Source organism: Carassius auratus, unplaced genomic scaffold, assembly GCF_003368295.1.
Source record: "Carassius auratus strain Wakin unplaced genomic scaffold, ASM336829v1 scaf_tig00216836, whole genome shotgun sequence".
NCBI lineage: Eukaryota > Metazoa > Chordata > Actinopteri > Cypriniformes > Cyprinidae > Carassius > Carassius auratus.
In genome coordinates this window covers 318,313-390,401 of record NW_020528758.1, presented here as the reverse complement: position 1 = coordinate 390,401, position 72,089 = coordinate 318,313, and the positions used below count along the sequence as shown (strand labels likewise).

Sequence of the window (72,089 nt, the reverse complement as noted above, 5' to 3'; positions counted from 1 at the left end):
TACAAATCACACAGAGTAAATATGCGTACGAAAATACAGACAATAAACATTTACAAGAGATAACGGAATCCAAATAAAAGAGAGAGAGAGAGAGAGAGAGAGAGAGAGAGAGAGAGAGAGAGAGAGAGAGAAGTGGAGAAAGCGAGAGAGATCACAGAATGAGCTCAGGTATGAAAATCAGTCAGTAAACCTTAGTGGAACCAACAATTAATCAAATAATAGCAACACTTTAAAGCAGCATTTAAATCTCCATAGAAAACGATACTTGCATGGCCCAGTGGGTGAGCGTGGTACCGGCGACGCACGTGTGATGTCACGTGGTCCTTTGAAAACTGCGCGCGTGGAAGCTGCGCTGGATCTTGGCGTGAGCGTGGAGTCACGTGTTCCTTTGTTGCAAAGAGGTGTTCGTTCATCTTCGCGCGGTATTTGAAAGGTTCAACAAACAATGTTCCAGAATTCGTCTTCATTGTGTGGAGAGGCGAATAGTTGAATAAACTTAGTAAAGAAAAGAAACGAACAAAACGAAAGCTCTCTAAAGGAGCCATTAAAATGGCTTTTTCTCTCAGCCCCTGTGCTGAGGGGGTTTGCGCTGTGAGCGCGGCGCGAGGCCGCGCGGAGGGTCGCACAGGAGAGCAGCGTGTCCGTGAACCAAGAACGAGAAGAAGAGGAAGAAGAGAGAGGCGGACCTTGTTCGGTCGACTCTTATAGATTGAGATGTTCACGCCTCTTTTCGCGTGAACCACCCAATGAACATCCGCGATCTGAAGCGGCGGGAAAGTTCCTTTGTCTCTGGGAACAACCCACCCTAATGATTTAGGACTTGTCCGATTTCATCAGGGATATTCTAGCACGTTCGTAATTCCAGAATAATACATTTTTCATTACTTTACTTTAGATAAGTGGGTCTGTCAAAGCATGACGATTAGAAAAACACCAAACAATATATATATATATACATATATATATAACTGATAGAAACACGAAGTTACATTCAAATGTAGAATTAAACATTTAAAGATTTACACACGATAATAAATTGCAGATAGTCCCAATTTATATGGGAAACATCTAATGTACAAAAAGGAAACAATACTATATATACACATTTAGACTACATTTGACCATTCTTTCCTAAGGCTTAGATTTCCTGTTCTGTTGCCCAGGGGTCATAAAGCTTTACGACCTGGTCAGGAGTGGGGGTTGCAGAAACATGACTCTTTGAGAAAGTATAAGGATTAAATCACGCATTTCCACTTATAAGTCAGCACTTTAACCATTTACCCAGGATTAACCATTTTCATGCAATACACAAACATTCAAAATACATATTAATAAGGACTTACAAAAAAAAAGTAACTTTGAGAAAGTTTCTTTGTGTGTGTGTGTGTTAAGGAATTTGGGGGGGGGGTTTCAGGTTTCCTTTGAGGCTCGCATGGGTATCGTAAAATAATTTAAGTCCAACCAGGCTGGCGCCAGGCCAGGCGTTAAGTACAAACAGGGTTTCATTTGTGGCTTGAATTGAACCCATGAATCGATGACCTGCATATCTGTTACATAATTTATAAAAATTGTATCCCACATTGGATATTTTCCTACCTCGTGCACGTTGGATCTGGTCTTACCAAATAACCGTCTCCAAATTATAGTAAAGTATCGATAGTGGTACTGTTAAAAACTCGGATCACTAAGCAGTTTCAATAAGGGTATCAATATCAATAGAAATGTATAATCCCTGTCCTTACCCAATATAAACATAAATAGCTAAACATTTATACAAAAAAAAAAAAAAAAAAAAAAATATATATATATATATATATATATATATATATATATATATATATATATATATATATATATATATATTACCAAGGGGTAAGGTGAATATGTTATACTACACTACTAAGCATCATCTGTTCTGTCTTAATGAACACACACCTTCTGGATTTGAGGATCCTGCACTGTCTGACCCATCTATATCTTGTGCTAACCTGAAAGGAAGATGTATTAGTAGACTGTTAGTAATCTGTAGACGTGTGCAGAGGGATCTGTGAATGCCCTGTGATCTGCAAACACATATTCAACACTTTCATGCTGAGCTTTGCACAGGATGTGTAAGAACATCTTTTTACAGTGATTTGAAAATACAAGTTAGACTGTGTTTGTTTGCAAATTGTGAGGAGGGCATTTGTAGATTTCTTAATTTAAAAAACAGTGAAACAGCTGTGCCAAAATTCTGAAATCAAATGCAACACAATCTACAAACAAATGATGACCCTCATGCGCAGACAAATCACTTTGAATTTATTCCAATTCTGGTTGTCAAGTACACTGAAAATAATGACTTTGTGGTATGGTAAAATCTATTACATTAATTAAAGTAATTTATACATGGTAAAATCAAGATTAAGGTGGAACTATAATATCTTAAGTAAAATTTACACTATTTATTCATGTAATAACATAACTAAGAAGAAAGAGTAAATTGTGTTATATATTTAAGTACTATTTAATGTTTTATAGTCAAAGCACATTAACCTAAAAATACTAAGTAAATTTTAATCTGAAAAGCAAAGTGCGTTTGAATCCGCGCGCTATATTTTTTTTTGTTTTGTTTTGTTTTATGTTTTTTTTACAACAACATCCGAACACTGGCTGTCAGTGGCAGAGATGGTCAGTTTTGGCTGACTTATTTTCGGTAAGTTTTGACTTTTCTATTTTAGACTTGTGATAACAACTATGTGTTCATTTTGATGGTTTGATTATTGCATAGACATTACGGTTCAAAATTATCTGAACGTGAGCTTTGATCACAATAAGGTTAACGTTAGCTAAAGCGCCGCCATTTTCTACTTCTATAAAGGTGAGACTGATGGTTAGTCAAAACTCAAAACTAACGTTTGGAAAAATGCAGCACCAGATGGCAGGTGAACTTGGATACCAATTAAACATTGATGTTTAGTAGCAAGTTCTTGTATGAATTCAGCCATTTTATTTGAGTAAGCTAGTGGTATGAAGGTCCAGTCACCTTTTTAATGAAAATAAAATTGAATGTTTTTAAAACCTAATGTTAGACCACAGCCTTTCACGGCTTAAGTGAGGGAGGAGTTGGGCTAACATTTAGCCCAAAGTTAGCATCAGTAGCTTCATCCCTGTTCATCTCAGTCTAGGAGATGAAGCAAGAACCGTTAACTTTGAATGCATTGGCCGGCAAGCCTCTCCGCCTCGTTGACATGCCAATTCATTGTCATGCACAAACTCGTAACAAGTTCAGTGCTGTATTTAAAGGAAGTAAAATACAATGTAAATGAGATCTCAATGCCATAATTTGTTTCTCTCAACAGGTAAAAGTACAGTACAGGAGTGCGTTGCGATATCTGTCTGGTCTGACACGACAACATTAGTCTCATACAGGAAAGTAGAAATCTTTGTACATATAAAATTGTATTTTTTAAGAACTTAAATTTAACTTGTTAAAATCTGCAGAATACTGCACACAGAGAAACTGCTTTCAGGTATATATGCAGGACAACAACTCCTGCTTGTAATTCAAAAGGTATTGACACAATATCAATCTGTTCACAGTACCAAAGCATTGAGATGAGACGTGAAACTGTCATCCGCAGCCTTGTCCTGTACCTCAGCGAGAAAGAAGAAGAGCTATTTGAAGATTTCCCGGTAAAGCATGATTTTTTTGTGTCATAAAAATCATTTTAAAGTGCAAGTAAAAAAGTAAGACACAAACACGAAGATTTTCCACTGAGCAATGGTCCAAATTATGTGCAGTCACAACTTAAAGCATTAGTTCAGCCAAAAATTATGTCATTAATAACTCACCCTCATGTCGTTCCAAACCCGTGAGATTCAAACAAACCAATATCCCGGAGTAATTCATTTACTCAGTACACTGACTGAACTGCTGTGAAGAGAGAACTGAAGATGATCACCGAGCCGAGCCAGATAACGAACAATAGACTGACTCGTGCACGAGTGAAGAACCGGTTGAATCAGTTTTCGGATCACCAGTAGTTCTTTCGGACAGTTCGATTCAATAAACCGGTTGAAGAAAACGGTTCACCGGTTCTTTTGCGCTCGACGTAATGGTGTCATTTGCGATGATTGCCCTTGATTCAAGCCTTCGGTTTACCCGCGCTCATACTGTAACACTAGCACAGAATCAGTTCAGTTCAGAAGCCCTGTGTTGGTCTGCTTCACGCTGAATCACACATGCGCAGTATCATCAGCTCCTCGGTTCTCGAATCAGACACGTCTGACAGAGACGGTTCTTCACTCGTAAACGAGTCAGTCTATTGTTCGTTATCTGGCTCGGCTCGGTGTTCATCTTCACAGCAGTTCAGTCAGTGTACTGTTTGAGTGCATGCATTACTCCGGGATATTGGTTTGTTTGAACTCAGAGGGGGGAGTCAGCCACATGAAACAAGTTAACATCTTAAGTCATTTGTGGATTAATGCGTATTGGAGACACGAACCGTTTAAAATGATTCAGTTCGATTTGGTGAACTGGTTCAAAAAGATCCGGTTACATCGAATGATTCATTCACGAACCGGATATCCAGACTGCTTTGTTTTGAATTCTCTCTCACAACAGACACGGAAGAGAAGACAATGATGGATAAAGTCATAGTTTTTGCTATTTTTGGACCAAAATGTATTTTCGATGCTTCAACAAATTCTAACTGACCCTCTGATGTCACATGGACTACTTTGATGATGTTTTTCATTACCTTTCTGGACATGGACAGTAGACCGTACACACAGTTTCAATGGAGGGACTGAGAGCTCTCGGACTAAATCTAAAATATCTTAAACTGTGTTCCGATAAACGATAAAGATAAACGGTAAAGATAAAGATAAACGGAGGTTTTACGGGTTTGGAACGACATGAGGGTTTGTCATTAATGACATAATTTCCATTTTTCGGTGAACTAACCCTTTTAAGTAATTTTTAGCAAGCATGTTCATTCTGCATTGATAATGAATCTCTTTTGTATTTGTTTCTCAATAGAATTGTGTTCTTTCTTTTTTATAAACTGTATGCAGGAGGACACTTGTAGTGATGCCGCTGAACATATCCTTAAGATACTGGTCATCCAGTCGATGTGTCCATCATTTTGGAAGGCAGGGAGATGTTTCCAGGATGTGGCAGTACTGCTAAAGCTTGCACACTGCTGATGGGGCTTATTTATGCCCTCAACCTGGCATACCCCCAATACTGCGCTACACCTTTGAGGTGTTCCAGAAACTTTTCCTTGACCTGGATGGTGTTAAGATGTCCCCAAAAGTGCAATCTTTAAAGTTGAAGTTGCTCTCCTTAATGCTATCAACATGGTACGTGCTGTACAATCGAGGCTGTTGGTAGACTCCAATTTACATCTCCATCTCAAAAACTTTTACAAAATTTTAACTACTTTTTACTTCTTGAAATGTTTTAATGTGTTACGGTTTTTAGAGCATAAAGAGCACTTAGTGTCGGTTTGAATGTTGTTGTTGCATTAAGTGAATTGTTAGATTCTAATTGGGTATTTGGGAAAATATAATCCCAGATATGTGTTGGATGGAGTAAAATGAATTTTCCTTTTCTTTAGGGTAAATTGTTGATTGTTGGTTAATTCTACAGTTATTGTAATGATCAGAGAGGTTACTGAATGTTAACTAATTATCAGTTGATGTGAATATGTGAATGTTTATATAATAAACTGTACAACTTTGTTGTATTTAATTGAGATTTGTGATAAATGTATTTGATGCAGAGTAAATTATCACATTTATTTGGTAACAGTTTTACATAATAATAGTGAATAATATAAATTCATTAAACTAAGTAATGTGAAATGGACAGACATTATAAAATCTACTTAATTACTTCATAACAGTAAATATTACAGATTTATAAAATTTACTTGATATTTTCACATTTTAAAATTAAATTTACTTAATTACTTTTAATAAATACAACCTGCTAAGTTAAATATAATTATGTAACATTTAGAGAACATGAAGAGTCTGTTTGTGGATTTTTTTTAATCTATTTGTAGATCTTGTTTTACATTTGCGGATTATGAGGAGTTTGTTTGCAGATTTGGAATCTATTTACAGATTGTGTTTTACATTTGCAGATTTTAAATTTATTTGTAGATCTTGTTTTGTGTTTACAATTTGTAATATGCATTTTTGACTCCTAGTCTCTTCATTTTCAATGATTATGGCATTATTTTGTCACAACAGCGAAACAATAGTGTCAGAATTCTGAAAACAACTGTGACACAATCTTCAAACAGAACATGATCTTCACCTGCAAACAAGTCACTTTACATTCAATCAAAATCTGGTTCCCTTTCGATACTTCACTCATACTGCGTATGGGGAAAAGCTCCTTTTTTCCTCGATACTGAAGCCTTTTTTTTTTTTAATAACGCAGTGCAACTGCACTGCCATTGGTTTAATCTGTACACTTTTTTAAACCAATCACAGCGCTGCGTAGCTGCGCGAGCCTGTGGCGATGCAGCACGCCAAAGCCCGCTAGAATGGGCGGGGCGAATGGCTATATAAGCAGGCAATCGCCAGAGGAAATCAGATCTTACTCCTTCAGCGACGACTTCACTTCGCTGGATCTTTGCTGAACGCCTTCGCCTGGAACGAGCTCTCGCCGTCGAAGAGGCACCGCAGCGGACCAGCTGAAACCGCCTGCAGCGCCGGCGTTCTCGCAGACAGCCGCTCTTAGCTCCGATCTCGCGCCGCCCGCTTCCGTCCGCTTCTCAGCGATCTCCTGCCGCCATCCGGCGATCACAAAAGAGCTTTTTCCAGCGGTTTTCACCACTCTAAAAGAGCGTTTCTAATGCCGTTTTAACGGCGGGGGCCATGCCGCGCCATGCAGAGCCCCTCTGCATGATGACGACGGCCATGGTGAGTGTGTTTTCTGCCTGGGAAAACCCCACGCTGAGGCTGCACTCACTGAGACTTCATGCTGCTTTTGTGAGAGCATGAGTCTCGCCTCTCTGCGCTCGCGGATTGCTTTCTTTAATGAAAGCAATCCCGCCCCTCGCGCCCCCCCCGTCTTTTTCCTCCTGCGAGCCGGCCAGGAAAAGACAGCGGGGAAGAGGGGCTCAGCGCCCGGATTTGGGTGAGCTCACGCCGGCTCAGCGCCCGCGTGCCTCACCCTCTCCAATGAGAGAGCCGTCCCCTGTCCTCTTCTCACGCCCAGAGCAGCGTCCCTCGGCTGAAGCGAGCGACCTTGTCTCTTTTGGCGGATCGGAGGACGAGCCGCTTGACGACTCCATGTCACTCGCGGCTTCTGAAACGGAGGACTGGACCGGTGATTCTGACCCCGCCCACTTGCCGCCACTGGAGCCCATCGACGCCAGAGCTGGGATGGATGCCGAGCTTCTTCGCATCCTCTCCAAGGCCGTTGAGGAACTCCATCTGGAGTGGGTCCCCCCTGAAGAGCCGACACACAGCAGGCTGGACGAGTGGTACCTGCCAGGACGCCGCCAGGCCCCCCGCCAGCGCTCTGCCCTGTTCTTCCCTGAGGTTCATGATGAGCTGACAAAGTCGTGGCGAGCCCCCTACTCGGCCCGCCTACGCACTTCCTCTGCAGCTCTCAGCTCAGTAGATGGCTCTCAGAAGAAGGGCTATGAGCAATTACCGCCCCTGGACGAGGCCGTGGCTGCTCACCTCTGTCCCCCCCGCAGCTGTGGGGTGGAAAAACAAGAGAGCCCTTCCTTCCAAGCCCTGCAGGACGACCTCTGCCATGGTTGGCAGAACCTACACTTCTGCGGGCCAAGCCACTTCAGCACTACACACCATGGCCATATTGCAAGTGTTCCAGGCAAAGCTTCTCCGTTCCCTGGATGAGTCTAGCACTAGTTAACCTGCTTTTCGCGACCTCTGCAGCGCCACAGATTTGGCCCTGCGCCACGAAAGCCACGGCCCAGGCCATCGGTCCACGCAAAGCGCCGTTGTTATGGCGAACACAATAAATATTTCACATTTTCAAAAAGAAAGCAGTTTTCCTCTTCCACACTCGTCAGTGTTCAGACCCCTAATCAGCGGCCTGCCATCCAACACTATCCAGCCTCTTGTCACGCGGGCCAAGGCCTGGCAGGCCATCCCCGGAGTGTCCAAGTGGGTGTTGGGGATAATAAAACACGGTTACTCACTGCAGTTCGCCTGAAGACCCCCGCGTTTTCGTGGGGTGATTCCCACCTTGGTAGAGCCGGACGACGCTCAGGTCCTCCACACCGAAGTGATGACGCTGTTAAGGAAGGGAGCCATAGAGGTAGTTACTCCCTCAAAAAGCGGATCGGGGTTCTACAGCCATTATTTCCTTGTCCCCAAGAAAGATGGCGGTCTCAGACCCATCTTAGAACTCAGGCATCTGAACCTCTCCCTCATGAAACGGAAGTTCAGGATGTTGACATTGAAGCAGATCCTCACGCAGATTTGCCCCGAGGACTGGTTCTTCTCGCTGGACCTGAAAGATGCTTACTTTCACATCCAGATAGCCCCCCCATCACAGACGATTCTTGAGATTCATGTTCGAGGGTGTGGCTTACCAATATACAGTCCTTCCCTTTGGGCTGTCTCTAGCTCCCCGCACTTTCACGAAGTGCATGAACGAGGCGCTTTCCCCTCTGAGACAGATTCTGCATTCTGAACTATCTCGACGACTGGCTTATTCTAGCCCAGTCACGAACCGAGCTAGACCACAACAGATCCGTGCTCCTGAGCCACTTAGAGTGCCTAGGACTCAGGGTCAATTTCGCCAAGAGCTCACTGCTCCCCAGCCAACGTATTATGTTCCTGGGAGCAGTTTTCGACTCAGTCAATATGAGGGCAGTCATATCACCAGAGCGTGCTCTGGTACTTCAGCAGCTCAGGAACAAAGCCTGTTTCCCTCTGAAGTTCTTTCAGAGGATGCTAGGGCTGATGGCTTCCGCCTCCCCAGTTTTACAGCTCGGCCTCCTACGAATGCGACCCCTGAAATACTGGCTGAGACTCCGGGTCCCACCTCATGCTTGGCGGCACGGCCGCTTTCGCATCAGGGTCAACCAGGCCTGTCTAGCTCTCTCTCAGGCGAACAGGACAATCTGGCATCCACAGCCAGAACTCTGGGCTCTGCATGTATGGTCCCTCGATGGGAGCCTCTGAGCCTCCCCGGGGATGTGCTACACACCATTGTTCAGGCAAGAGCCCCGTCAACAAGACGCCTCTACGCCCAGAAATGGTCAGTCTTTGTTGACTGGTGCTTAGCACAAAACAAAGACCCTGTTGAGTGTGACGTATCTCCGATACTGTCATTTCTCCAAGAGCGTTTAGAAAAGGGTCTCACCCCTTCCACGCTCAAGGTTTACGTAGCAGCCATCGCAGCATTTCATGCTCCTATCGCTGGCCAATCAGTGGGTCGAAACAGCCTCATTGTGCGTTTCTTGAGAGGTGCTAGGCGGTTGAAGCCCCCACGTCCTCTCACCGTTCCCACTTGGGACCTTCACACGGTCCTTGGAGCACTCAAAGGACCTCCCTTTGAACCGCTGTGGTCAGCTGACCTTCGGCCCCTAACGCTCAAAACCGCTCTGCTACTTGCTCTAGCATCGGTCAAGCGTGTTGGCGATTTGCAGGCCCTCTCGGTGAGCCCTGCATGCCTTGAGTTTGGGCCCAATGACTCTAAGGTCATTTTAAAACCCAAGCATGACTACATACCTAAAGTGCTCTCAACACCATTCAGAGCACAGGTAATTTCCCTCTCAGCTCTGCCTCCGTTGTCAGGTGAGCGGGAGCTGAATTTACTCTGCCCAGTGAGGGCTTTGAGGATATACATTGAGCAGTCACAGCCGTTCAGGCAATCTGACCAGCTTTTTGTCTGCTTTGGTGGCCGCACCAAAGGGTCTTCGGTCTCAAAGCAACGCCTCTCACGTTGGATAGTTGAAGCTATCGCTCTATGTTACTCCTCTATGGGCCTTGAGTGCCCCATAGGAGTAAGAGCCCACTCTACTAGAGGGATGGCCTCTTCATGGGCCTGGTCTAGTGGTGTCTATTTCAAGGACATCTGTGAGGCGGCCGGCTGGTCCTCACCGTCCACTTTTGTCTGATTCTATAATATGGATATTTCCCGACCTTGCATGCTCGAGTTCTTTCGGTTTGATACGACGGTCTATAGCAGACTCCGTCATCATACCACCTCCAGGGAGCTAGCTCCCTCTTAGCAGTGTAGCGTCAAGGGATCGATGGCTCCGGCCCTCTCACTTATCCTCTGGACCCCAGGGTGTTCAAGATAAGTCTTGTCGTTCCCTACCGTGGCACGGCGCGGTTGAATTCGTTCCCCATACGCAGTATGAGTGAAGTATCGAAAGGGAACGTACTCAGTTACGAACGTAACCTCGGTTCCCTGAGATACGGAACGAGTACTGCGTTATATGCCGTGCCACGAGGCTGCGGGTTCAGTGTCGTCGCTTCAGTCGTATGACCTGATTTCCTCTGGCGATTGCCTGCTTATATAGCCATTCGCCCCGCCCATTCTGGCGGGCTTTGGCGCGCTGCATTGCCACAGGCTCACGCAGCTATGCAGCGCTGTCATGGTTTAAAAAAGTTTACAGAATAAACCAATGGCAGTGCAGTTGCACTGCGTTATTGAAAGAAGGCTTCAGTATCGAGGAAAAAAGGAGCTTTTCCCCATACGCAGTACTCGTTCCGTATGTTAGGGAACCGAGGTTACGTTCGTAACCGAGTACGTTGTGAATCAGGATGTGTTTATTTGTGGATTTTTTTTTCTTTTTGTAGATCAGGCTTTATGTTTGTGGATCACAAAGAGTTTGTTTGAGGACTTTGTATATATTTGTAGATCTTGTTTTACATTTGCGGATCATGAGGACTTTGTTCGCAGATTTTTTTTTTTATCTATCTATTTTGTGTTTACAAGTTGTAATATCTATTTGTGAATTTTAGTCTGTTCATTTTCAATGTTTTTGGCATCAATTTACCCCCATATAGCGCTATGAACAAAGTTCTGTGTCCATTTTATAGTATACTTAGTTTTGCAACGCCATGCCAAAGTGTCATGATACATTTTTTTGTGTTGCCACAGGAGCCTGCTGGGTATCAATCCAGAACCTGTGTCTAAAGTAGAAAAAAGGGCACAAAACAGTACAAAATTCCACCAAAACTGCTTCGAATCCTGTCGGACCTGAGTAACTTCCAGAATCCTTGGAAGATTTAAAGGTCATTACACAAACTCCTTTGTTACTCACACTGTCTTATTCTGTTGAAATCTTGTACATTTGGCACACCTCTGTAAAGTCAGCTGCTGTCTGAGATGCTCCTCTCTACCAGGTAATGTTACCTGCAGGCAGGAAATAACAGAGAGAGAGAGAGAGAGACTTCTTCATCCTTTTGTAAATGGTGCCCAGTATTGTGATGTAAGATATTGAGTTTGTATAGTGACTTTGCTGTTGTAAACTTTATTGTTGCTGCTCTAGCAAGTTATAAATAAAATATTAAACTCTAGTCCTATATTGTCATCTCAATATATCAATGTTATGGCACATCGCAGATTGTCCTTCTATCATGCAGGCTGTCCTTACACCCTTGCTTGCTTCATTCCTCATTTGGTCAGTTGGTTGTTTGCTAGGATGGCTGAATGTGCGATGCAGTGAAAGACTTGGCTTAATTTAACTGAAGTCATAGATAAGGAGGAAGTGAAATGTAATTTATGTTCCAAGTTCATTTCTGGGGATACATGTTCAATGCTATTTAAGCACCTCAGCAAGATCCATTTGCTAATTAATATTTTGTTTTTGTTTTACAGCCGTAGAAGTAGCATCTGGAAGGGAGAGAAAGGAGTGTGGTGTGTTTGTGTGTCTCAGTATCAACAGGCATGCTATTGTACTGTATCACCAACTAGACACTCAAAATGATGGAACTGTTCAATTTTGTTGTGTTCTTAATAGTTCATTACATTTACTGTGATAAAACAAACTTTTATAGTACAAACATGTTTTTTGGCAGCATATTGATTATTTTTCACGCAGTAGCTGTAGAATGCATTTTCTAGTTTAATCTGGGTTTGTTTCATTGATATTCTGGATCACAGTCTTTTCTAACCCTTTTCTAACAGGGTTTGGAAAATGTTTATGCGTGTTTCAGTTATGTTAAACTGTGAAAATGGTAATTTTGACCCAAACTAGTAACAATCCAAAAATGTTTCAAAAAATATATTTTTTGAGAGATGTCCCAATGTTGTTGTTTTATCTACAGTACTTTTCTGTTTAATACAACAGTGGTTTGACAAAATATTGGATATAAATAAAATTAAATTAATTAATATTGACCATTTTATGTAAGAGCATTTATTTCATCTTAGAGAACAAATATCACTGTGTCTATGACCAAACTGTCGGAACAAGCTCTGCGTATTGCATTACATCTCCAAGATGACACCAAGAGCTTTAGAAGGCCAACCCCTCACCTCCAGGGAAATGGGTCTATATTTCTGTTTGGGATGTTTACAACCAAGAGTTATTATCATTAGGTACACTGTTAACTAACAGATAACTTTATATTATATTTTATCATTTTTATATTTTTTTCTAATGTGTACTATTTAACATTTTCTATTATCGGTTCATTGAAACGCTTCACTTCAGCTTCCCCGCTGGATGAATGGAGATGAGCTCCAGACATACTGCCTCTACAATCTGACTAATATTAGGCCACTGTGCAGGACCCCCCAGCCCTGCTCCAGCACACACCTGTAAAATAAAATAGGGGATTATAAAGCATATTCATATTTACATACTGCTTTGAACCTGCCTTCAGTTTCTCTGAGTCTGGAGAGCTCAGCACAGCGGATCATTTCAGAAAGATAACAGCTATAACACCGTCATTAAATACTTTTTAAAAATAAGTTGAGCTCAAAACTCACTTTCAGTCAGCAGCGAGTGTTTGAAATAACTCAATCCGATGTGGATCAATCACTAAACAAGGCAGAAATATGTATAAGCGATGCAAAAGACTATGCTCCCTAAACATTAACATTACCATAGTAAACATGGTAAATATGATCGCTGGAGAAATCAGACGTCAGCTTCTTATTCTCTATCACAATTTTTGTTCAGGGGCTCTATAAAAATAGAGATATTATCATTCATTCTAAATGTGACATATAGGTGTCACAACCACACCATGTACACTCCCTGAATCGGACACTTACGCCAATCACCAGAATTCTGAACACCTGTCCATCATCACCAGTGCCACATATAAAGCCCTCCGTCACCATCTCCCATTGTCTGGTCTTGCACCGATCTCCTCACTTACCTGAACGCCATTCGTCTAACCTACCTGATCTGCTTAACCCTCTTCATCCTCATCTGTATTCCTGTTCCCATCGTCTTCGTCTGAGTCGCCATCTGTATCACCATCACCTAAAGGAAAGTTGTGTTATCACTGTGTCATCTACGTGTCAAGATTCACCTGTGTCTGAAACCTCTGATTCACAAAAAAACACTATTGCACTGAATCCTCTGTGTCCTCGTCTGTGTCTGACAGAAGACCAGAGCCTATGCAGAGCTCTTCAGATACAGGCGAGGACCGCACCGCGGATCCCTTCACTGCACTGGTTCACGCTGTACGGTCCTCACTCATGCAACTTTCCTCACCTGCTGTCAACAGTTCACCGCCATCAAACACTGCTACAACTCCAGTCACTTCTTCAGTTGCCCCTGCGAGTCCCATGGCTTAACCAACATCAACCACACATCCATTGGCCCACAGGTGAGATCCTGAAATGGGGTAAATCCTGTCATTCTACCTGCATCACTCCACCAGTTAAAGTTCCCAAGGTTATTCCTTCCATCAAGAAGTCATTCCTACCGGTCCAGTCCACATCAGTGGAAAGCCCCGAAACTAAGGTGGAACATACCATCCCTCCAGAATATCGGGCGTTCCAGGATGTGTTCAGCAAGCGGTTGGCAACGAAACTTCCACCTCATCGGCCATGGGACTGCGCTATCGACCTCCTGCCTGGAGCAACCCTTCCCAAGGGACGAGTCTATCCTCTGTCCATTCCGGAGCAGAAGGCCATGGAGGAGTACGTACAGGAAGCTCTCGCTCAAGAATTCATCCGACCATCTACTTCCCCTGCCGCTTCCAGCTTTTTCTTCGTGGCCAAGAAGGACGGAGGCTTGAGGCCGTGTATATATTATCGCCATCTCAACTCTCAAACAGTCAAATTCAGTTATCCTCTTCCCCTGGTCCCAGCTGCGTTAGAACAACTACGCGGAGCCAAGATCTTCACAAAACTGGACTTGAGGAGCGCCTATAACTTAATCCGCATCCGGAAGGGGGACGAGTGAAAGACTGCTTTCATCACTCCTTCCAGGCACTATGAATACAGGGTCATGCCGTATGGGTTATCCAACAGTCCATCCGTCTTTCAAAACTACATGAACGAAGTCTTCAGATAATACCTTAACCAGTTCGTAATTGTCTACATCAACGATATCCTCATTTACTCCACATCCAAGGAGGAACACATCCAATACGTCATACTCGTACTCCGAAAACTCCGGGAACACCATCTGTACCTCAAGTTGGAAAAATGTGAGTTCCACACGCCCTCAGTCCAGTTCCTGGGATACGTCATCGACCCACGTGGCGTGAAGATGGACCAGGGGAAGGTGGAAGCCATCACACACTGGCCCCAACCTGGTTCCATTAAAGAACTCCAACGCTTCCTGGGCTTTGCCAACTTTTATAGGAGATTCATCAAGAACTACAGTTTACTCAGCTCACCTCTCACCTCACTCCTCCGGAACCGGCCCAAGTCTCTGTCCTGGAACCCCATGGCCACTGAAGCTTTCCACCAGCTAAAACAAGCCTTCAAGACCGCTTCGATCCTAGCTCACCCTGATCCCAACCGACAGTTCATCGTGGAAGTGGACGCCTCATCAACCGGGGTCGGAGCGGTACTCTCCCAGCGGCAGGGGGATCCTCCACGACTCCATCCATGTGCCTTCTTCTCGAAGAAACTATCTCCGGCGGAGCAGAATTACGACATTGGTAACCGTGAACTACTGGCCATCAAGCTGGCTCTGGAAGAGTGGCGTCATTGGCTGGAGGGAGCCAAGGTCCCTTTCGAGGTAATAACTGACCACCGGAACCTGGAATACCTCCGTGAAGCTAAGAGACTGAATCATCGCCAAGCTAGATGGGCCCTATTCTTCACGAGGTTCGACTTTAAAGTCACTTATCGCCCTGGCTCCCAGAACAATAGAGCTGATGCTCTCTCCCGCCTTCATCAGGCAGATCCAGAACCAGAATCTCCTGAACCAATCCTCCCTCCAGCCATGATAGTAAGTCCCATTCAATGGGATATTAATCGTCTGATTGAACAAGAAAACCTTCAACACCCTGCTCCGCCGGGAGGTCCAGAAGGGAAACTCTTCGTCCCTCCTCAACATCGGATTACCCTTCTGGACTTAGCTCATACCTCTCTGGGATCTGGACATCCAGGCAGGAGGCGGACCCTCTCGCTCCTGCAACAACGTTACTGGTGGCCCTCGATGAATCAGGATACCTCCCGTTACCTCAAAGGGTGCTCAGTCTGCGCCATAGCGAACACCCCTAGGAGACTCCCGGAAGGTAAACTGGTGCCTCTGCCCATTCCAGAACGTCCATGGACCCATATAGGTGTGGATTTCATGACTGACCTCCCCCTTTCTCAAGGCAATACCTGTGTGCTGGTAACTCTGTGAGTGCAGAAGGAGAGCGCGAAACCCTCCGAAAAAGATGAGTTTGTAGGAACCAGACCCCAGCCCTCCAGAGATAACCAAGATGGTAATTGAGTTATTTTACTATACTACGGCTTAGCTAATTTTGTTAAGTATTAAAACTGGTTTAAGTGGTTATTTTTTACTTACTTTGGACACTTTACTAACCAAAATATTCGTCAGTATTTGGTCTCTTATTACTGGGATTTTTATAAATACTGTATTTTGGTAGCTTGAGGCACAAATATTGATTATAGCCTACAGGAATTTTTAATGGAATGTTATGAAAAAGGAGTGAAACTTATTTGTACATTTTATTGACTGAATTTTGCGAATCATCTCAAAATTTAAGGGATAAAATAATTTGTATAGGAATTGCAGCTCAAAGTTCTTTACAAAAAAGTATTCCTGTGCCATACTCTTCATAGACAATGTGTAAAATAAATAAATAAACAAATACATTTGTGTGATAATTAAATAATGAAAGGGATGTGTGATAATTAAATAATGAAAGGGATTAAAAATATTGAAACATAGAATAGAGAGTGCATAAATCAAAGAGTTGCAGGAGCGAATAAATTTGAAAGTGCTAAAAGAATAAAGTTAATCCTAGTTGAAGGCTAAAGTGAAGAGGTAATTTTGTTGCTTTGCTAAGAGGGTTAGAAATAAGACAAGATATAGTAGCATGTTTAAGTAAGATTTTTAGCCTGCACTGATTTACTGTGACGATCGTGTTCAGTGAGACACAGGAGAGAGATAGATCCAATCGCAGGTATGTTTATTGGGGTAATCCAAATCGAGGTCAAAAGACAATCCAAGGTCAAAACCAAAAAGGCAGTCCAAAACAAACAAACAACGGAAAGGGACAGGAAAGGGAACTCGGAAAACGAGGGGTCTCGGAGGACAAGAAGACAAAGGAGAAACTCGGAGGACGAGAAGGCTGTAAACACGAAAGGTAAGGACTCCATACAAACAACAGGAAAAGACTGGTATTTATAGGGAGGCTAATGACAATAAAGTGAATGCACCTGGTGCAATTAACAGGAGTGCAATTACTGTGATGACAGGACAAGACTAGAGGAATTCTAGTGCCTACGGTGAAGTGCCTAAGGGAAAGTGAGCCCACTAGTGGACACCCAGGGAAACAGAGACTAGACAGCGTGACATTACCCATTCCTCCATGGAGCAGCTGCCAGATGCTCCACCCGAACCCAAGGGAAGACCAAAGACACAAAGAGACCAGGAGGGAGGTGGAGCGGCGGAGGATCAGGGGGAGGGACGGAGGGCCAGGTAAAAATGGTAAAACAGACAAGAGGACCAGGTAAAATGGGGAAACAGACAAGAGAAGTACAACACAAAACAAGGAGTCCAGGAGGGAGGTGGACCGGCAGAGGATCAGGGGGAGGGACGGAGGGCCAGGTCCTTAGAGGGAAACAGAAAGAAAGACACAGACAAGAAACCCAGGAGGGAGGTGGACCGGCGGAGGATCAGGGGGAGGAACGGAGGGCCAGGTCCATAGGAGGAAAACAGACAGAAGAACAAAAAAAAACAAACACAAAAACACAAGTCCAAGAAGGACATAACGTGATGCCCACCAGGGCGGAGCAGAAGACCACCACATCCGTGCGGCCGAAACAGACATCCCCCAGGGCAGTGCAGAAGACCACCACATCTGTGCGGTCAAAGCAGACGTCTCCCAGGGCGGAGCAGAAGACCACCACATCCGTGCGGCCGGACCAGCGACCCCTAGGGTGGAGCAGAAGAGCACCACATCCGTGCGGCCGAAACAGACGCCCCCCAGGGCGGAGCAGAAGACCACCACATCCGTGTGGTCAAATGAACAGGAGGACAAGTCTGGTTGGGCAAGTCTGAAACAAAGAACATGAACAAGTTAAGGGTAGCCTCCGTGGCCACAACAAGATCAGTCAGGTGCTCAGAGAGTTCGACTGAGACGTGACGAGACTCTGGAAGTTCCGCAGAGGCAAGGAGAGACTCTGGTAGATCAGCAGAGATGTGGAACGGCTCTGGTAGTTCAACAGAGAAATGACGAGACTCTGGTACTCCCATGATGTTTCTACTGGGTTCCAGAATATCAATACTGACTTGACTCTGCTCATGAAGATTATTGGTGACTTGCATTTGTTCATGAAAATCATTGGTGACTTGTATTTGTTCATGAAGATCAATGGTGACTTGCCTTTGTTCATGAAGATCACTGGTGACTTGAATTCTCCCATGAAGAACCCTGGTGACTTGACTCATCCCTTGAAGATTACCGGTGACTTGACTCTGTCCCTGAAGCTCACCGGTGACTTGACTATGTCCCTGAAGATCACCGGTGACTTGACTCTGTCCCTGAAGATCACCGGTGACTAGCCTTGACTCTGGAAGGTCGACGGTGACTAGCCTTGACTCTGGAAGGTCCACGGTGATTAACCCTGACTCTGAAGGGTCCACGAGCACCTGACTCGACTCTGGAAGGTCAACAGGAACTAGCCCTGACTCTGGAAGGTCGACGGTGACTGACCCTGACTATGGAAGGTCGACGGTGACTGACCCTGACTCTGGAGGGTCCACGAGCACCTGACTCGACTCTGGAGGGTCAACTGGAACCTGACTCGACTCTGGAAAGTCAACAGGCACCTGACTCGACTCTGGAAGGTCAACGGGAACCTGACTCGACTCTGGAGGGTCAACTGGAACCTGACTCGACTCTGAAGGGTCAAAGTGAACCTGACTCGACTCTGGAGGGTCAACTGTAACCTGACTCGACTCTGGAGGGTCCACGAGCACCTGACTCGACTCTGGAGGGTCCACGAGTACCTGACTCGACTCTGGAATGTCGATGGGCACCTGACTCGACTCTGGAAGCCCGACGGACACCTGACTCGACTCTGGAGGGTCGACGGGAATCTGACTCGACTCTGGAGGGTCCACGGGCACCTTACTCGAATCTGGAGGGTCCACGGGCACCTGGCTCGACTCTGGAGGGTCCACGGGCACCTGGCTCCACTCTGGAGGGTCAACGGGAACCTGACTCCACTCTGGAGGGTCAACGGGCACCTGACTGCACTCTGGAGGGTCAATTGTGACTGTAATCCTGTACAGAGGCGCTGGACAAACACCCATCTTGTGCCATGACTCTGGACCTGCGGCAATCTTGGGCAGTGGCGTTGGACCGGCAGTCATCTTGGGCAGTGGCGATGCGCCGGCGGCCATCTTGGGCAGTGGCAATGAGCTGGCGGCCATCTTGGGCAGTGGTGTTGGACTGGCAGCCATCTTGGGCAGTGACGTTGGACCGGCGACCATCTTGGGCAGTGGCGATGGGCCGGCGGCCATCTTGTGTGGTGGCGCTGGGCCGGCGGCCATCTTGCATTGTGACACTGGGCCGTCAGCCATCTTGTGCTGTGGCGCTAGGTTGGTGACCTCCTTGTGCTGTGGCGCTGGGCTGGCAGCCATCTTGGGCAGTGGCGCTGGGCTGGCGGCCATCCCACCGGAAGAGACAGGAGTGGCTGGGGCATCCCACGGAGGCCGATGCTGTAAATAACACACAAACTCCCAGAACCCATATGCGTCCAGCTGAGCCAGTTTTTTTTGTGGAACCGGGTCATCCAGCCCGCTAATAAAATAGTCCTTTAAGGCTGCATCATTATAGACAATGCACTCAGCCAGGGACCAGAACACCTGTGCCATGGCCCCCACATCATTACCCTCCTGGCGGAGGGAGGTTAACTTTAAATATTTAGCCCTCCGCTCCACCATGCTGGTAGGGGAGGAGACATGAAATGTCATACCGCTGGATCTGTTGGATGGAGTCTTTCTGTGACGATCGTGTTCAGTGAGACACAGGAGAGATATAGATCCAATCGCAGGTATGTTTATTGAGGTAATCCAAATCGAGGTCAAAAAACAATCCAAGGTCAAAACCAAAAAGGCAGTCCAAAACAAACAAACAAAGGAAAGGGACAGGAAAGGGAACTCGGAAAACGAGGGGTCTCGGAGGACGAGAAGACAAAGGAGAAACTCGGAGGACGAGAAGGCTGTAAACACGAAAGGTAAGGACTCCATTCAAACAACAGGAAAAGACTGGTATTTATAGGGAGGCCAATGACAATAAAGTGACTGCACCTGGTGCAATTAACAGGAGTGCAATTACTGTGATGACAGGACAAGACTAGAGGAATTCTAGTGCCTACGGTGAAGTGCCTAAGGGGAAGTGCGCCCACTAGTGGACACCCAGGGAAACAGAGACTAGACAGTGTGACATTTACTCACAATCTCCTTTTTGTTTACTTTGTGTTCATTTTCAGGACTTTTTGTATTTTTGACCTTTGAAGATGGATACACAGCAAAGATTTTTAATCTCTGTGATATACTAAACAAAGATGATAAACCCATCGCTTGCTTTAGAGATCTGACACCAGGAGAAGAAGTACTTGCAAGATGGTCTGACAATAAGTTCTACAAAGCTACAGTAGACTTCACTGGAACAGCTGACAAAACAGTGGATACCAAAAAGGCGACAAAGAAGGACATGAAAAAAAGAGATGCAGCTGCACAAAGATTCTACAACCTTCCATTCCTACCTCAAGCAGGCCAGTCCACCTCTGCACAGGATCACCTAAATACTGTGGACCAAAATGTCATTCAGCCTCCAACAACCTGGCCAGTGTACCAGCCTCCACCTACAGAGTCATTTCTACCTGTCCAGCCACAGCACTAGCATGCAACTGCCTGGCCACAGTACCAACTTCCAGTTTCCCAGTCATCACCAAATACACCACAACATTACCAGCATTCACCAGTCCAGTCGCTCAACCAGTATGGAACTACTCTGTCTCCAATTCCACACAATTCCTGCCTTTCGCAGTATTCAAAGCATCACCAGCCTCACACAGCACTACCCACACATTCAGACCAAACAGAACAGCAGCCTGTTTTGGCAGATTTGGATCAGCAAAGACAGCCACCAGCTCCTACAGCCAAAGAAAGCTTCCTCAAAATGTTGCACAGTCCTAATACACATCAAAAACCTGCTGTTCTTGGGGACCAGAGCCAGACAAGCACCTCTGAACATGAGACTTCAAGCTCATCTGCAGATGCTTTAATCATTGAGCGTGATCCAATTCCAGAATATGGAGAACCATGTTTCATTTCGCCTGAGTCAGCAGAAGACAGATCATGGAAGCCATGCGAAGCATGCAAGACAGAGGTGGAAAAATTAGTGGAGGAAAAGGCCAAACTGCATGATGTGCTGTGTGGTATAAGTAAGTATGTTTTGTCTCTCTGTTGCAATTACTTGTTCTTTTAACACTTCTTTTTTTCTCTTAAAGTTTTTCTAACACCTAATATCTATTCAGAAGAGTTGTGTAAAAAAAAACTTGGGTAATAATCTAGTGTATTAAATTGTGAAACATAAAATTGTAATTATGTTTTTATATTGGTATATGTTTAAAGTTCTACTACATTGTCTTACTTTGGACATTGGGAGTTATTTGATGCTTAAGCTAAATCTTAAAAGCTTTAAACAATTTGGTGAAACTCTTATCCAATCATGAAATCTTTTGGACTTTTTAAAAACTTGTCTTTTGTTTTGTTTTGTTTTTGTTTTTTTACTTTATGAATGCTGCTGTGTCCCTGTAAGGTAATATACATCTTTTGTGTCACAGGTGGTGAGCACCTCGAGGCATTCAGAAGTTTTCTGGACAAAGTGGAACAGATCCAACCTCAGGCTGGTGTTTGGGCTCCAAAAGGCAGATCTCGGCAGCAGGAGCTATATCCAGGAAGTGGCCTCTTCTTGTCCTCGACTCACCTGGCTACAATCCATGCAACCGCAAAGAAGGACTGCATTCGCTTGTTCCATCTTCTTTTTGATGAATTCTTTACTGCAGAGGAGTGCCAGAATGCTGTGGTATTTGGGAAACACGGAAAGGTGCCAGATGGAAAGAGAGTCCTGGATAAGTTCAAAGTCAATGCAATTCTAAGTAAGTATGTTGCTCATGTGGTTGTTAACAATTTGTGGAAAAAGTTGTGAAAATTCATATGTAAAAAATGTGTGGGAACCCAATAAGAGGTGTTGGATACCCATATATCACATAGCTACGTTAAATGTTATGATTGTTTCACTTTCCTCACAGTTTTGCTGCATTTCCTTATGTGTGATCCATAGATATATTACAATGGGAATTTTGTCGTATCAGGATTAAAAAAGTTGTTAATACTGTTGTGGTAACTGCGGTTACTCAGTGCAATCTGTAATTTGTGCTTTCTTTTCTTTTATTCTTGCAGCTTACGTCATGCGCTGTAGTACACTGGATGGTTGGACACCGGTTGAGAAAAGTAAGGTCAAAAAAGCCTCATAAACAAATGCCGCATCAGGGTCACAACACTAAATATCGGATGGGGCACACAGAGACATTTGTTGAAATGACAATGTTCACAAAAAGTCCTTGTTTTCAAATTATGTTTGTTGGCGTCAGAGACTCAAGTTTATTGTTGTGAATTGTTGTAAACCTGGCCTGACACTGCTCATAACATTGTTAAAATTGTTACTGTTTTAAAAACAGAATTTTACACAAAAAAAAAAAGTATTTTAGTTCATATTTTGTAATGACCATGTTTAAACAGTTTTTGCTGTCTTTAAAATGTCTTTAAATTTGTTAATGTTATTTTGATTTAAATAAAGATTCAGATTCAAATTTCTTTATTTCTTTAATACATCAGCTAATCTGCCATTTGCTATAGATTTTTAAAGCCTGATGGTTGTGGATAGATCTTCTGTCTGTCCTGCAGTGAAGAGAGAGTAGCATTTTCTTTTTCAAAGGAGAAATAAAGGAGTCATTAAAAACACAGAATTGAGATTAGCAAGGCATCTCCTTTTAGTTGTTTTACTGGAATGAACTGTTTGACTATACTATGGTAATTACTAATACTACGAAACTGCCGTCATAATTTCAGGAGTGACTTGTGTTTGGATCACAGGTTCCGTAGTTGGGCTCTAAGCTACACTTTAGATGATTCACTTCCTGCTTCTAAATTCTGTGTGGAAATGGGATGAAATTCTCAGAAGAGAACTAACAGCCGTATGTTTCCTAATTCAAATAAACAATCATCCACCATGATGTGTTTAGTGAAGCTGTGATCTGATTGGCTGTCTCTGCTCTGGTGGGCGTGGCTGCTGCTGTGCTGGTTTATGACATCAGATCCAGGGGCCCGTTTCAATAAGGAGGTTCAACCAACTCTGAGTTTAAACTTGAACTCTGAGTTGACTTACCCTGAGATGGGAAACTCTTGGGTTTTCGGTTACAGAACAGAAATGACAGAAATGAGTTGGTTTAATCAACTCTAAATTGACTGACTCTGAGTTAAGCGTGTGCACCACAACTATAAAAATCCATTATCAATGGAGTGTCGATATTACGATTCAAGATGGCAACAGCTCCCTCCAAAAAGCCGTCTGCACACTTCAGACTCAATACAAATATAATTCTTCTCTGTGTTATATTACAGGTGAAAATTGGCAGAATGTTAGATTAAATTAACTAATAGCTAATCCTTTTATGGGATCTCATGGGCAAAAAAACATATATAAAATAATAATATTAATAATAATATTTTAAGTGTATTTTTCTTATTTTACAAATGATCTGCCAATAGAGTAAGAAAAATAAAAGTGGAATTAACATACTTTCTTAGCGATAGATCCTTACAGTAGGCTAAGTACAAGTAGCTCTAGATGCTATTTACAGAAAAAATGTACAGTGAAAATTGTGATATATTCTATTTACCATGTAAAAGTAGCAGTTCTTAGCAACAGGCTAAGTGTAAGTAATAGATGCTAATTATACTTTATACTGGCAGATACATTTGCACCTCAGTATTGTTATACATTAACAGGATTCAATAATTACAGATTGTAAATGATTATATTTATTACAATTATAAATGTTGCAAAGAACCAGACGGAGTTTGATCCATTTGCAGCTCTTTATTTGGGATAGTCAAACAGACAGGGTCAAACGACAGCAAACGGAGCAATAGGGGCGAGGCAGAGACAGAGTCGGGAAATCAGGCAGAAAGTCGAGGCAGGCAGAGAACAATCAATAACGTGAAACAGTCCTGGGTCAAGAGAGGAAAACAAAACATGGGTAATAACGCTCAGAACTGACAGCCGGGACAAGACTTTGCAATGAATGTGTGTAAGCAGCTTATATGAGTGTGGAAATGAGGTGCAGGTGTATGTGTAATTAGTCCCAGGTATGAGATCTTGTGGGAAATGGAGTTCATAGTAAAACTAATATTCGGGCGATGGCTCCCTCTTGTGGTATAAGGGAAGCGGTACAGGAACTTCCTCTGTAACAGAGCCCCTCCCCTGCGAGCGGCTCCTGAAGCGAGTATGCAACTGACGCCGGGGTCTTCCTCGAGTTCGGGGGGCTGGCCTCTCTGGATGCGTCCAGTGAAATTCCTCAGTGAGTGTAGGGTCGAGAATAACATCTGCATTAACCCAAGAACGCTCCTCTGCACCGAATCCCAGTCGACCAAGTACTGCAGCGTACCCCCACGGCGTCTGGAATCTAGCAACTTATGCACACGATATGCCTCCTCGCCATCAATCTGGATAGGAGCGGGGACCTGGGGTGCAGCTCCTTCCTCCATCGTTCCTCTCGGACCCCCAGCAGGTTTGAGTAGGGAATCATGGAAAGTAGGGGAAACACGATAATTAGCAGGCAATTCCAAATGAAATGATACAGGGGTAATTTGTCTAATCATTTTGAACGGGCCAACATACCTGGGACTGAGTTTCTTGCAGGGTAATCAGAGGCGGAGATCTCTTGTGGAGAGCCAGACCCATTGACCAGGGGCATATGCTGGAGCAGGGCGTCGATGACGGTTAGCCTGATGTTCCTGTCGTCTGACTGCATGGAGCAGATGGGTATGAGCCCGATCCCAGATGGCCTCGCTGTTCTGCAGCTATTCGGTTACTGAGGGCAGGTCGGCGGGTTCACCTGACCAGGGGAATAGCGGTGGTTGGTAACCCAGGATACATTTGAAAGGTGTCATACCTGTGGCAGGCTTGGTGAGGGAATTCTGGGCTTATTCTGCCTGTGGGTAGCGGAGTCAGGAGGCCTGCTGGTACTTGTCGGGGAGTCTTTGACATGTTGCAGTTGGTGCAGCTGCGATTGAATGTGCTTGTATCAGTTAGCAGAGTGGGCCACCAGAAGCGGTTTCGAAGGAGTTGTGTCATGGCCTGTGATTCCGGGATGACCTGAGCCGGGTGTCGTGTGTACCTGGGTCATGAGTTATTTGTGTAGGGTCTCGGGGACATAGATGAGGTTGGCCGGACATTCGGCTGGAGGTGGTTCTTGACTGTTAAATTGTTCAATATCTGTCAGGATATCCCATTGCACTGGGGCTATGAGCAGACTCTCCAGGATGATATTCTCAGAAAGGGTGGTGTGAACTAATTCCTCCGTTTGGCGGGATAGAGCATCAGCCTTCGTATTTTTGGATCCTGGACGGTAGGTCACAGAGAAGTTAAATCATGTAAAGAACAGTGCCCACCTGGCTTGATGTGGATTCAAGCGTTTGGCTGAACGGAGATATTCCAAGTTTTTGTGGTCGGTGAGTACAATGAAGGGGTGTGTGGATCCCTCTAACCAATGTCGCCTCTCCTCAAGGGCCAATTTCATAACCAGAAGCTCACGATTGCCCACATCATAATTGCGTTCGGCATCAGACAATTTTGCAAGAGAAGAATGCGAATGGGTACATCTTGGCCGGTTGTCCATGACGTTATGATAGAACTGCCCCTACCCCTGTGCTAGAAGCGTCAACCTCGACGATGAACTATTGTTCAGGATCTGGGTGTCATAAGATGGGCGCTGAAGTGAATCTGATCTTTAGTTCTTCAAAAGCCTGACGTGATTCTGTGGACCAACTCAGACGGGTTGTATGACGTTTTGTCATGGTGGTTAAAGGTGAAGCAATTGTACTGAAGTTCCTGATAAAGCGGCGGTAAAAGTTGGTGAATCCTAAGAAACGTTGAAGCTCCTTCACTGTTTGAGGTAAAGGCCATTCCAGAACTGCTCTAACATTCTTGTCCTCCATGGTGACTCCCTGCTGACTGATCACGTACCCCAGAAATGATATACTGGTCTGGTGGAATTCGCATTTCTCAGCTTTGGCATAGAGTTGATGCTGGATGAAACGATTTAACACTGACCGGACGTGACGGACATGTTCCTCCATGGTGGTAGGGTAGATTAAAATGTCGTCAATGTATACTATTACCCATTTATTTAGAATGTCCCGGAAGACGTCATTCATGAAAGACTGGAAGACAGACGGACTGTTGGCTAGGCCGAAGGGCATGACAAGATACTCATAGTGCCCACTAGTGGTCGAGAAGATCCCCCATCCTTCTTTTTAACAAAAAAGAACCCAGCTGAAGCTGGTGAAGATGAAGGTCTGATGAAGCCCTTGGCTGATTCTTCCTCGATGTAGCACTTCATTGCTTCAGATTCTGGTTGTGAGAGAGGGAAGATTCTTCCCTTAGGTGGTGTGGTACCGGCTATTAGGTCAATAGCACAGTCTACAGAGCGGTGTTCAGGTAATTGAGATGCTTTTCTCTTGCTGAAGGCCTCGATTAAGTCAGAGTACTCGACTGGCACGTTTAGGCTGTTAACGCTCGAAACAGAAGGGTCAGAGGCCTTGCTGTGGATTCTTGAAATCTTGGACAAACAGCAAACTTGACAAGAGGGGTCCCACTGGATAATTTGATTCTCTCTCCAGGAGATGTGATGGTTATAGGTGCGCAGCCAGGATAGTCCAAGGAAAATGGAGTGAGTGGATGAATTGATGACATAGAATCGTATGGTTTCTGTATGCAAGGTTCCAATGAGGAGTGTGGCTTCCTCCGTGATCTGGAGAATCCTCCCATAGCCGAGGGGTCGTCCATCTAGTGCCTCCACTGCCAAGAGTGAGTTACAGGGAGTTAGGGTGAATTGGCACTGAGTAACAAACTCACTTGAAATTAAATTCCCCGCTGCCCCTGAATCTACGAGTGCTGAATTCCGAAATACTTTGTTCTGAGTGATTAACTGAGCTGGTAGATTAAAGCGAGAGGAGGAGGGGGTGTTCTTGGTTTGTTGACTCACCGTTTGAGACTTTGTCGACGGACGTACAGGGCAGGAAGTCCTCATATGTCCCGGTTGACCGCAGTAAAGACAGAGGTGATTTTGCATACGACGTTCGCGTTCCTCAGGCGTGATATGGGTCGTTCCTAGTTGCATTGGTTCATTCATGGCCGCTTCGTGAGACATGTGGACTGGAGCTTGTGTTGGGGCGTCGTGAGCAGATCAAATTGTCAATTCGGATGGTGAGATCAATAAATTCATTCAGATTCCTACCCTCGTCACGGCAAGCCAATTCGGACTGTAACTCTGGTCTTAATCTTTTTCCAAACAGCCGTTTCAGTCTGTCCTCGACCCAGGTGGCTTGAGCTGCGAGTGTGCGGAATGAGAGAGCATACTCCACAGCCGAGCTCCTCTCTTGAGTAAGGTTTAATAGCTGCTCTCCAGCATCTCCTCTCTCCGTAGAATGATCGAATACCTCATGGAACTGTTGAAGGAATGCATCGAATGAGGGGAAAGCGGAACCATCAGTCCTCCAGACTGCTGTTGCCCACTCTAACGCCCTCCCGGTGAGCAGCAAACAAACGAATGCTATACGGCTGAATTCTGTAGGGTATAATAGCGGCTGTTGATTGACAAAAAGAGAGCACTGGAACAGGAAACCCCTACACTTAGTCAGAGTTCCGTCAAACTGTTCTGGGAAGGCGAGGTGAGGGCTGACCTGGGAAGTCATCGATGGCGAAGGGTTACTTGGCGCTGGTGTTTGGGCAGCCATGGCGCTGGTTGTCGAATGACGGATACCTTGCAATGCTTGAAGTAGCTCCTCCGTTAGAGTTGTCAGTCAGTTCAGCTGATGCTGTTGTGATGCCAGCTGAGATGCTTGGGTGGTCAATTCGGTGGAGAGTTGCACGGAGGCCGCTGGATCACTAAATGGCGAAGTCTTCTGTTGCGAAGAACCAGACGGAGTTTGAACCATTTGCAGCTCTTTATTTGGGAAAGTCAAACAGGGTCAAACGACAGCAAACTGAGCAATAGGGGCGAGGCAGAGACAGAGTTGGGAAATCAGGCAGAAAGTCGAGGCAGGCAGAGAACAATCAATAACGTGAAACAGTCCAGGGCCAAGAGAAGAAAACAAAACACGGGTAATAACGCTCAGAACTGACAGCCCCAGCAAATCAAGACTTTGCAATGAGTGTGTGTGTGTATGCAATGTATTTTGTTTCACGAGTTCACACTTACATATAATTAGCTGAAGTATTATAATGCATATTTGGCATGCTGTCCGGGGAAGGGGCTCCGAGCTCGGGAATGGCCCGAACCTAGAGTACTCCCCCCCCCCCCCCCCCGTGTATAAAAGAGTAAAATGAACTCTAGTGGAGGAGATGGGGTGGAGGGGGGATGCTGATAAACAGTCAATGGAGACAGGTAGGCTAATTCAGCTGTATTTATACCCTAAGGTTGATTATCTTAAGTGGTTCCACCTGTGCTAATTAGGCTAAGTATCTGACGTGCTTCTCCCGAACCTTGTTATGAAACTACATTTCACGAGTTCACACTTACATATAATTAGCTGAAGTATTATAATGCATATTTGGTGTGCTGTCCGGGGAGGGGGCTCCGAGCTCGGGAATGGCCCCCCAAAAAGCGAAAGAGCAGAGGACAGCCGCCGAACTAAAGACCCCCCCAAATGAGTGCCGCGTTTGGCGGGCTGGCATCTCGAGAAAGGGTCTGAATGTTTGGCCAGTGGGCCCGTGATGGCGGCTTACTGTACCTGGACTGACAGGCCCTGCTGGCCTGCAACGGGGAGCAAATGTAATTTGGAGCGACCGATCAGGCGAGTTTGTGCTTTTCTCCACTGTGAGACCAATGCTCGCTGGACTAAAAGAGAAAACAGGAAAGAGGAAAATGAGAGCTTGACGGGGAGATTTTCTCACACTGCGTCCGTTGTGAGACCCAATGCTCGCTGGATGGAAGAGAAAAGGTAAGTGCTCCACCGGGAAAGTTCTCACTGCATCCGCTGTGAGACCAAATGCTCGCTGCACAGAAAGAGAAAACAGGAAAGAGGAAAATGAGAGCTTGACTAGGAGATTTTCTCACACTGCGTCCGCTGTGAGACCCAATGCTCACTGGACAAAAGAGAAAACGTAAGAGCTCTACCGGGAAAGTTCTCGCTGCGAGACCAAATGCGTTGTCATATATATATATATATGCTCCTGTGGGAGCAGGCGCTGCTGTGGCAGTAGGGAGATACAGAAAAGGCTCCTGCGGGAGCGGACACTGCTGCGGCAGTGAGGAGGTACAGGAAAGGCTCCTGCGGGAGCAGACAAGGCTGCGGCAGTGGGGAGATATGGAAAAGGTTCCTGCGGGAGCAGACACTGCTGCGGCAGTGGGGAGATATGGTAAAGGCTCATGCGGGAGCAGACACTGCTGTGGCAGTGGGGAGATACGAGAAAGGCTCCCGCGGTAGCAGACACTGCTGCGGCAGTGGGGAGATACGGGAAAGGCTCCCGCGGGAGCAGACACTGCTGCGGCAGTGAGGAGGTACAGGAAAGGCTCCCGCGGGAGCAGAAACTGCTGCGGCAGTGAGGAGGTACAGGAAAGGCTCCCGCGGGAGCAGACACTGCTGCGGCAGTGAGGAGGTACAGGAAAGGCTCCCGCGGGAGCAGAAACTGCTGCGGCAGTGAGGAGGTACAGGAAAGGCTCCCGCGGGAGCAGACACTGCTGCGGCAGTGAGGAGGTACAGGAAGGGCTATGTGCTTCGGCTGCTGTAGATGTTGGCTGTGGGAAGAGTAAAAAGGGTTAGTAACATTTGATGGGGCAAGCTAAAAATGAATGGGTAGCCTACTGTGTTACCAGATTAGCAATTGGTTGCCTGATTTGACAATTCCTCAAGCCTTGTCCACATTATTATGTTCCTGTTGGAAAACCATCTCTGCTCACATTTGGCCTCCGGGCTCTTAGGCGGTCTCCAGGGCGGATACGTTTGGAAGGCTGTTTTCACGTTGTAGTATGGACTGTGGAAACAGAGGCTTTTGGAAATGATGAAGCATGTTTAGTCTTGTAAGACATCGTACCGAAAGAGTTTTCACTCTTCTCTGTGTCAGAGGTTATTTATACATATATAATACATACTTTAAACTATAGTTTACTTTGTGATGCAAATCCGAATTTTCATCAGCTGTTGCTCCAGTTTTCAGAGTTATGATACTTCAAAATATAAATCTAATATATTGATTTATTACCAGTGCTGGAAACAGTTTTGCTGCTTAATATTTTTTTGGAACCTGTGACATTTTGTTTAGGATTATTTGATGAATTGAAAGATAAAAAAGAACACCAATGATAGGAAATCAACATATTGGAATGATTTCTGAAGGATTATGTGACACTGGAGACTGGAGTATAGGCTGATGAAATATATATATTTATACACACACACATACATTACATACATTTTATCTATATATCTAAATAAAAAAAGGCTCAGTATATATGACCCAAATTAACTAGTAACTAACTACTTGAGTAGTTTTTTTATCCAATACTTTTTTTTTACTCTTACTCAAGTAACTATTCAGACTAGTACTTTTAACTTTTACTTGAGTAAATATTTCTACAAGTACTTTTACTTTTACTTGAGTACAGTTTTGGGGTACTCTACCCACCTCTACTTAAATTCTATATAATTTCATAATTTGATTATGAGACTTTGGTCTGGATTTCATAGACGGGGTCACAAATATATTGCAAAATCTTTAAATTACCATTAAATTCAATATGATAGTTAAAAATGTAAAATGTTTTAAAAAATGTTTTTTCTTGATGACTTGAGTAGAACTCACCCTAATGCTAATGCAATATTGTATTGTGCTGTTTTTTTTTTTTAAGATACCTTGATCTCAGCTGTAGAGAGTATGGCTGTGGCAGATGGTGAAGCTACTCAGCAATGAATGCACTCAATGCAGATGATTCTTCATCAAACAATTCTCCACCACCACCAGCCAAACTGCCTCGGCTAGTAGCTGCTACAAAGCACACAAAAGCCAGTATAACCATACAGTGGAAGCCAGTATCTCTGACCAGATGAGAAAATACTTCAGTGACATTCAGGATCCGTGTAGTGACACAGCACTTGTCTTCTTGTCCAAAAACAAGGACAGACATCCACAACTGCATGCACTTGCAGTGAAACTTTTGTCAGTCCCTGCTTCCTCTGCACCAGTAGAGAGAGTTTTTAGTCAGGATGGATTGATCATGAGACCACATCGTGCTCGGTTGGGTATTAGGATGGTCTCCTCACTTATTTTTTTGAAAAGTAATTATGCCCATCTGTGGACTCAGTCTGGACTCGGACTCGACCCTTTCTGAACTCGGTCTGGACTCGGACTCGACCCTCTCTGGTCTCGGTCTTGACTCGGACTCGACCCTTTCTGGACTCGGACTCGAATGAGCTGGTCTCGACTACAACACTGGATTACGGTGTTACAGTACAAACAGTGTTTCAGTCGCGCATTCAACCACAGAATATAGATTGTACTGTTCTTGAACTGTCATTCAGTTTCAATAACATGCCATAATTTACCTGACCATAAAACCAGTTATTATTATTATTATGTACTTTTCTTTCATTACTATGTTCAGCTAGTTGAACAATATTTGATTTTGTCACTGTTCATCTCTGGTTGTTTATTACAACCAACACAACTAGATCAATTTAATTTTTACTGTGATTTATATTGATTGTGTACATACAGTATGAAGAAACACACATCTGACACAATTGTCTTTTTTATTGTTTATTAAGATTATATCGCTCATATTCAAAGGTGAATTATATTGTAGGGCTGAAACGATTCCTCGAGTAACTCCTCTGCCTAGAAGCCTCTTTTAATTTATTTTAAATCTCACGTCAGGTTCTTTCGCAATGATTTTTTTAAAATGTGAGACAACGCGTTTACGTCACCCACAAAGCGGAAGGAGACACAAGCCCTGCATCTGAAATCTCATACTGCAAGCAGTCAGCAGTATTTCGATTTGAGGGCGCGGGCAAACTTAAAGAGAACGTCGTGGCGTGTGTCCATTGCAAGATAAAGCTGGTATACCACAACTAGGGCCCTATGTTTCCCGCGATTCAGAAAACCCGGAGGGAATTGCGGAATCCAGTCATAAAAATGGTTTAACGCGGAATGGCACGGAATTTGCCAAATTTTGAATTAATTAATCAAAAATAGCTCATTGCACTTACATCAAATCACGATATGGACTAATATCTGTAAATATTAAGCTGGAACAGTCTATTTAAATATGAATCCTGCATGTTCTGCTTGTCTGTGTTAATGAATGGAGCAGAAGCGCGTCTTCGTTTATTAACACACACAGAAGCGCGCATGAAGCTTGCGGTGATTTCAGCGTCTGCTGTCTCACCAGGACGTGAACACATGAACAACATCTCCAGAACTGCTCTGACTTCATGTCACTTCATGAGCATTTGACCGTTTGATTTGATTAAAACTAGCATCACATCACATACACAGAACTGTAAAGGTACGTCAACCCGTCAAAATAAAAGTCTAGTTTAAAGACAATTATTTGCCAGATATATACTACTATTGTTCAGCAGAATATACACAGCCTACTACTACCAAAAAAAAAAAAAAAAACATTATTTTATTTTAAGGTTTAATCTCACAACATTTCTTCCATGTTTTATTTTTAATAGTAAATCCCCTTGGTTCACCAAAAAGTTAAGTTTGCTTAATTTTAAATAATTAAAAGATAAATTAAATTAATGTTTTTTGTTTTTAATGTTGTCACGCTGTCTAATCTCTGTTTCCCTGGGTGTCCACTAGTGGGCTCACTTCCCCTTAGGCGCTTCACCATAGGCACTAGAATTCCTCTAGTCTGGTCCTGTCTTCACAGTAATTGCACTCCTGTTAATTGCACCAGGTGCAGTCACTTTATTGTCATTAGCCTCCCTATAAATAACAGTCTGTCCCTGTTGTTTGTATGGAGTCCTTACCCTTCGTGTATCAGCATTCTCGTCCCCCGAGATTCTTCCTGTCTGCTCGTCCTCCAAGTCCTCTCGTTTTCCGAGTTCCCTTTCCTGTCCTTTTCCCTTGGTTTGTTTATTTTGGACTGTCTTTTTGGTTTTGACCTTGGTTGTGCTTGACGACAATTTGGATTACCCTTTATTTAATTAATACCTGCAATTGGATCTCTCTATCTCCCTGTGTCTCTCTGGTGCACGATCGTCACAGAAGGACTCTATCCATAAGAGATCCAGCGGTATGTCTATTCATATCTCCTCCCCAGTCACCGAGCGGGTGAGGAATGGTTTCGAGGGTACTCGCCTGGTCGTGTTTCGTGGGACCAGGGGAGGTCGCTCAGGAGTGAGTGGTCGAGAGGAGGTCCAGCATCACTCTCCAATATGGCCCCCCGTCGACCCTGAGTTCGGATGGGAACCGCCGTCACACCATTGTGGACGGAGAGGAGAAAAGAGGCGAAAGTCAGCCGAGCCAGCGCCGCTGCACAAGATTGCCGCCAGTCCAGTGCCACTGCACAAGATGGCCGCCAGCCCAGCGCCGCTGCACAGAATGGCCGCCGACCCAGCACCATTGCACAGGATGGCCTCCAACCCAGCACCACTAGGCAAGATGGAAGCCAGTCCAACACCACAGCACAAGATGGCCGACAGCTCAGCGCCACGAGGCAAGATGGACGCCAGCCCAGCGCCACAGCACAAGATAGCCGCCAGCCCAGAGCCACTGCGCAGAATGGCCGCCGGCCCAGCACCACTGCCCATGATGGCCGCAGGTCCAGCGACACTGCACAAGATGCCCGTCAGCACCAGCGCCACGAGGCAAGATGGATGCCAACACAGCGCCACATCACAAAGTGATCACCAGCATAGCGCCACGGTGCAAGATGGCCGCCAGCTCAGCGCCAACGCCCAAGATGGCCGCTGAGACGTTTTGGGATTATTTCTCCATGCTGTCAAAGATCCTAGAGATTCCCAGGAGACTGTTCACGTCACGTCTGCTGAGCCAGCACCACAGTACAAGATGCCCACCAACCCAGCACCACTGCATAAGATGGCCGCCAACCCGGAGCCACTGCAGAGGATGGCAGCTACAGTGGGCTTTCCTGAGTTGAGTCAGGTTCCGGTTGACCCTCCAAAGTCGAGTCATATTCCCGTTGACCCTCCGGAGTTGAGTCATATTCCCGTTGACCCTCCAGAGTCAAGTCAGGTTCCAGTGGACCATCCAGAGTCGAGTCACGTTCCAGTTGATTCTCCAGAATCAAGTCAGATTCCTGTTGACCTTCCAGAGTCGAGTCAGGTGCTCATGGAATCTCCAGAGTTGAGTCAGGTTCCGGTTGACCCTCCAGAGTCGAGTCAGATGCTCGTGGACCCTCCAGAGTCGAGTCAGGTGCTCGTGGACCCTCCAGAGTCAGGGTTAGTCACCGTCGACCTTCCAGAGTCAGGGCTAGTCACCATCGACTTTCCAGAGTCAGGGTAAGTCACTGTTGACCTTTCAGAGTCAGGGTTTAGTTCCTGTTGACCTTCCAGAGTCAAGTAAGGGGCTCGTGGACCCTCCAGAGTCGATTTAGGTGCTCGGGGACCCTCCAGAGTCAGGGTTAGTCACCGTTGACCTTTCAGAGTCAGGGTTAGTCACCTTTGACCTTCCAGAATCAGGGCTAGTTACCGTTGACCTTCCAGAGTCAGGACTAGTCACTGTTGACCTTTCAGAGTCAGGGCTAGTTACCGTGGACTTTCCAGAGTCAAGGCTAGTCATCTTTGACCTTCAAGAGTTAAGCCAAGTCACTGGTGATCTTCAAAGACAGAGTCAAGTCACCGGTGATCTTCAAGGACAGAGTCAAGTCACCGGTGATCTTCATGAACAAAGGCAAGTCACCAATGATCTTCATGAACAAATGCAAGTCACCAATAATCTTCATGAGCAGAGTCAAGTCAGCATTGATCTTCTGGAATCCAGTATAAACACCATGGGATTACCAGAGTCTCGTCACTTCTCTGTGGAACTGCCAGAGCTTCTCCACGCCTCTGCTGAACTGCCGGAGCCGTTCCACGTTTCTGCTGAACTATCAGAGCCTCTCCACGTCTCTGATGAACTCCCAGAGCCGTTCCACGTCTCTGCTGAACTACCAGAGTCTCTCCTCGCCTCTACGGAACTTCCAGAGTCTCGTCACGTCTCAGTCGAACTCTCTTAACACCCGACTGATCCTGTTGTGGCCACGGAGGCTTCCCTTAACATGTTCATGTTCTATGTTTCAGACTTGCCCAACCAGACTTGTCCTCCTGTTTGCCCGACCACACGGATGTGGTGGTCTTCTGCCCCGCCCTGGGGGGCGTCTGTCCCGACCACACGGTTATGGTGGTCTTCTGCTCCGCCCTGGGGGGCTTCTGCCTCAACCACAAGGATGTGGTGGTCTTCTGCTCCGCCCCCGGGGGGGCGTCTGGTTTGGCTGCACGGTTGTGGTGGTCTTCTGCTCCGCCCTGGGGGACTCCGGCCTCGACCACACAGACGTGGTGGTCTTCTGCTCCTCCCTGGGGGGCATCCGTCCCGACCACACGGTTGTGGTGGTCTTCTGCTCCACCCAGGGGGGCGTCCGTCCCGACCACAGGGTTATGGTGGTCTTCTGCTGTGCCCTGGTGGGCGTCACGTGATGTCCTTCTTGGACTTGTGTTTTTGTGTTTATTTTTTGTTGTTCTTCTGTCTGTGTCTTTCTTTCTGTTTCCTCCTATGGACCTGGCCCTCCATCCCTCCCCCTGATCCTCCACCGGCCCACCTCCCTCCTGGGTTTCTGGTCTGTGTCTTTCGTTCTGTTTCCCTCTAAGAACGTGGCCCTCCGTCCCTCCCCCTGATCCTCCGCCGGTCCACCACCCTCCTGGACTCCTTGTTTTGTGTTGCTCTTCTCTTGTCTCTATTTCCCCATTCTACCTGGTCCTCTTGTCTCTGTTTTCCCCATTTTACCTGGCCCTCCGTCCCTCCCCCTAGTTCTCCGCCGCTCCACCTCCCTCCTGGTCACTTTGTGTTCTTGGTTTTCCCTTGGGTTCAGGTGGAGCATCTGAAAGCTGCTCCGTGGAGGAGGGGGTAATATCACACTGTCTAGTCTCTGTTTCCCTGGGTGTCCACTAGTGGGCTCACTTCCCCTTAGGCGCTTCACCGTAGGCACTAGAATTCCTCTAGTCTGGTCCTGTTTTCACAGTAACTGAACTCCTGTTAATTGCACCATGTGCAGTCACTTTATTGTCATTAGCCTCCCTATAAATACCAGTCTGTCCCTGTTGTTTGTATGGAGTCCTTGCCCTTCGTGTATCAGCATTCTCGTCCCCCGAGATTCTTCCTGTCTGCTCGTCCTCCGAGTCCTCTCATTTTCCGAGTTACCTTTCCTGTCCCTTTTCCTTGGTTTGTTTATTTTGGACTGTCTTTTTGGTTTTGACCTTGGCTGTGTTTGACGACGATTTGGATTACCCTTTATTGAATAAATACCTGCAATTTGATCTCTCTATCTCCCTGTGTCTCTCTAGTGCATGATCGTCACAAATGTGGCGCTTAAATGCACTTAATTCATCTGTCAACTTTATTGTCATTGTTCACAGTACAAGTACAGACAGAGAAACAATGGGTAATAATTACATGTTTATTTTTGATGTATGCATTGCATTCTATGCATTTAAAAAATAAAAATAAAAAATTCTAAAAAAGGAAAGTGCGCCTTTTAATCCGTAGCGCTTTATATATGGATCAAAGCGCTCTGTCAAAATGCTGACATTCCCTTTAGCACAGCTCCATCTAGTGGATGCATAACACAAACCCAGTCAAACGTTTGACTGCAGTATCGTCTATTCTATGCGCTTTATAATCCTGTGCGCCCTATATATGAAAACAGTTCTAAAATAGGTCATTAATTGAAGGTGCGCCTTATCCGTGCGCCTTAAAGTGCGGAAAATATGGTAAGCAAAAACACATTTTGTCCGATTACTCAATTAATCGATGGAATTTTTGGTAGAATACTTGATTACTAAAGTATTTGATAGCTGCAGCCCTAATATATTGTTAAAACCGTTGTTAGGAAGCAAAAGCTGTATCAGTGTTAGTCCACTAGAGGACAGAAATGATCAGATATAAGATCAGCGAATATCTTACATGAACATTAATCATCCAGCAGATGTGGTTGTCAAATTTAAAAACACAACAAAAAGCACAACACATGCTGTATCATATCTTTTTTGCTGTAAGTGCAGAAAGGCTGATTTCAGGAGCTTCAGCTTGAACACAAAGGCACTATACACACGAAGAAGACTAATCAATGCTGGACATCAACATTAATCCGATACTGGAGTTACTTATATAAAAACAGCACATGTAGTGCTTAGAGAAATACTGCTGTGATAAAACGTCTTATAAAAGCACATATGACACTCACTGTCTACAATCACACAAACCAGATCTGTGAAAGTCAAACTAATAATAACAGGTAATGTGAAGTTTCTTGTGTGCAGCTTTAACAGCTCAACACAGACTGGACAGAGTCTGGACACACAGTAGTCTCAGGAGCATGTGTTGATGATGTCAGAGTGATTGACAGGACAGCAGTGGGCGGGTCTTGTGTTGTTAAAGTGATCTTCTCCTCTCTTGCTCATTCACTGCATCAGGAACTTTTTCACCCAGCAGTGACATCTCTACAGTCTCTGATTCATTCTCTCTCTTTACTGAGGAATCTGAAGGAAAATACAGAGACACACCAACTAATTAAAAACGGAGAAGAGGTACTGCTCTGGATTTTGATGTATATATGAGATGCAAACTACAAAACGAATGTGAAGGAATTATAACTACAGGTGCTTCTCAATAAATCAGAATGTCATGAAAAAGTTAATTTCAGTAATTCAAATTGTGAAACTCGTGTATTAAATAATTCACTGCACACAAACTGAAGCAGTCTAAGTCTTTGGCTCTTTTAATTGTGATGATTTTGGCTCACATTTAATTTAACTGAAATATAAAGTTGAATTTTTCTCAAGACAGCTGCTGTTTAATTCATTTAAAGTCTTTTTGTTTTAATCTGAAGGAAGGAAGTCGTGTCTGAAAGCCTCACACAGCTGCGAGCTCTAGACCGATGCTTATATAGTCCAGGATCTGCCACGGCATTCATTTAGTGACAGGACATTAATAACTATAATATTCTACAACAAAATTATATGCTTTTAAACACATCCAATATTTATAAATGCAGGTAAATTATTAATGTTCGCTCTGCATTAAGTCATCATTTGAACAAATTGGATAAATTGATGAAAACACAAAATGAATTTTTAAGTTACAGTTAACACACTATAATGTGCACCTTTTCCTGTTAAACTGAGTTCAGAGTAGGACTGTTCACTCACAGCATCACTCTTACACTCGAGTACATGTTAAACATAACCTGAAGACAGTTCCTTACTTTGCATGGACACTCTGAACTTCTTTGTCAAGATCCCTCCGCTGCGGCTGATGATCTGTAGTTTATAGAGTCCAGTGTGTTGAAGTAATATGTTCCTGATGGTCAGAGATCCAGTCGTCTCATCCAGCTCCAGTCTGCCTCTGAATCTCTCATCAGCACCACCGTACGTCTCTCCAGTCCCTGCTTTAACTTGAGCTATGAGAATGTCTTGATCTCCAAACATCCACAGCATCTGATCATCTCTCTGGATTTCAGGATCAGGCTTTAGAGTAACAGAATCTCCATATTTTACTAGGTTCACCTTCACATTCTCTGTCACAGCAGCACACAGAAACAGAGAAAAACAGACACAGATCTGTCTTTAGATCAACTGTGTTCACGAGAACATCAGAGTTTGAAATGAAATGAGGATGGTTCACTGATGTCTTGAACAGAAATTTTGAATTATCAAATCTGAAGTAGAGACAGTAATATAAAGACAAAACTATAAATCCAAGTGAACTTTATACAGATTGCTAATATAAATAATAGCCCTGGATCTCATAAACTCTGAATGGAGTCTGAACATTAAGCAGTTTAATCTGAATTCCCTGCAGAAGAGCAGAATTATGGGTAATGACCGTCACTGAAGATCTGTGATCATTATTATACTGATTTGAGCTACTCACCATTGACCGTGACAAAAAATATCTGCTCTGCACTTCTGGATTCGATGTCATATAGCATATAGGGTCCAGAGTGTTCAGTTCTGGTGCTCCTGAGCAGATTGTCACCTTCAAACATCATTTTCTCATTAGTCCTAGTGATATCTTCTCCCGTAATAACGGACCCTGTCAGCAGCACACACAAACAGAGAAATGAGGAGATTATTACTGAGTTAGCAAACAAACATGACAGAATCATTTAATATCTGAGAGGATAGTGTGTGATTCTTCATATGTGTGCTTCTAATAATCACTTCATCTCCTGGATGACCTTTACCTGAAGACTTAGAACTGTTAACTATAATGTTACATGTGTTTACATTAATTAGATGGTTAATAAACATTTACCACACCAAAAAAAAAAAAAAAAAAAACCTTGCCTATAATTCTCAAATATTATTTTCCATACTCAAACACGTGTGTGGAGTTCATCTATTAAATATATTGAGTTAATTAATTCTCTCTGTCATGTTTGTAGCTCAGTGTTGTATTTCAGATCTGTAGTGAATAGGAAGATGATCAGTGAATAATAACTCATATTTCTGTCTGTTCTCACGCAAACATCACATGACTCTGAATACAGTCACATGACACACGTTTCTAAAAATTGTTGCTGTTTTCTGAAGAGCTCCATGATGTTTATACAGATATCTTATTTTGTATTTGACCGAAGAAATAAAGTCATACACGTCTGCAGTGACATGAAGGTGAATGTATATTTTATAATAAACTATTCCTTCATTGTAATAAATACTAACACTTACTGACCAGATGTGTTGAGATATATTATAGACATGAGTGTCATTCACAGTACATGCACTCTCTCCAGATCATGCTCATGAGTTTGTGTGTTAATAGTCTGTGATGTTTAAATGAAGCAGATGAATGAAGCCACACACAGTGACACACAAACACACACACACACACACTCACACTCACACACATGTGTGTGTGAAGAGATATGAAAGACTCCAGCAGCCCAGATCGAAAGACCAAAGCACAGCAGGACTACAATTTTAGACTAGAACAAATCTACATGAACAAACAGATGTAATCAAAGACAGATCTTAAATTCAGCCTTTCAAAGAGATTAATATTCAGTAATAAGTGTATTAATGTAATTCAGCTCAATACCACACAATCACACTTCATTAATTACTGCATCAGATACAAGCAGAACTAGTGATAAAAAAAAAAACGTCACGTCACACTATATATATTCAAACTCTACTGAAGCACAAATAAAGACATAAAATAAACACTGTATCAGGTGTAATACTTACACGTTTGATTTAGTATTTCAGAGATCGTGTGGCGATAGTAAATCAGTCCAGCTACACCAGCAACAGCTAGAATCAGGACATTAATAACAATCAATGCTACCTCACATGGAGACAGACCTGTTCCTGTAATTATAAAGAGAGACAGTCATTAGTATGAATGTGTGTCTGATCTATAACAAACACTACACACATCAGAAAATACTTCATCTTTTCAATATCTTGAAAAAAAGGTGTTGACATGATATCCAAAGTATAATATTTATGGATTGTAGCGGTGATTGCGCTAAGATAATTAATTTTTTTTTTATAGGAGATTAAAGGAGATAAATGTTAAATAATAAAAAAAAAACTTAAATCAATAATCTGATTGGATTAGTTGGGGCGCCAGACAAGATCTGTCTCGTCAAATATAACACTTGTACCCAGAATAGCTCTTTAAGCCACCGGTTACAATATTAATTTGAATGAAATGTCCACACACAATTAATTCAGATTCACAGTGTCACAGTTGTATTAAAGGAAAAATACATAACGAAACTTTCCAGTTCAAATGTATCTTCAGTTTCACAGCGATACTTTCAACAATCAATATGAAATCAAACAAAACTTAGTACTCTGGTTAATATTCATATTTTAACAATCCACCAAAGTTCAAAGACTGGAAAAAAAAAACAAGCTTTGTAGTTAAGTTCCAATATAGTCTTTACACCGATTTTTGTAATCCAACAATTACAAGAAAATACAACTTTAAATAAAAATGGAAGAAGCCTCTAAGGTAACAGCTTCACTGATGCATGTAAACCTCTGCAGATTCAACCCTCCTTGAGATCCTGCTCACACTTGTCAGTATAAGAGATATAAGATATATATAAGATATTATCATGTCAGTATAAGAGATATAAGATATATATAAGATACTATCATGTCAGTATAAGAGATATAAGATATATATAAGATACTATCATGTCAGTATAAGAGATATAAGATATATATAAGATACTATCATGTCAGTATAAGAGATATAAGATATATATAAGATACTATCATGTCAGTATAAGAGATATAAGATATATATAAGATATTATCATGTCAGTATAAGAGATATAAGATATATATAAGATATTATCATGTCAGTATAAGAGATATAAGATATATATAAGATATTATCATGTCAGTATAAGAGATATAAGATACATATAAGATACTATCATGTCAGTATAAGAGATATAAGATATATATAAGATACTATCATGTCAGTATAAGAGATATAAGATACATATAAGATACTATCATGTCAGTATAAGAGATATAAGATATATATAAGATACTATCATGTCAGTATAAGAGATATAAGATATATATAAGATACTATCATGTCAGTATAAGAGATATAAGATATATATAAGATACTATCATGTCAGTATAAGAGATATAAGATATATATAAGATATTATCATGTCAGTATAAGAGATATAAGATATATATAAGATATTATCATGTCAGTATAAGAGATATAAGATATATATAAGATATAAGATATATATAAGATACTATCATGTCAGTATAAGAGATATAAGATATATATAAGATACTATCATGTCAGTATAAGAGATATAAGATATATATAAGATACTATCATGTCAGTATAAGAGATATAAGATATATATAAGATACTATCATGTCAGTATAAGAGATATAAGATATATATAAGATATTATCATGTCAGTATAAGAGATATAAGATATATATAAGATACTATCATGTCAGTATAAGAGATATAAGATATATATAAGATACTATCATGTCAGTATAAGAGATATAAGATATATATAAGATACTATCATGTCAGTATAAGAGATATAAGATATATATAAGATATTATCATGTCAGTATAAGAGATATAAGATATATATAAGATATTATCATGTCAGTATAAGAGATATAAGATATATATAAGATACTATCATGTCAGTATAAGAGATATAAGATATATATAAGATATTATCATGTCAGTATAAGAGATATAAGATATATATAAGATACTATCATGTCAGTATAAGAGATATAAGATATATATAAGATATTATCATGTCAGTATAAGAGATATAAGATATATATAAGATATTATCATGTCAGTATAAGAGATATAAGATATATATAAGATATTATCATGTCAGTATAAGAGATATAAGATATATATATAAGATACTATCATGTCAGTATAAGAGATATAAGATACATATAAGATATTATCATGTCAGTATAAGAGATATAAGATATATATATAAGATACTATCATGTCAGTATAAGAGATATAAGATATATATATAAGATACTATCATGTCAGTATAAGAGATATAAGATATATATAAGATATTATCATGTCAGTATAAGAGATATAAGATATATATAAGATATTATCATGTCAGTATAAGAGATATAAGATATATATAAGATACTATCATGTCAGTATAAGAGATATAAGATACATATAAGATACTATCATGTCAGTATAAGAGATATAAGATACATATAAGATACTATCATGTCAGTATAAGAGATATAAGATATATATAAGATACTATCATGTCAGTATAAGAGATATAAGATATATATAAGATATTATCATGTCAGTATAAGAGATATAAGATACATATAAGATACTATCATGTCAGTATAAGAGATATAAGATACATATAAGATACTATCATGTCAGTATAAGAGATATAAGATATATATAAGATATTATCATGTCAGTGTAAGAGATATAAGATATATATAAGATACTATCATGTCAGTGTAAGAGATATAAGATACATATAAGATACTATCATGTCAGTGTAAGAGATATAAGATACATATAAGATACTATCATGTCAGTGTAAGAGATATAAGATACATATAAGATACTATCATGTCAGTATAAGAGATATAAGATATATATAAGATACTATCATGTCAGTATAAGAGATATAAGATACATATAAGATACTATCATGTCAGTGTAAGAGATATAAGATACATATAAGATACTATCATGTCAGTGTAAGAGATATAAGATATATATAAGATACTATCATGTCAGTGTAAGAGATATAAGATATATATAAGATACTATCATGTCAGTGTAAGAGATATAAGATATATATAAGATACTATCATGTCAGTGTAAGAGATATAAGATATATATAAGATACTATCATGTCAGTGTAAGAGATATAAGATATATATAAGATACTATCATGTCAGTGTAAGAGATATAAGATATATATAAGATACTATCATGTCAGTGTAAGAGATATAAGATATATATAAGATACTATCATGTCAGTGTAAGAGATATAAGATACATATAAGATACTATCATGTCAGTGTAAGAGATATAAGATACATATAAGATACTATCATGTCAGTGTAAGAGATATAAGATACATATAAGATACTATCATGTCATTGTAAGAGATATAAGATATATATAAGATACTATCATGTCAGTGTAAGAGATATAAGATATATATAAGATACTATCATGTCAGTGTAAGAGATATAAGATATATATAAGATACTATCATGTCAGTATAAGAGATATAAGATATATATAAGATATTATCATGTCAGTATAAGAGATATAAGATATATATAAGATATTATCATGTCAGTATAAGAGATATAAGATATATATATAAGATATTATCATGTCAGTATAAGAGATATAAGATATATATAAGATACTATCATGTCAGTATAAGAGATATAAGATACATATAAGATACTATCATGTCAGTATAAGAGATATAAGATATATATAAGATATTATCATGTCAGTATAAGAGATATAAGATATATATAAGATACTATCATGTCAGTATAAGAGATATAAGATACATATAAGATACTATCATGTCAGTATAAGAGATATAAGATATATATAAGATACTATCATGTCAGTATAAGAGATATAAGATACATATAAGATACTATCATGTCAGTATAAGAGATATAAGATATATATAAGATATTATCATGTCAGTGTAAGAGACTTGCTTCACTCTGCAGCTGGTGTTCAGGGTGCAGCACACACACTCAAACGATCTCCCAGGAACCTGCAACGATCCACCCTGCCCAAACACAGCCTCGGACTCGATTCAGGTGACCTGCATCTCTCTGCTAATTACTGCTGCGCTCCTGCAGCTCCAACTTAAATACACATTTCCCTGATTCCAGATAACTGATTTCCCTCCTCTGCTCGGCCAGAACACATTAAAATTCCTTGTTGGTTTTTCATACTGCCACAGGTTTTTGGAGCATTATTTCACTCTGTTAGAGACAGCTGACTTAGGTTGTAAAGTGGTTATTTGTGTCATTAAATCAGACTATATTTGTGTGATCACTAATCAAAATAACAAACATGATCAGAATTTGAACAAAAGTGAAAACTTTTGCTCCAGTTACTCAAAAAGGGTCTTTAGGTAAATGTCAAAAATCTATTTGTATGAGGAAATACTGTGAATTTCATGTCATCTATTATTTTCTAACCTAAAGTGTTAAGTGCATGTCATTCCATTATAAAACAGTTGTCTGAAGACTCAGTTACTCACGGTTGACAGTGAGAATGAACAGCTGTGAGCTCTCTCTGCCTCGGATCTGTAGTTGATAGAGTCCAGAGTCTGTGGTTCTGGTGTTTCTGATGGTCAGAGATCCAGTCTGATTATTCAGCTTCAGTCTGTCTCTGAATCTCCCATCAGCATCGTATAAAGAGCTCTCATTAGTCTCTGCATCAACTGTAGCCAGGAGGATGCTTTTATGTCCAATCCTCCACAGCATCAGATCATCTCTGTGTATTTGAGTAAGATTAGGGTCTAGAGTGACAGATTCTCCCTCCTTCACTGACACTAACTTCACTCCACCTGTCCCATTGATCACACCTGGAGAACACACACAAACAGATTCTCAGAGATATTAACTTACAAAACCTCAGACCTTCTGGTTACAGTTGATAAGGCGCTAATCATGGGAGATTTTAATATTCACGTTGATGATACAAATGATGCATTAGGACTTGCGTTTACTGACCTAATAAACTCCTTTGGAGTCAAGCCAAATGTCACCGGGCCCACTCATCGTTTTAATCATACACTAATGGTAAGTGGGCTGCATTTATATAGCGCTTTCAACAGACCACATGGCCATCCAAAGCGCTTTACAATTTGCCTCACATTCACCCATCGACTGCGGTGTCTGCCATGCAAGGCACATCCAGCTCGTCGGGAGCAGCTGGGGTTAGGTGTCTTGCTCAAGGACACCTCCACACTTGGTAAGGTGGAGCCGGGGATTGAACCACCAACCTTCCGGTTTGTAGACAACCTACATGAACCACTGAGCCACTGCCGCCCCCACTAGATTTAATTATATTGCATGGAATCGATCTTACTGGTATACTGGGGCGGCAGTGGCTCAGTGGTTGAAGTGTGTGAATATGAGGCAATTTGTAAAGCGCTTTGGATGGCCATGTGGTCTGTTGAAAGCGCTATATAAAAGCAGTCCATTTACCATAGATATCGTACCTCAATGTGATGATGTTAGAGGGCTTGCATTGGGTTTGGGCTCCCGAGGGTGGGCGGTGGTGTGCAGTAGAAGTTAAGTTGAAAAGAAAATTAAAGCTGCTGTTTACTTGACAGAAGCAAAGCAAGGCAAGTCAGACATCTGGAAACAATTCTCATTGGTCACTGAAAAAAAAAATGAGAAAGAGCGATTTCCTGTCCTTTATTTTTTCAGCATCGCCGCATCTATTGCCCCATCAGAGGGGCATTCAGTGTGTATGGGCAGATCTTAGAAGAGAAACACAAGTCTGGGACCGCAGTTAGTCAGCAATATACTTTTCCTTCATAGTAATATGGAGTAAGTGAAGCAATAAGGCCCAGCGATCAGATTAATTTGTTGAGTAGTCGACAGCTAGACTCTACGTTATCTATATCTATCTCGTATATCGCTCTCTCTCTATATATATATATTAGTATAATATATTTTCTTTTTTGCAATAGTCTATTAAGCTAGCTATTGTGAATGTGAAATCTGTGAGATTTTTTAAAAATCATTCTATTTTATTTTATTTTTTTGTTTTGTATTTATTTTGTTACAATTATATCTAGTGTATTTTCTCTGTTCTCTGTGTTTATTTATTGAATGGTAAAGTTAATCGCTAGTTAATCGTTTGGTGCATGTATGCAGTAGGCATAGCCTGTGTTTAAAAACTGAGGTGCGGCTAGTTACAGTTTTGTTTTAACGGTTAATGTTTTATAACGCAACGTCGTCATAAGGGGAAAGGTTACGTCCCCTTTCTCTGCTTTGCCCGCCCAAACATTTACATTTAATTCAGTCGCAATCTCAGGCGTTATAAACAGACTTTTACTATATGGATTCGACAGCACCGTCACAAACAGTGAGTAACAGTGTTCATTAATGCCTGATCTGTGATCAGTGATTTCTGATAATTATTCAAGTTCACACAGAAGTTTTCTAAATCATTTAATACTGTTTATGCATCAGTGAATCAAGCCAGTCACTAAATGATCAACTTCACATTGTTTCTCTTAGTAGTGATAATTTTTTCGGCCAGGATAATTTTTTTTCTATTTTTATTTAAATAATGTAGCATGTCATGATGTGATGTGTGGTTAGTCTGGAGCGCCGGCAGCAGAAAACACCCTCTCCGATGCACAGATGTCCCGGGAATTAAGAGATAACGTCTCGCTAGAGTGACCAGCTTTGGGAAGGGCCTTTTTTTTTTGCTCTCTTTATTTGGCTTGCTCAGCTAAATATGTCTGTGTGTCAGCGCGCCAGGTTAACACACACGCACGTACGCACTTTTCTCCTTCTTTCCAAAGCTCTCAGAGCTTTGGAAAGACGTGATATGTGAACAGCCCCTTCATCGGTCAACATGTTTACTTTCGGTTAACTGTTAAACGGTCAATATGAGCATCCCTAACTGGCATATACACATAATATAACCACACAAAGTCAACATGTTGACATTTCTTGCTCTGAAACTGCCATAAAATAAAATAAAAGTTTATTGATCTCTGAAAAGGTGTACCTGCGTTCTTATGCCATTATCATTATATTAGTTGAAACTGGTCTTAGAACGACAATATTATCATTTATCGCGATAATTTCTCAGACAATTTATCGTCCAGCAAAATTTGTTATCGTGGCAGGCCTAGCATTGATGAGATCATATATATATATACAGATAATACATCCCCGTCTACTCAATGCTCATCACTGCTGCCTTTCATGTGATGTGAAAAGATGTAAAAACTAATGCTATAATCAACACTTCCACGATTAATTAATCTCGACAGCTGTAAAAGTATTTGAGAGGGGGGTTGCACATGTAATACACATTTTGAATGCAAAGATGTCAGCCAATCACAACAGTTGTGGTTTACTCTGAGTCTCACAGCAGACACGCCCCTTCAAACAGAGCAATCAAGCCAGAGGACTATCAGGATATAAAAATACCTTTTATTTCTAAATGTAAAAATCATACTAACAATATAAGTACACCTCAGCAAAGATAAAAAAAAAAAACATTTAAAAAAAGAAAATAATCCACATCATGGGACCTTCACAAAACGAATTTCACAAATCAAAATTTAACACATCAGAGTTTTCAACACTGCACATAACTCTGGGTTATATTTCTTTTAGGTTTCTTTTAATGACCAAACCAAGTCCACTTTTAACCTTTTCTAAAACAATATTTCACACTTATAATTTCAAAAGAGGACTGGAGCATTAATGAAACCCTGCTTGGTGCTAAATCTAGACATGTGCCTCTGTTAAAAACTATAGATGCAGATCTCCCATCACCTGCAGCACATTAATTCATGACCCTTTAATGCAGCTTTGATGTCACTTTTCATTTACACATAATGAAAAACTAAATAAAGAATTAAACTCAGCGTTAACAAAAACATGAATTACTAACATTAGAAAGATCTCCTGAGTTTAGAACAACCCTGTACTAACAATACTGTCCCCTTCCCGAAAGAAAGAAAGAAAGAAAGAGAGAAAGGTAAATACTCACGTTGGACAGTAACATTGAATGTCTTGTATGTATGTATAGTTCCTCCTCTAGAGATCTCTAGTTCATATGGTCCAGTGTGTCTGATTCTGGTGTTTCTGATGGTGAGAGAGCCAGTGATTTGATCCACCTGTAATCTTCCTCTGAATCTCTCAACATCAGTGACAAAAAATGAGGTGCAACCGTTCGGTCTCGTTATTTGAGAAATGACAGAGCGTTTAGGTCCGAAACTCCACGTTATGGTTTGATCGTTGAGTATTTGAGTAAGATCGGTGTGTAGAGTGACAGAATCTCCCTCCATCACTGATATATCAGTCTCTGCACCAGACATACCTGGAAGAAGAAGAAGAAGAAGAGTTCACAGGGATAGATTAAACTGATACCACACCTGTAACCTCACGAAACAGATTCAACACAAATCATTGTGTGATTACTGATCAATCAACATTATTACTGAGGAGTTTGTCAAGAAGAAAAACAGCTGTATGAATTAGGACGATACACAGTAATTGTTTGAGTGTTCAAATCAGTCTGATCAGTCCATATTACTACAGTACATAGCTGAAGAGCTATACATCTCACTTAGTTATTTATGATCTACTTGCTTTTGCATTAAAGTACAGCTGAGAGAGAGAGAAATGATGTGTATCATGATCTTTGAGCACCTGCAATATACACTGTACAACAGCTCTGAACATATCCTGCACCACACACACACACACACACAAATACTTCTTGTGAAGTGGTTGTTCAAAATAAATCGCTTCACTTTCTACTCTGCCAGTAAAAAATAAAAACATAAGTTTTTAAAAGTTCAATAAATATTTGAATAAGATGAACCTGTGAGGCAAGCAGAGGCGGACAGAGTACACAGCTTCATTACTTGAGTAAAAATACAGATACCCCTTGCTAAACTTTACTCAAGTACAAGTAAAAGTACTACAGTCAGATGTGTACTTAAGTAGAAGTACTGAAGTACTTGTTTTAAAAGTACTTGAGTATCATGAGTACATTTTGTAAATATTTCATACTGCCACAGTGCTTACATTTATGTACAGAAACATCCTACATCGAGTTATGACCAATGGTAATGTTAATACCTTGGAGAATGTAAAAGGAATTGACAGTAAAATCAAGTCATTTTCATGTTTCTTTATTTAACATTTCTCACTTGCTCACAAGGCAATAGCACAATGGCAATGCTCTGAATTACCTCTGACCGAGTTTTAGTGGATTTTTTGCACCCATATTTGAACTTGACTGTGTTAAACACACTCAAGAACATCAAAGCAAATGCTCAGCTTACATTAATGTGTAATATCAGAAGAGAAAATTCAGCTAACAGTTGTGTGTACATGTGAGTTTCTCTGTTTTTCATCTATCAAACAATAAACCTAAACCAGTAAAGAAGGCAATATAGCAATGTTCAGACACACCTCTGAACCTGACCGTGTTATACATGCAGCACAGAAGAGAAAATAATCATGATTAAAGAATCAATCAGTCAGCTGATCAGCTGTGTTTAGGTCAGCGCACAAAAAAAAAAAAAAAAAATTCATCTCATTTGAGTGACAGTATTAAGCCCCTTCCTCTCACACTGATACAGGCAAAGACAGGAGAAAATACTTTCAGCTGAACACCATTCTCACACACACAATCTGTGTGTGACAACTCTGTGTGTGTGTGTGTGTGTGTGTGTGGGCATGTTTTTGTGTCATATCAGGACACAACTCTGTATAATGACATGGGTATGACACAGGTATTACAAGGAGAGGGTGACTTATGAGGACATAACCCATGTCCCCATTTTTCAAAACACTTATAAATCATACAGAATGAGTTTTTTTGAGAAAGTAAAAATGCAGAAAGTTTCCTGTGAGGGTTAGGGTTAGGTGTAGGGTTGGTGAAGGGCCATAGAATATACAGTTTCTACAGAATAAAAACCATTACACCTATGGGATGAACACACTTTACACACAAACAAACATGTGTGTGTGTGTGCACTGTACTTCAATTCAATCCAATTTTAAAGATTTGAATAAGAGTAGAGGTCGACTGATTAATCAGTCAGTTTGTTGGCATTTGTAAATTAATCAGCATTGTACAAATGTGCTGATATGTGCTTTATTTCTTTCTTTTTTAATGTTTTATTGTCAACAAGTATCATGTACAGTGCCATATCTCACTATACAACAAAACATTCCACATGCCTCAACAAGAAGGAACAAAGAAGATAGGAGAAAGGAAAAAAATAAGAGAGGGTACATAAGCATCAGTTTACAAACAAATATATATATATATATATATATATATATATATATATATCTTTTTTTTATATACAGAAAATATACTTTGCAGGTCATCACCATTATTTCTTCTTCTTATTATTGTTTTATTATGTGAACATGTTAAAAGAGGAGCATATATTCATCGTTTTTATCGTTTCACTATTTTTAGATTTTGACATCACATCTACATAGATTTTAATCTCCTTTTCAAGCACCATAAAAAGAGTTTTGCCTTTTGTAAACATTTATGAATATGAAATTTACATAAAAATAAAATTACATTTATAATAAAACCAATGTCCTTTAAAAAGTGATTCTTGATATAATAAACAACATCACATGTTTATTAGATAAGGAAAATGTTCATTAAATATTATCAGCAATAATAACCTCCACATTTGAAGAAAAAACGCTGGGTGTATTGACAGAACCAAAACAAATGAGTACATGTTTTCAATGGAGCATTCACAAAATGAGCATTTCAAATCAATATCAATTACATTTTTGTAGGAGTTGTTTTGTTGGATAAACTCTATGAATTAATTGATATGATATTTCCTTAACCTTATTTGTGTGGAGTAATATCTGAGGTAATGACCAAACTTGAGTCCAGCTTACATTATTAAAGATCTTGTTCCAGTAGAAAATAAAATTTAACACAAGCCACTGGAATCACCTGACTAAGACATTTATAAATGTTTATCCACTTTAAAACAAATGAGTTACTCTTCTTAAAAGCAGTGCTTTAGCATTACCTGCATGTTTGTGCTTTTGAACACGCACCAGCTAACAACTTCACCAATAGATCACATACTGATCATTTACTAATGGTTTATTCATCATTTGTTCATTGTTTTAATGATTCAAAACAACTTTGACAAATACTTCAATGATTTATAAGTGATCATGTATCAACTAATAAATTATGAACCTACTAATGATCAGTTTCATTCATTTCATGATTTGATTATTTTTTTTACGATAACTTACATCACATTTGTAAATCGTTAGCATACCACCCATTAATCATTACAGAACATATATTCATGTTTTGTAAATGATTCGTTCATCATTAACTAATAATTTATAAATAACTCATACCTAAACGTTATTATGAAGTGTTAAGTAGGGCTGCACGATTCTGGATAAATTGAGAATCACAATTTTTTTCATTTTATTTTTTCATAGATCACTAAATAAAATAATGTGTGACGAATTGTTAAACACTTTAATATACACTACCAGTCCAAAAGTCTTTGAACGGTAAGTTTTTTTTTTTTTTTTATAATTATCTTCTGCTCACAGAGCCTACATTTATTTGATCCAAAATACAGCAAAAGTAGTAATGTTGTGATACATTTTTACAATAAATAAATAACTGCTTTCTACTTGAATGTATATTATAGTGTAATGTATTTCTGTGATGCTCCGCTGTATTTTCAGCATCATTCCTCCAGTCTTCAGTGTCACATGATCTTCAGAAACCAGAATAATATGATCATTTACTGCTCAAGAATTATTATTATAGAATTTTGTTCTTCTTAACTTTCTATCAAAGAAACCTGAAAAAAAATCTACTCATCTGTTTTCAACACAATAAGAATAATAATAATAAAATTTATGTTTCTTGAGCAGTTAATCATCATATTATTCTGATTACTGAAGATCGCAATCTTTTAATGATTAATCACGCAGCTCTAGTGTTAAGTGATAGCAAATCTTAACGGGATGAGAACAGCAATCCTTTTTTAATGCAATTTTTTTAAGCAGTTGTGTGATGTGTGAACTCTTATTTTTGTTATCATTATGGCCATTTGGTGTTATTTGTGACAGATCGTCACTATAATCAAAACTGACCGCCACAGAGAGATTTTCCAAAAGGCTTATACTTCATTGAATAAACTGAGCACTGCATGTTTCTGAATTAAAATGCAGCGCGGGTGTTTTTATATGAGTGTCACAATATACCGGTATTGAGGATAACCTTGATATTACATTTATGAAATATCAACATCGTGTTAATTTAATGTGTGATGATATTCCGGTATTGGTGATAACCAGGATATTTAATGGGACACTTATGAAAACATGACACACAAAGAGTCTACTACAGCGCCAGTACCTGGTTGAGCTCAAGGGTGGCAGTATTGTGCTTTAATGCTAACATCCGTCATAACAAGAAGAAGACACAGCACACGCCGCTCTACTCTGAGAAGAACCATGTTCAAACAGGACGTTCCCATTATTTTAGTAGTAAAGGAATGGGAAACGATACATTAACCTGTTAACAGCAGTTTCCTGTGTTCATATATTTAAATAAAGGGGAGACACTTTTAATAAAAACAGTTTTTGTATTTGCACTTGATTTCATTGTTCAAATCTATTACACAATTAAAACAAACCTAGAAAACTGAGTGACCACAATGTTACATTAAACTCTGTAAAATGTTAAGTTGGTCGCTGCAGCTGTTCTAGATGTACATTAAAACTAAATTAGAAGCATGTTAAGTGGCCCTGGCACAACTGTAGGTTAAAGAGATTAAAATACAGGTACACAAGATAACAGGTTAAACTAGTATCAGTTTTGATATCAATATTTATTCATCATACAGTTGAACTTGACTGTATTTTCTCTCTTCTAATTTCATGGGGAGCTTCAAAGAAGAAAGAAAGCCAGAGTCTCAGTACAGCTGTGACCTGAAGAAGAAGAAGAAGAAGACGACGAAGAAGAAGAAGAAGAAGAAGTAGTGAAAATGCACGTGTCCTGTTTATCAGTATCTTAATGTTCATTAGGCTAAAAATAAAAACTAAGTCAAAATTAATTTGGCTGATTCCTCAAATTTTCTAAACATACCGTGATATATCGATATCGTGAATTCATATGGCCACAATAATCTAATATCGTGACAGCCCTAATATGAAAAGAACCGACCATCTTCAGAAAAGCTTCTATGTCATTTCATCTTTCCTGTAATGCCTGATTAAGTATCTTTTGTGAGGGAGGGCAACACTTGTTTGATTACAGCCATTAGCGGGGATCTCCGCTCCAACAGTGCCTCCCACTGTCATTGGTCACGGGGCGGTCACACTAGACATTGAACGTGAAGTTTTTCTGACACCGCTGTGAATATTGGCGGGAGCTGGATATAATGGTTTCCCCTCAGTTATCACAACATGGATTAATCTGTGCTTGTACTGTCTTTTGTGATGGCGTCGAAAGCATCTTATTATATTGTACTCTCAGTCGCTCTCTATATAAATATATACACACTAAGAAATACAAAAATTACAAAACGTGTCCTCATTTAAATGTATCACCTGTCACTGTTTCTGTTGACACTGCGAACCATGCAGCTTCTTTATATATAATCTTTTTAATTGTTCATTATATAAAATAGGACGGTGTGCTATGGCTAAAATTAGCGCTTTCTTCATTTCTTTATTTCTCTACAGAGAGATCACGCAGTGATGTATCGATCTTCTACTGGTAGTCATGTCTTTACATGATGCGAATTCGGAGGTCAGAGTTCACCAAACTTGAACTTTGGAACGCAGTGAAATGCAGAAGTATTTCGCATGAGCTTGAGTTTCCGGTCTGATGCATTTGCATGCGTATGATTGGAAGTCGATGGAACGAAAAGTGCAGTGTGACCACCCCTTAATTCTGTGGGGAACACCAGTGTCTGTTAACAAACAAGCAAACATCCTTCAGAACTGTTGAGCCATGCACTGTATTATTACTATGATTTAGGGTACACAGCAAAAAGTCCAGTGTTAAATTAACTCTCACAGAGTTGATTTCAACACTTTTTCAGAGTTTATATAGCTCCACACTCTCTGGAGTTAAAATAACACTTTCAAAATAGTTAAATATTTAACACAATGCCGGAGTTACAAATTTGACTCCAAAAAAAGTGTTAAAATAACATTAAAAGGGATACAGAAAAACAACACTGTTCAGAGTTGCATGTTTTAGATGGTTAAATCTGTACAGTAGGGATAGGGAGCTCCGGTCCTGGAGGGCCACTGTCCTGCAGAGTTTAGCTCCAACCCTAATTAAACACACCTGAACAAGGACATCAGTGTTTTCAGGATTACTAGATAGATACAGGCAGGTGAGTTTTTATGAGGGCTGAAGCTAAACTCTGCAGGATAGTGACCCTCCAGGACCGGAGCTGCCTATCCCTGCTGTAAAGTCTCAAAAGATCTACAAAATAATGTTTAATAAACAACAGCACACAAAATATTTGCCGATGACTTTTTTATTTGTAATTCTCACCTCTTAAATGTGAAATCAACTGTTGACTGGCTGTGTGCTCTTTTTGTCAAATAAGACTGTTAGCATTGTCAACATCATACTGCCTGGCTAAGTTAAGGTTACTTTCTGGTCGATCAGTCTGGCTCTCAAATCTCTAACCCTGGGAGACTCCTTCATTTTACCTTCATCAATGTTATACAGGGTGTCTGCAGGAATGTGTAAAAGTTCAGAAGTGCACCATCATAGGACAAATTTAACAAAATGTGCCTTGAAAAGTTCATCAAATGCTCCAAGGGAGCGGTTTGCCTGGCATGGGATGAGATGCTTATCCAAGATGATGTAGAAGCCCTCAATCTTGCTTTTCTGGCATCCAACAGCAAGGAGGTACGGATGCTGATGCTGGATGTTGTTGAGGGGCTCCTCCAAACTGCAGCATGACTAAAGTTAAAAATGAACATTGAATATTAGACACAAACATAATGTCCAGTTAGAAAAAACAACAGTATAAAAGTGACTGTTCAAAGAAACTCAGCGGCTGGTGCAATATGAGAATGCATATGAATGATTTTAAATCTCCATGTTAGAGCAAACCAAAACACAATATTAAAATGTCAATACCTTATGAAAGATTACAAGTCTTTCAGCAGCATCACATGGACTGTTTTTGGAGACTTCACTCCTCCTAGTGATGGTGGAAGGAGATGTATCAGTTAAAGAAGGGATGCCATTTCCCGGTCGTAAACTAAAGACGAAATTCACATGAAGAAAAAACTAAACAAAAAAACAACAACACATGAATTAATTATTCTAAACCTTCTAATTAAATATTTTAAGTTGAAGAATAGAAAGCATTTTAAACATTCACCTGGTTAATGTAGTCTTTTTAAAGATTTTATGTAGTGCAAGTTATCAAAACAAAATATATTGTAACTGCAAATATAGCAGATGTGTAAAAACAAGCAAATCAAATACGACTTACTTGTCTCATGAAGGTCACTTCCTTCAGGACATTCTGCTGAGAGCAACAACTGACTCATCTCTGCTGTTGAAGTAAGTTGCTTGGTGTCTTTAATGACATTTGGCCTGAAGAGTGTGTCCCTCTTCTGAAGCAGCCTGGAGGATGTCTCGGTGTCAAACAGGAGAGTGAAGTCTTGACCAACCTTTAAGAAGATGTTAAACTATAAACAATGTTCTCAAATTGAATTCTTGTGAAAACATGTTATTCCAAACTTACCAGGCCTTTTGTATCTAGGAATCCTGGGAATGTGGAGAGGATATCAACACTAGAGCCTGGATCTTTAATAAGCTCTTGGCGATGCTGAAAGGTCTCTCTCATCTTTTGGATGATTAGGGACAGTGTTGAGTACTCGAGACTCGGACTCGGTCTTGGACTCGGTCTCGAGACCGTATTTTAATGGTCTCGGTCTTGTCATGGACTCGTGTGCATTTTGACTCGGTATTGACTCGGACTCGAACATATTAGGAATCGGACTTATGCCCGAGTCCACTCGAGTCCCAATCCAAATATTTCATGATTATTACTGTATGTTAATGTTTATTTAAACTGGATGTGTGGCGCAAGCGTCTCAGCTGCGTGGCGTGTCTGTTTTTAATTCGGTTCCCATGTTAACAGGTTAGATCTTGCAGACTGCCTGCGTGAGACGCGCGGAAAACCCGTGCATGCTAGAAATAGAACCGACGCCTATTTTTAAAGTGACACGCGTGCATGTTGGAAGTGTTTCCAGGCAAAATATACTAGGAAGATATGTCATTTTGTACACAAATACATATTAATTCATGACATTTTGATATTTGAAAGTCTATAGGTTGGCATAAATTCAGATATAAATGTAATTTTAAAAATAAATTAATAATGATCGATTTTCAAATATTGCACCTGTCAAACATACTCTATTGTGCCGTCAATACTGTTGACGGTGTCTTATCAGTAGGTGTGTAAAAAAATACAAAAATAAATTTGATATTGTAATAAAAAAAATAAAGAGCCTGGTTTTTCGGCGGCCTCTCTCTATGTCACCTACAGCAGCAGCAGCGAACCAAGCGCCGCATGCAGACACGCTTCTGGTGTGTAAAGACACAGAAAACGCGAAGCAGCCACCACGCTTCTGGCACGCAGCAGAGACGCCACGCAGCCAGTGTGTCACCGGCCTTAAGTTACCCTCCTGCCTCCGTAACTAAAAAAACTTCGACTAGTGTGTATTTTACCCTTAAAACGCACCATCCAGGGAAATTAGCATTAGATTATCCGATGCTGTTACAGAACGTGATAAAATGGTAACTGTTGTCAGTCCCCGCTTCCTCTGCACCAGTAGAGTGTTTTTAGTCAGGGTGGATTGATCATGAGACCACATCGTGGTTGGTTGGGAAGCAGGATGGTCTCCTCACTTATTTTTTTGAAAAGTAATTATGCCCATCTGTAATCTTCACAACATCTAAAGTGCACATAATCCAAGACATTGTAAGGATATTAGCAGTCATTAGTTAAGCTTCAAGGTTAAAAGTTATGTAAAAGCTGTTACAGTTGAACATTTACAGGTATAGTGGTACAGTAATGTTACTTGTACTAGAAGTGTTATGTAGAATTACAGTATAGAGTGATACAGTAATGTTATGTGTACTAGAAAGGTTATATGGATGTGTATAGTGGTACAACGATGTTATGTGAAAATGAGCACTTAATATTGACAAGTAACAATTCATAATACTAATAAAATTAACTTTACACCACATACTATGTGGCCCTTTTAACCTTTATTGTTCCCACCTAACATTTTACATACTCTTGAAGATTTCTTTAGGTCTTGTCTCAGACCCAATCTCTCTGAACTCGATCTGGACTCAGACTCGAATGAGCTGGTCTCGACTACAACACTGATTAGGGACTTGTCTGTGGTATGGTTGAGCAAAGACATGGCCTCTCTGCAAGCACTCCCATCAAGTTGCCCTTCAATATTAGTAGCGTTTTGGCATTTTGGGCCTCCTGAGCCCCTTTCACACTGCACGTCGGACCGCAATATTCCCGTAACATTGCCTGGTCGCCTTCTGTGTGAAAGCAACCACGTCCCGGAATTGATTACCGAATCGAACCCGGGTCGGGGACCTAGTAACATTGCGGTAATCGACCCGGGACGAGCGCTGTGTGAACAAAAGCCATATCTAATTCCGTGTCGAAGTGATGACGCGCGTTATCGCGCGATCTTTTACCGGCTGTTTTGAAGGAAGATCAACATTCGCGACGAAAACACATGTGCAAACTGTAATGAAGCAGAGATCGGTTAGTTCCTCACTTTCCGCGCTGACGCAGAGATCGTTTGCTTGCTTCAGTGAAAGTATAACGTGCCTAGCGTTGTCGACTCGTACATTACACGTCACGCCCTGATGTCACGTGTCGTTACGGGATCTTCAAGGGTTGTGTGTGAAAGCATGCACATATACCGGGTCATCACTGGCAGTGTGAAAGTGCAGAATCTAGTGACCAGGGAACAATTACAGGAACACTTTACCCCTGTATTTGCCGGAATGGCAGTGTGAAAGGGGCTCTGGAGAAACATCATGAGGGCTGTCTAGTGGCAAAGATCCTCGTCTAATCTAACTGTGGACTGTTTTCATATACCAAGCAATGTATCCTGTGTTGCTTGCAGCATCATAAAAGTGTTCCTTAAAAGAATCACATTTCTATGTCAGATATCGATATCATAACATTGCAATTATAACATGAAAGGGTCATGCAGACGATTACTTACAAAGCCTTTCTTGGAATATGGATCTTTGAGGGAACAGTATCACTATGCCAAGAGCATACGGTTCTCTGATAGCTTTAGTAGGGAGTTGCCTAAGAGAAGATATCAAATTGGTCTTAATTTATACAATGCTGATTCAGCTATTTGTTTTGTTTTTTTATTAAATAAATTAAAATACCCATGTGTATCAATCATGTAAGCCACCAGTATGTTGATCAGTTGTCTTCTTGTGGCATCTGTTAGAGTTTCTATTTCTTGATACTCCTGTAGTACTCCTTCACCACATCAATTAGAACATCCTCGACCAACTTAAAAAAAATAAAATAATAATAATAATAATAATAATGAATTAAAATAAAAATGACCTTGATTATTAATTAATTACCACAGACTCATAAGGGTTAAAAAAAATTATATATTTTAGATAATTTTCATTTCTGGGTGAACAGAACCTTTAGGACACTGACATTTGTTCTAACCTGTTTTGCAGACAGTGCAGATGTGTCCTCTTTTCTCTGTCTCTTGTTAGGGACCTCATGTAAGATTACAGTCGATGCACTTGAACTGTTGCTTTTGTCAGACTTCTCAGATATGGAAGACAAAGAGTCTGAAAATTCGAAATAATATAAATATTACTTGTTATTATATTATTAAAATATTACAAATATTGTGATGACCAGCACAAGATTCAAAAATAGCCAATTTATCATATTTATCCTGAGTTGCTTGATAACAACTTAAACATTCAATGAAGCTCACCATCATTTGAGAAAACAGTCAGCACCACATTGCCTTGTCCAATGAGGTCGCTGAATATTTCTGCATCGACTTCTGTCCCTGTTGCATCCTTGTATGTAACTTTTGCATTAGGTGGCAAGATAAATTTCTCCATGACTGAAAAAAAATGAAAAAATTATTTAAGTTGACGCCCTTTCTTGCTTCAAAACAAATGTCTGATTTGAAAACATGTATCTTGATGATGCAAGCAAAATGTAAATATGAATTATTTCTACAGAACATTATATGATAAAGGCATATACAGAAATGAGGCAACAACACAATACACAGAATTTATCAGATTGTAATCAAATTGTTAGTTATTTTAAAGGAGTAAGAAAAAAAAAAAAACATTTGACGTGAAATTGCATAAAGTTCATAAACCTCTCTTAAATGCAGTCCAGCTTCACATACTTCTGCTGTTCGTACAGTATCTTAGCTAGCTAACGAAGCTAATCACATCGACGATGGCAATAAACGAGGCTTTGTAAAAGATCGTTCGTTTTATTAATTCGGTAAATCATTTTAATAAATTAGAGGCCAAGCTGTTAAATCGAAAAGCGCGAGCGTAGTAAACCGCTGCCTAGATGCAGAGATGTATAAAGTACTATAGACCCATACTTGAGTAAAAGTACAAGTGCTCTATCAAAAAAGTGACTTGAGTAGAAGTTGAAGTGCTCTTTAAGCACCACACTTAAGTAGAAGTACTAAAGTATTCAAAAATTTTTGTACTTAAGTATTGCACGTAGTCTATTTTAAAATTTACTACTCAAGTACTGAAAGTAAAAGTAGAAGTATTGTGTTATGTAGCTATTAAAGAAAGTAGTCAAAAGTTTGAACATATTGTTTTTACTATTTCAAATGATTAACCTAAAGGACAATCACAATTCCTTTGACTGTAACTTCTTGTAAACAAAAAACGGTTACTAGGGTCAGTTAGCCCAATTTGCAAAATGATGTCATTGATAACTTACCCTCATGTTGTTTCAAACCCTTAAGACATCAGAGGGTCATTTAGAATTTTTTGAAGCATCGAAAATACATTTTGGTCCAAAAAGAGCAAAAACTACGACTTTATTCAGCATTGTCTTCTCTTCCGTGTCTGTTATAAGACAGTTAAAAACAAAGCAGTTTGTGATATCTGGTTCGCGAACGAATCATTCGATGTAACCGGATCTTTTTGAAACAGTCCACCAAATCGAACTGAATCGTTTTAAACAGTTCGCGTCTCCAATACGCATTAATCCACAGATGAATTAAGCTGTTAACTTGTTTAATGTGTCTGACACTCCCTCTGAGTTCAAACAAACCAATATCCCGGAGTAATTCATTTACTCAAACAGTACACTGACTGAACTGCTGTGAAGAGAGAACTGAAGATGAACACCGAGCCGAGCCAGATAATGACTCGTTCACGAGTCAAGAACCGTTTCTGTCAGACGCGTCCGATTCGTGAACCGAGGAGCTGATGATACTGCGCATGTGTGATTTAGCGTGAAGCAAACCGACACACAGAGCGTCTGAACTGAACTGATTCTTTTGGTGATTGATTCTGAACTGATTCTGTGCTAGTGTTATGAGCCCATGTGCAGTCAACGCCAATGACGCCATTGCATCGAGCACAAAAGAATCGGTGAACTGTTTTCTTCAACTGGTTTATTGAATCGAGCTGTCAGAAAGAACTACTGGTCATCCGAAAACCGATGCAACCGGTTCTTGACTCGTGAACGAGTCATTATCTGGGTCGGCTCAGTGTTCATCTCTCTCTTCACAGCAGTTCAGTCAGCACGCGCAGTCTCGCTTGATTCGCTCAATGATGTGCCAGCTTCATCAAACCTGCCATCTACAGTTCTGGCAGTGGTTTGTAATGGAATGATTCGTAACATTATTATAATTGTAACGAGTAACGATGCAGCACATAAAAAAAATATCGGAGTAAAAGTATTAAACTCAGCGAAAATATGTACCGAAGTAAAAGTGGAAGTAGGAGAAAAAAATTATACTCCAGTAAAGTACAGATACCGCCTTTTAGTACTTAAGTACAGTAGTGAAGTAGTTCTACTTCGTTACTATACATCTCTGCCTAGATGTATGTTAAGTTAAAATGTGGAAGCGAACGCACACACACAGCCTAATTACGTTTATGCACAGTGCTCCATAGCACATTATGTTGTACATTCTCTACTGAATAAGCACCAATCATAAATGTAAAAGTATGATTACATTTAACTTACCTTTCAAAGTCACACGAGGATAATGGCGACGTCTTCATGGATTTCACCAGCACGATTGGAAATGCATGGGCGGAGTCTAATTACGTCTCTGTGGAGTTTTTTTTTTACACTGATGGTAAACTCTGTGAAATAACTCCAACACCAAACACCATTTTACTCTGAAAGTGTTTAAATTACTCTTTGGGTGTTGAAATCAACTCGGAAATGTTTAACACAGAAATTTCCTACTGTCTGTACCCTGCAATAATCATTTACTCAATCTGTACTTTATGAGATGAAGAGGGAAAAATGAAAAAGAAAATCAGCCACACATATCAACCAAAAAAATCAGCATCATATTTTGGCCATCAGCTGCCCTGGTTTCTAAATATCAGCATCAGCCAGAGAGAAACAAACAAAATAAGTTCAACCTCCAAGAGTTTAATTTATAATTGGGTTTAAATTGAAACCATCTGCAGACTCTGCACTTGTGAACAAAAAAGCTTCCCAAAGACATGACATGAAATGAATATATTCAAACTTTTGGTTTTCAAGAAAAATAACAAACCTGACTACCTTTACATTAAGGGGTAGGAATAAACAACATCTGAAGTATCAATACTTGTTTCACACACACACACACACACACACACACACACACACACAAATTCTCTATATATACAGACACACACACACACATCAAAATAAATGTAAATCTTAAAAATTAATTGGCAGGACAAATCTAATTTTGAATCTTAAAGCCGATCTCTTTATCTTTAGTAAGAAGGGGAAGAGACTTTCTAAAACTCCATCCATATCAAAATCTTTAATCACGTATGATTCCCATCTGATAGGATTTGGCTAATGATCCCGTGAAAAAACATTTCTAGTAACTCTATTTGTGTACATTTTCCTCACAAAAATGTAAACTTCTAAGAAAACCTCAATTCTGGTTAAACTTGGCGATGCAAAATTATCTTGTTTATCTATTAATCTCAAAGCAACGGGAACAGCTGTTTTTATTCTATTATAAACATTAACAGTACACTCCATTGGAATTCCTCACAAAACTCTCCATTTAGCAACACATTTTCATTATCATCCAAACACTGGGCAATACCCAAATGACTTTGGATCTCCATTCCACGAAAAATACAGGCTTTTTACACTTGAGTAAAAGTTGAATTCAAAAGTTGGCAGCCCCTCATATTATTAGAAAGTTATTGAACGCGGAAAAGTGAGAATGTGCGAATATGAAACAAACTTTTCCCAAACTTTATACTAGAGCTGAAGATCTTTGCCCGAACCCGACGGGTTCGGGCTTAATTTCTATCATCTTACGCGGGCTCGGGCCGGGCTCGGGCTCGCGCTCCGGTTTGCGAGGTAAACGAGTGGTCATGTGATGTGTTTCGATTAGCGTGAGAAAGATGCGAAAATGAATGCTGAGCAGGTGTAACGGAGGCTTGCCTCTGGTGATTACGTTTTGGTTGCACCAGCAACTAAAGCAAACTCTGAGGTGTGGAAAAGTTTTGACCATGCTTATAATGAGAATAATGAGTGAATAATGACGCACCATCATGACGCACGTGCAGGAGCGCGCTGAAGACATCTACAGTAGATTCAATCATTTCCCTCCACAAAAACATGTAGACCTAGCCTAATCTCTGTGAGTAAAGGTTTTTCAAATGATAACTAAATATTCATTGAGTCTTAAATGCATACCCAGATAGCATACATATCCGGGCCTCATCTGGGCCAACTATGGCACATCTGGCTCAGTTCTGGCAGCGGCAGAGGTTATATGGGCCATCTCTGGCCCACACACATCAAGCCGGTTTTAGTTTGAGTTGTGGCATGCTGTTTCTGGGCCAGATCTGGCCCGTGTGTGACAAACCGGCTTTAATTTGAGTCGGGGCTTGCTGTGTGTGGGCCAGATCTGGCCCGTGTGCGACAAACCGTCTTTAATTTGAGTCGTGGCTTGCTGTGTGTGGGCCAGATCTGGCCCGTGTGTGACAAACCGGCTTTAATTTGAGTCGTGGTTTGCTGTGTGTGGGCCAGATCTGGCCCGTGTGCGACAAACCGGCTTTAAATTGAGTCGTGGCTTGCTGTGTGTGGGCCAGATCTGGCCCGAGTGCGACAAACCGGCTTTAATTTGAGTCGTGACTTGCTGTGTGTGGGCCAGATCTGGCCCGTGTGTGACAAACCGGCTTTAGTTTGAGTCGTGGCTTGCTGTGTGTGGGCCAGATCTGGCCCGTGTGTGACAAACCGGCTTTAATTTGAGTCGTGGCTTGCTGTGTGTGGGCCAGATCTGGCCCGTGTGCGACAAACCGGCTTTAAATTGAGTCGTGGCTTGCTGTGTGTGGGCCAGATCTGGCCCGTGTGCGACAAACCGGCTTTAAATTGAGTCGTGGCTTGCTGTGTGTGGGCCAGATCTGGCCCGAGTGCGACAAACCGGCTTTAATTTGAGTCGTGGCTTGCTGTGTGTGGGCCAGATCTGGCCCGTGTGCGACAAACCGGCTTTAATTTGAGTTGTGGCTTGCTGTGTGTGGGCCAGATCCGGCCCGTGTGTGACAAACCGGCTTTAATTTGAGTCGTGGCTTGCTGTGTGTGGGCCAGATCTGGCCCGTGTGCGACAAACCGGCTTTAATTTGAGTCGTGGTTTGCTGTGTGTGGGCCAGATCTGGCCCGTGTGCGACAAACCGGCTTTAATTTGAGTCGTGGCTTGCTGTGTGTGGGCCAGATCTGGCCCGTGTGCGACAAACCGGCTTTAGTTTGAGTCGTGGCTTGCTGTGTGTGGGCCAGATCTGGCCCGTGTGCGACAAACCGGCTTTAATTTGAGTCGTGACTTGCTGTGTGTGGGCCAGATCTGGCCCGTGTGTGACAAACCGGTTTTAGTTTGAGTCGTGGCTTGCTGTGTGTGGGCCAGATCTGGCCCGTGTGCGACAAACCGGCTTTAGTTTGAGTCGTGGCTTGCTGTGTGTGGGCCAGATCTGGCCCGTGTGCGACAAACCGGCTTTAATTTGAGTCGTGACTTGCTGTGTGTGGGCCAGATCTGGCCCGTGTGCGACAAACCGGCTTTAATTTGAGTCGTGGCTTGCTGTGTGTGGGCCAGATCTGGCCCGTGTGCGACAAACCGGCTTTAATTTGAGTCGTGGCTTGCTGTGTGTGGGCCAGATCCGGCCCGTGTGTGACAAACCGGCTTTAATTTGAGTCGTGGCTTGCTGTGTGTGGGCCAGATCTGGCCCGTGTGTGACAAACCGGCTTTAGTTTGAGTCGTGGCTTGCTGTGTGTGGGCCAGATCTGGCCCGTGTTTGACAAACCGGTTTTAGGTTGAGTTCTGGCTTGTTGTATGTGGGCCAGATATGGCCTATACCAGGTGACCAGATGTGCCATTTTCTGAAGACACGTCCTGGCAGATCACCTTTCTTTACCAGTCAGTGGTTCTAAAACTATTTTGAGTACTGGACGCCCATAATATTTCAGGACACATAATATAAATACATACACACATTTATTTGACCTACACGGACCTGTTATGAAGCTGCAATGTTATTCGATTTTTTTACATTTTTGTACCATGTCCTCTGGTGTGACACCTTTGAACTTTTTCGGAACCACTACAAATGTTTTATGCTTTGTTGTGCATTAATATTGACACCCCTAAATTATATATATTTTTAATTAAAAAGTGCATGTTAAGCTACATAATCCTAGAAAGTTTAGCAAATGTGTCTTGCTTGCCACTAATGACAGGTTAGCTTGGAAAAGCAAGGTCATTAATTGACAGAAAAGGCTGAAACGTCCTTTGGTGTGATAAAAAAAAAAAAAAAAATCCTCCATTGTGACACCTGTACTGTCACACCACAGGACAAAGTTTCTTTAAAAATAATTTTAAATAATTAAATATTATTTGTTTAACTCCTTTTTTACTTTTAAATGCAATCATTACATTCATTAAATTAAGCTCTAATCATCAAAAAAAAATAATAATTATGAATCTTTAGAATATATAAAAATTTCACTTTTTAATAAAAAGTTTTTTTTCATGATATTCACATTTCTTCAAGATGCACCTTTTACACACACACACACACACACACACACATATATGAGTGTTCGTAAAAGCAACAATACAAAATCTTCAACTATAAAAGTGCCACTTTGTCCCACTATTATGTGCAGGCCTGGCATTTTGCACTGGGCTATAGAACTACAAAATTAATTTTAAATTAGAAATATCATAATTGAATGACATTTTGAATTATGTAGTGATCTACTTCTATCCACCAAGCAATTGTATGTGAATGTGTGAGACTTATGGTCATGGTTATAGAGAAATAACAAGAAGAACAAAGTACAGTAAACGGTAAAACTGTTTGCACTACAAACCAGTACGTTCATAATTAAGACAATACATTAAAAATAACATGGTAAGATACAGCAGTTTGCAACAGTAAACAGCAAAACAAGCTGTTTGTACAGCTAATATAGCTGGAATGACACCGAAACCCAGACACATTACATTTACAAATGGCCGCGCCCCCTCTTACAGAAAAAAAATAAGGGGCATATGTTTATTCATATGTTTATTTATGTAACGTAAGCGTGTGACTTTTAATTCGTGACGTGCTTTCATGGGCGTGCGCGCGGACCGGATGGAGTTGCCATGGAAACGGAGCGCAACACTGCAGATGTCACGAGGAAACACCCCGTTTCTCTGTGATTTCACTGATTTCAGGTGAGTTAAGTCCATAAAATCACACAAATACTACTTATAACTGTTGTTGACACTTCTCTTACTTGTATTTGAGTCGCTTCTGTTGTTTATTTACTTTATAGGAATGGTTTAATGTCTTCGAAAAAGTCCGTTAGCATTTCTACCGTTTTCAGACGACGTATCGTCAGGGATGATAACTCTATTGTGCTCTTATTTATGAAAGTTTGGGCTTTTAATCAAATCTTCATCTGTAGATGATAGCTTTTGACTGTTTTGTTGGTAATCTTTCAATGGATGATTGGAAATTGCTTAATTTATTTAACCTTAACATTTACACTTTACTGTTTATCGATGACGTCACGTTATCAAGGAGCGCCAAAATTGGCAGAAAACTAAAGTTGTTTTGATCTTTTATGGTAAACATAAAACTGTTCTGCGATTTCAAGAATAATAAAATAATCCTTCTACAACAGAAGGGAGTGTCCAAGATTTCAATATTTCTGAAGGGAGCTGCTGACAGAGATGTAGGAAGTGCTGAAAAGGTTAGGTAACCTAATATGCATTTTTTTCACAACATATATCTCAATGAATCTGTTATTTTATTTATTTATTTTTTGCATCTCACCTGCTCTAGCTTGTTTCCATCTAATAAACCTGGAACTGCAGACTAAATATTGTTGGCTCTGTGTCAAATAGCTTGTTTTGTTCCTAGATTCTTCAGTGCTGATGGCCTGCTGCATCCAGCAGAGTCGGAGTGAACCTACTGTAAGACAACATCTCCAAGATGCTATTGACCACAAGACTAGTACAGTAAGTCAAACCTCAAATATACAGTACACTAGTGTTCAAAAGCTAGCTAACAATTTGTAATAATTATCTTCTGCCCACCTCTGTAGTAATTATTTGATTAAAATATGTAAAAAGAGTAATATTGTGAAATATTATTACAATTTAAAATAGCTGTTTTTATGTGAATACTTTATAAACTAATTTATTCCTGTGATGTGCAGCTGTATTTTCAGCATCATTCCTCCAGTCTTCAGTGTCACATGGATCCCTCAGAAATGCTGATTTGCTGCTCAAGAAACGAATTATCAGCGTTGAAACAGTTGTGCTGCTGTTTATTTTTCAGGATTCACAGATGAATACAAAGTTCAAAAGACCTGCATTTATTTATGCATTTATCCAAAGCGACTTACAGTGCATTCAGGCTATCAATTTTTACATATCATGTGTTCCCGAGGAATCAAACCCCCAACCTTGCACTTGCTTGCTAGCGCAGTGCTCTACAAGTTGAGCTACAGGAACACTATTTGAAACAGATGATTTTGAACAATTTGATGCATGTAACACTAACATTAAAATGTTTGGAGTCTATGTAACAACCCAGACAGCAAGCAGTTTCGGCCCAAGTCTGGCCCACATCTGGCCCACATGGATTTCATGCGGGCCAGATGTGGGCCGGATCTGGGCCAACACTATGTTGCTGTCTGGGAACGAATCCAACAAAAAAAATGTTCAGCACGTCTGTATTTTAACATTGATCATAATCAGAAATGTTTCTTGAGCAGTAAATCATCATATTAGAATGATTTCTGAAGATGTGTCACTGAAGACTGGAGTAATGATGCTGAAAATTCAGCTTTGATCAAAGGAATAAATTATGTTTTAAGATAATATTCACATAGAAAAGAGTTGTTTTGAATTGTAATAGTCACAGTGTTACTATTTTACTGTAATTTGATTCAATAAATGGAGCATAAGAGATTTTTTATAAAGGCATAAAATATCTTACAGACCCCAAACTCTTGAATGGTTGTAAATTACAGTTATGATGTTCCTCCCAGTTAAACTTTATTAAAATGTATTAAATGTTACTCTGGCATATGCAGTCCATTCTATAGAGACTGTGTCTGTTCCCCAAAAACAGACAACAAATAATATGTTTATTAAAGGATCTAGAAAAATTATTTCAGTTTAAACCTACTAGATTAAAAATAGTACTCAATGTACTCCATTGATGAAATAGTAAAAAGTGCACATTGCCTGAAATGATATGAACAGCAGCTATGCTAATCTTTCTCCCTTTGCCCTCCTGTTTCTGCAAATGTCCATCCCAAGGTTATTAGAAACTGCACAGCACAGGACTTGCAGGACTTGTGAGGACTTCAGATGATACCAGTACTCAAAAGACCTTAGATGATGGCAACTATAGATGGACATACAAACTACCGCCACTGCAAAAAAGGTAATGTTAATTTGAAAGAGCTGTGTCACAGTATCAAGGGCTCCCTTATCAGTTCTGCTTTCAGTACTGGAGAGTAAAAGATACATTTTTTTTGTTTTATGTTTTTATTAGTACATATACGTTATCTTGCACATTTTATCTCCCCAACAGTTTCTAATTTGAAAGAAGTTTATAATGCATGTTCGCTACTCCCAATTCAGAAGACTGAATCAGCCTGTGTATCTGAATGTTTCTCATACTCGCTCCTCTCTGCCGCGGCTGAATTTGGGATTTTCCTTAGCTGTCAGTTATAAACGTCAAAATTAAAAGAAATAAACATTTGAAATATATCAGTCTGTGTGTAATGAATAAATATAATATACAAGTTTCACTTTTTGAATGGAATTAGTGAAATAAATCAACTTTTTGATGATATTCTAATTATATGACCAGCACCTGTATATCATTGCTCTTTTGTTGATTTTGCTTCCATTGTCCTCATTTGTAAGTTGCTTTGGATAAAAGTGTCTGCTAAATGTAAATGTAATGTTAATGTGTATTTAACTATATTTATAAATATTTATCTGTATTTTTTATTTTGTAATAATGTAAATGTATTTGTTTTATATCTATACATGCAGTTGTATTCATGTATGTATATTTATTTGTCTAATTTTTATATTTTAATAAAGCAGTTTAGACTACATGAGTGTTTTCTTTATTCTGGATGAATTACATATTCTTTTGTGTCTAGAAAGGGTAAATATGGGCCATATCTAACCCAGAAGTCAGCCACAACTGGGACGGATCTGGGCCACATCTCAGAAATGGCGTGGTTGACATCTGGGCCAGGTGTCGCCCACACCATATGTCAGCCAGACTCAGGTTGAGTCATCGCCGTCATTCCACGCTGTATGTGGGCCAGAAGAATATGGGAGATGTGGGCCAGAACTGGGCCACATGTCATTTGCTATCTGGGTAATGTTGACAGAGTGTTTACGCTAATGTTGGCATTATTCTTTTATTAAATAAAGCAAATCCGGCGGAGCCTTTATCTTAATTTCGTTTTTGCCAAATACCCATCTTAATTTAAAATTTATCTTAATTTAATTTTTTTTAAATGACTCGTTTTTATTGGTGCGTTGGTCTATTTATAGGTTAAATGAGCCTATGTCTAGAATGCTGAGATTTTACGATGTCACAGAGGACTTATTTTATTTCTTTATTCCAACTTCCAAGTGGTCTAGTCTACGTTAGTTATGAGTAAATTATGTTAAAACATCAATAAATTGCTCATTGTTGGCAAAAGGCAAAAGAGCTGTGTGCGTGAATGTCGGGCTGTAAACGGGTTCGGGCTTTAAAATAGCTGTCAATCAAAATGCAGTTGTCGGGCTCGGGTCCCGTCGGGCCTAACTTTAAAGGCCCGATTACAGCTCTACTTTATACATCTATTATCACAAACTGTACACCATGCATGCTATCAAAAACAATCGCATTTACCCCTCCTCACACTTTTTAATCATGGCATCTTTTCTTGTGTAACGTTACTGACATTTAATTCTCCATATAAACTGTAAATATGAAAGCTATTTTTTTCCAGTAACCTACAGCCTTCCGAAAACGAAACCGAAAGTAGATAAAACCATAACTTACCGTCCACAAACAAAAGGAACAGCAAGAGCAACATCGTGATCTGCATGTTGCTGTAAAATCTGAGTTTAATAGACATCATCGATGGAAGATATTATTATATATATTATATATATAACTTTACATATAAGAATACAGAATAAAATAACTTCCTTCTAACTGTATTGCTTTAAACAGATTTTTAAAAAGAGCTTCATAACACTTGTAAGAACTATTTCATATATTCTGCAAAGTTTTAAAGCGTTTATACCAACAGATATTAAGTTGTACTTTAGCTGAAATCTTTCTCTTTCATATATGCCATTCAACAGATCAGCAATGCTCTACAGTTTCTGGAAGTCCACTTTTATTGCATCATGTCTCCCTATCATCTGAAGTGATTTGTTGAGGGCACAATGACCAATTCTCAGAAGTAACATCACTGTATCCTTTCTTATAACTAAACTTAACCAACTTGTTTTTGTTTAACATGCAAATGCCATCCTTTATTTCCTTTGTCTCGCTTTTGCTTAAAGGCCTGTTTAGCTATTTTGTTTACCTCCTCGCCCTCAACACCAACATGATCCGGCACCCACAAAAATACTGCTAAAGAATACTCCCAATCAGTGGCGGCTCTAGACAAATTTTACTAGGGGGGCCAAGGAGGGGCCAGTGTTTAACCAGAGGGGCACATTAAAAATGGCATCATATTTTATTTAAATGTAATGCAAATAAATACAAAAAGTAATTCTTGCAAAAAACTACACAGTAATTTTATACAATCTAAACATGTTAATAAAAACAAATTACTATTAGTACTCTTATGAAATTCAATCAGGCAATCATACATTTCACAATTTAATATTTTTATATGAATGTCAGGCTAAAATATAATAAGCTTTTAATAATCTTTCGGTGCGCAAAACCATGATACTATGAAACGCTTCAAAACTGAGCTCACAAAGTGATTTTAAAAGTTTACGGCTTTTAAAACGTGTGTGATCTAACAGGCACAAGCGAGTCTTTTAAAAACAGCAACAAATATAAAATACAAATATACAAAATACAGTCATTTTATGCAAATCCAAAGCCTTTTTATCTACAGATCAAGCATTATAATGTGAGTATATAATATTGGAGAGAGTTTTACCGTGTATCCTGCTGTAACCGGATGAGGCGCGCGATATTTGAATACTGAATAGAGAATGATTGACAGCCGCAGAGGAGGGAAAACAAGGTTTCCGTAAACTTTCATTTAATGATGTAAATAGTCTTCTGTCCATAACATGAAGCTATGGAATTGCTTCAGATGACTTTGAGAAATTATAATCAGACTCAAGTCACCCAAACTGATGTGAAAAAACGGGAGGGGCCGAAAAGCGCGATGCTTGCATTCCTGAATATGAAAGTTCCTAAGTGTTTGGGTGCACTGTACTAATTTACCCGTGTAGAACGTTGCGTCACATTAGTGTCAAAATCTCGCGTGTAAAATCATATTACTTTTTTTTAGCACGGGGGTGGCCACAGGAGTGGCCAAGGAAATGTCTACAGAGGCAAGGGCCTCCCTAGGCCTCCGTGTAGAACCGCCACTGCTCCCAATCCCCCCCGAAAAGTTCCCAATTCCAAATAAGTAATTTTCTAAATATATTAATATGCTTAAATATTATAGACATCATTTTTACCTTGGAAGAGTTAAATTTGATTTTATATGATTATGTTGAATTTATTGCTTCCTTTTAATCTGCCAGCTTTTTTTTTTTATTTTA

The 72,089-nt window shown here is 40.7% G+C and overlaps 1 protein-coding gene and 1 long non-coding RNA gene across 3 annotated transcripts; one reads left to right on the top strand and one right to left on the bottom strand.

Annotated features, from left to right (window-relative positions):
- The first annotated feature begins 20,111 nt into the window (after positions 1-20,111).
- LOC113099023 (uncharacterized) lies at positions 20,112-21,589 on the top strand. Its single transcript, XR_003289264.1, has 3 exons — positions 20,112-20,409; positions 20,992-21,046; positions 21,449-21,589. It is a non-coding gene; the product is annotated as an uncharacterized LOC113099023 (long non-coding RNA).
- Positions 21,590-36,531: 14,942 nt separating this feature from the next.
- LOC113099024 (uncharacterized) lies at positions 36,532-70,473 on the bottom strand. 2 transcript variants are annotated; one of them, XM_026264074.1, is made up of 12 exons: positions 70,348-70,435; positions 61,772-61,859; positions 59,520-59,654; positions 59,240-59,367; positions 58,939-59,068; positions 58,764-58,852; positions 48,457-48,786; positions 44,966-45,292; positions 40,368-40,490; positions 39,049-39,210; positions 38,381-38,692; positions 36,532-37,655 (listed from the first exon to the last, which is right to left on the bottom strand). In XM_026264074.1, exons 5-12 carry the CDS (start codon positions 58,953-58,955, stop codon positions 37,549-37,551), a joined length of 1,467 nt encoding a protein of 488 aa, XP_026119859.1. In that variant the 5' UTR covers positions 58,956-59,068; positions 59,240-59,367; positions 59,520-59,654; positions 61,772-61,859; positions 70,348-70,435; the 3' UTR covers positions 36,532-37,548. The 2 variants fall into 2 exon arrangements, with proteins under 2 accessions (XP_026119859.1, XP_026119860.1); XM_026264075.1 differs by lacking the exons at positions 58,764-58,852; positions 58,939-59,068; positions 59,240-59,367; positions 59,520-59,654; positions 61,772-61,859 and having other exon boundaries at positions 36,533-37,655; positions 70,348-70,473.
- Between the last annotated feature and the right edge of the window lie 1,616 nt (positions 70,474-72,089).

Excerpts from the sequence above, each read along its gene's own strand:
- LOC113099024 (XM_026264074.1), bottom strand. Across the intron at positions 39,211-40,367 it reads TGAAATACTAAATCAAACGT|GGTCCGTTATTACGGGAGAA; the intron begins GTAAGTATTACA and ends TGCTGCTGACAG. Across the intron at positions 38,693-39,048 it reads ATTTTTTGTCACGGTCAATG|AGAATGTGAAGGTGAACCTA; the intron begins GTGAGTAGCTCA and ends CTGCTGTGACAG.